Source organism: Cavia porcellus, unplaced genomic scaffold (assembly GCF_034190915.1).
Source record: "Cavia porcellus strain 051 isolate PalLab524CR breed Dunkin Hartley unplaced genomic scaffold, mCavPor4.1 scaffold_6, whole genome shotgun sequence".
Taxonomy (NCBI): Eukaryota; Metazoa; Chordata; class Mammalia; order Rodentia; family Caviidae; genus Cavia; species Cavia porcellus.
Window position 1 is genome coordinate 93258638 of NW_026947489.1, and position 65093 is coordinate 93323730.

Genomic DNA, 65093 nt, shown 5'->3' on the forward strand with positions numbered 1-65093 from the left:
GTTAACAGCACGCGGTAAAGCCCGGTGGCTGGGAACCCTGGACATTATGCATTAGAGAACCTTATCATTTAAGGGTGTGGATTCTCAACTGTCCTGGCTTCTAATTGCTTTCTAGGATGATATACGTGAATTTAGCAAAACGAGAGCAGCGTGGAGAACGGGAACGTTAGCAGCTGTGAAGCGTTTGCGTTACTCACTTCATCCGGAAGTCCTCGGCCGCCAGCCTGGCATTGTCGATCTGCAGGACGAGCTGGGCGTTTCCGATGCTGGCGGAAATGATCTGGCAAGAGAGAGCGACCTGCAGCTGGAGCCCTAAGATACTGGGGGATTCCAAGGCTTATTTTGGTAGTAAGGTCAAAGATGGCTTTCAAATGCTGTTGGCTTAAGCGTTTAAGGCAGCTGCATTTTTTTAAAAAAGAAAACATGTTTGCAAAATATGGTCACAAGGTTAAGAAACACACATTTCCCTCAGGAGGACATCAGAAACATGGGCCCTTTAGGGTATGCAGCAAGTGGAGCTAAACTTGGTGAGGTGAGAAGTCCCTCCAAGCACAGTCTAGCTGGAAAGTCTCTAAGTCGCGAGCGATTAAAGCCTGGTAAGAGTAACCAGGGAAGGAGTTCCCCTTCTCACCTTGTTCCTGAGCTCTTCGATCAGCGGGTCGTATTTACTGTAATCATACTGGGACGCAGGGTCCCCGCTAACCCGTCTTTCATACCAGTCTCGTATTTTCTGTTCCAGCTCGCCGTTTGCCTCCTCCAGTGCTCGGACCTTCTCCAGGTAGGACGCCAGTCTGTCATTCAGATTCTGCATGGTGGCTTTTTCTGACCCAGAAACCAGGCCTCCGTCGCTGCTGCAGAGAATGCCTGCAGAGCCAGCTCCCAGGCTGCCCCCGAAGGCCATCCCCAGCCCTCCGAAGCTGCTTCCCAAGGCTCCCCCGTGACCAGTGCCCGGGGCACATACAAAGCCACCACCAAAGCCAGAGCTGGACCCAAACATGGAAGCTGCAGAAAAGCCCCCAGCACCACCAGCTCCAAGGCCCAGGGCGCTGCCCCCAGAGCCACCCGCGAGGCTGGAGGCAGACAGGCCCCTGGCCCTGCCCGCCGCCCCGCTCTGTGCAGACAGGCGCCAGGACAGTGCAGAGCCAGGTCCTGAGAGTGACATGGTGTCCCTGGAGAGGGGAGGCAGTGCCAGGCAGTTGGGGGGTGACCTCTTATAGCCTGGGAGACGGGCGTCACCATTGGAAAGTTCACCTCTCGTTGGAAATTGGGTGTCTCCCTGCCCCTCTGGGCCATCTCAGCAAGTCAGAGATTTATGTGGAGTGAAAATTCACTGATTCAGAAGTAACCAAGCAGTCATTTCCCTGAGATGTCTGTTGCACAAAAGAGAAGCGGGGTGGAGTGGAGTTAGGCTGTCATAAGGGATCTTTCTTTGTGGAGGGATTCTACTGCCTGCATGCTTGGTGCTGGCCCGGGTCACACAGAGTAAGGGGGTGGAGAATGGACCGGCCGGTCTCCTCCTGAAACCTAGGCTCCATCCACCTGCCTGGCTGCTTCCTTTGGGCACCCAGGCTACACCATCAGTCACAATCCAGGGCAGCTTTCGGTGAAATACCGCCTTGGAGGGGTTGGTGGAGTGGGGAGGGGGTGTCAGTGCACTTGCCAGGCTGAAACTAGAATTGGAATTTTCCAGACTAAAAGAAAAAAGCTTGTCGTGAGTTCTCTTTTCTGATTCCCAAAGGAAGGCCTGTGGAGTGTGCTTTTGAGCAGAGTGTGGCAGCTGTTTAAGTGATTTTTCCTGTGCCTAAGAACTGGCCTCCCCAGTAAACTCTGTGAAATCAGGGTCTCTTCTGATGGTCCACTGACTGACTTCCATCCAGCTCTCGGGTTAGCCCTTCAAAAGCTTTCCAACAGTTGCTCAACAATTGTGCCAACTGGGTGGGTGGGGGTTGTGTAAAAGCATCCTGTTGTCTTGCTGTTATCATCAGGAAACACAGGAAATTATTATCGGGAGTTAATAATGGAGACGCCCAATTCCTGGATCCCCGAGCCACTCAGCTGACACTCTGTCCTTCACTGTCTTGTTTATCTTTAAGGTTGAATATGGCCACTGGACGCAGGTGGTGTCCAGAGAACATGCAGGTGGGAATCGCAGTGCCCTGAGGGAAGCCTGCTTTTGGAGAGGTGTTCGGGCACCCGGAAAGGCCTTAGGGGAGGGGGTTTTCTTAGAAACTGCAACTGTGGGCGTTTTGACTGCATGGGAAAGAGTTTTTCTTTTACATGTTTTCTTTGAGATGGTGATCCAAGCCTCCACATTTCTTCATAGTAAAATAATCTATTCTTGATTTTTAAAAACGGCATTATATACCTGTCTCTGTCTGTCTCTGTCTCTATCTCTGTCTCCCTCTCTCTTTTGCCAAGAGATGTATACATCCTTCAGCAGCTCACCATACTAATAAGTCTCTGGAAGCTCATGGCCCCCACTTTGAGCTCCTTTTGCAATTGTAGAATTCAGAGGTAACTCATATTAATTTCATGATGTCTCAATAAATTTAGTATTAAAATATTTGAGTTAGAAGAAATTGCCACAGTTAGTGACACATCGCCCTGATCCTTTCCAAAGGCCCCCTTTGTTCCAAACCACTTCTCCCACCGTTCTCACGATTTCTGAAGCGATCCTGAAGTCCTGTTTCCAGAGAGTCTCCATGAGATGGGACAAAAATGACCCTGAAGGTGGCTGCCGAGCACCACCCGAAGGAAAGGCAGCTCATAATTACACGGGGCTGTGTCCCCCAGCCCCTTGCTTATCGGATCTGGCGCCCTGTGAATCCTGGTTCTTAAAGTCAAAATGACCAGGTGAGGGAAAGGCTGTGAGTGAGGTCAGGACATGGAGGCAGCTGTGATGGTTTAACTAAAGATACACACACACACACACACACACACACACACACACACACACACGCAGACATGCACACACACCCAGAGACATGTGCCCAGGTATCTGTGCCCAGTGCCAGCATGCGAGTGCCCAAGGCTGAGGGCGGGTCCAAGCCCTGGCTACCCACTGTCCCCGGAGTCCTGGCTGCTCAGAACACTTAGCGCTGGCCTTTGTTCTGCCAGGTCCCGTCACAGCCATCAGCACTTGTATCCGTCCTGGGGTGGCATGCAGGCTGGGTCCCTCCCTGTCACTGCCTGGCACCCAGCCTCCCTGCAGCCAGCGTCTTCCTTCACGAGTAAGCTACAGTGTCCAGGGGGAGCTGGGGACAGAGGCAGAGGGACCACAGCTGAAGCCCACGCCAGACCCCCATGAGGGACACCTTGGACTGCTGTGGCCCTTTTTAAAAATCATTTTCCCAGGGACAGAAAGGACGAGCCCTGGTGAGATCGTTACAGCTGTGTGAAGGGGTGCTTCCCTTCCCCCCATACCCCTGAGAACAGCTTGGGATTCTAAGTAACGGGGTTGTGAGGGACTTGCAGAAGGTGATCGTTAGCCCCCAGAGGGGGCAGGATGTGGTCACTTTGGCTGGACGAGAGGGTCCACCATCCACTATGCCATTTCTTGACAATGGAAACCTGTGTCCTAAGGGGGCATGGGACGGGCTTGTCTCGCTACTTTCTGGGTCCTGGGCCCAGCATGTTGTGAATATTTGGAACCTTTGTGGGGAGCCCTGGAGGTGCCCTTTTAACCCCTTCTACAAACAATCAAGCCAAGGAATGGGATACTAGGTGGCTTCTTGAAGGCCGCTCAGCAGGAGCTGGCAGAGGGAGGATTTTTCTATTCTCCGAGCATCCCTGCTGCCCGTGTAACGATGCCCGGCCACTGGCTTTCTGCCCTGCACACGAGCCGGGAGCTTGAGCTGCTGACTCTTACACCTTCCAAGCAGCCTCCCCCAAACCCAGGAATTCCACTCGGCTGCGCAGAAACAAGAACAGAGGGCAGAGAATGGAGAGCAGAAACGGAGTCCGGAGAATGGGCCAGACGCAAAACTGTAACCTAACTTCAGTCCCGTAATAAGAGGTATAATTTATGCATACTGTTGACCTTGGAGTCCAGTTTGTTCTGAAATTACACTTCCCAACTAGTGTTTGTATGTGTTTTAAATTTTGCTTTGCTCTGTATTAATACATTACGTTTGCATTTATGTTTCTGTAGATGTATTACCCACCTAGACTGCAGGCTTTTAGGTATGGACTCTTACTTTTTTAATTTTGTGGCATGGCCTAAATTTTTTCATTTTACTTCTAGAGTTATTTTGCTTGAAAGAATTTTTTTTTTTTGGTACCAGGGATTGAACTCACAACTTTGTGCTTGCCAGGCAGGCACTGTGCTGCTGAGCTATATCCCCAGCCCCCACAAACTTAATTATTAATGTGTCTAAATGTGTCACTTAAAAATGAGTTTGACCCCAAATGGCTGCCCCTAATTTACTGATATCCTTTGAGCATGATTTCTTTTGAATTCAGGTCTGAGTGGGGAGAAATTCCAGAAGCTGGAAGACTATTCCTTCCTCGGTAGCTTTTGGGGGAAGAGAGCCTAAGTTACACAGCCCCTGTGGAGGTGGCGGTTAGCTAGCCCAGTTGTCTGTCAGAATGTGGGATTAGTAATCACGCCGCTGTTTTGGGTTTTTAAAGGTGGACATAATTTTCTATGACAGCCACATAGCTGTGGGTGCAGGTGAAGATGCTTAAACAACCCTGGGCTTGTTGGCCAGGTGATTGTGTAGAGGAAGCACAGAGGGAGATCACCAGATCTGTGTCAGCTGTTAGGAGGAATCCTACCTTCTCAGGCTGGGGTGTGGCTCGGCAGCGGAGCACTTGCCTGGCATGTTTGAGACCCTGAATTTAATCCTGACACTGTAAAAATAGAAAAGAAAAGAAAACCAAAAGCAAGACTTATGTCTTCCTGTTTTGCAGACCTTAGGGACGTTAGACAAGGGGCAAATTACTGAGGCGGTATTTGTAAAGCTTTCAGATTTTATTAAATAAGGAAGGTACTCATCCTTGCCTGTGTGTGTGTGTGTGTGTGTGTGTGTGTGTGTGTGTGTTTGCTTTCCTGGTCTTGGATCGCAGGATTTCCCAGCGGAGTTCTTTGTCCAGAGACAGACCTGCCGCTCTCTGCGGCTCCCTACTGGCTTGGGCCGTAGGTAATGATTTTTACTTAGTTGATGCCTGGTGAACTGTTCATTTACTTGGTGTGGGCACTGTTCCAGCAGGCAGAGGGAGGCACTGTTACTTGTTCTAGAATGCAATGAGTAAAAGCCAGGCATGGTGGCACAGGCCTGTAATCTCAGCACTGGGGAGGCTGAGGCAGGAGGATCATTGTGCATTCAAGACCGCCCTGGGCTACAAAGTGAGCTCAAGGCCAGCCCAAACTGCATAGGGAGAACTTGCTGCAAAAAACCCAAAGGAAAAAAAAACAAAAAGTCACAAAAACCCCAAACATCTTCTTCTGCTAGCAGCCTGAGAGACCCACATGCAGGAAGGGGTACAGGGGAGGCTTGGGTCCACCCAGTCCTCTGGAGACTGCATTTGTGTCCACTTCTGGGCACACGTGTGACTGCCCTGTGGGGATTTGAGTGCAGGCTCCCACTTCAGGTACCTTGAGGGGAATTTCCTTCTAGGCTCCCTTCACTCGGGGGCCCCCCAGAGCATCTGTGTGGCTCCCTTAACCAAGTGGATTGGAAGTGATTGGAAACATTGCAGAAAATGTCAATGATTTCTCACCTTTAATTGAAATTCAAGTAGGATTAACCAAGCTCTGCATACCCAAGCAAAAACAAACAAAAACAAGAATACCTGATTTTCTCCTCTTGTTTGGTCCTTTTGTTATTTTGAAAGCCAGTCACTTAGAAAATTGTAATTCTTCGATTCCTGGTACCAAAAAACAAACAAAAAAACCACGAATAAAAATAAAAACAAAATTATAATTCTTACGATGGTCCTCTTGTGAATTTCTTTTACAAATGTCTTTCTTCCAAATTAAGGCCCATGGAGGGCCCCCTGAAGCCTGGGGTGGTGCTGGGAGGTGGGGGTGCCTTGGGACGGGGCCTGATGGGAGGATGTTAGGTTATTGGGGTGGGGCCGTGGAGGGGATGTTGGCACCCTTGCCCCTTTCTGTCTCTCTTTGGTTCCTGGCTGCCCTGTGGTGAATGGCTTCTCTGACAAACTTCTGCAGTGATGCCCTGTGCTGCTACTGCGGGCCTGAAATAGTGGCTCAGCTGACCATGGACTAAATCCCCTGAACCCTTGAGCCAAACGAAGCCTTTCCTCCTTAACCTGTTCACTTCAGGTATTTGTCACAACAACCAACACAGCTAGCTTTCTGACTAGGAGGGATATAAACATGCTTATCAAACAGGGCAACTTACATACTGTTCTTTAGCACGGGTCTTTCCAGTGAGTGGACTCAACTATATTTAAGCCAAGACATGAAAATCTCATTTTAGCCTTTTGAAGAAAAAACTATGTGTTATCCCACCAGTTGCTGGCTGTTTTACGTAAGTTTTTGTAGTTTTAAATATAAAATAAAATTTGATACAATGGAGCCGTTGTTATAAGGTACAGCTACCCAGTACACTAATTTGAGTAGAAAAATTCTCATTGCAAAGTCCTCCGTCCACCTGCATAAGAGAAGGAGAACTTTGTGGCTCTTCTACGTGGGGAGCTTTATGCTCTGGTGGCTGGTTTGGTCTTAAAAAGTGACTGGAGAAACTCAAGCTGGTGTTTCTCAGTAATCCACGTATTTTAATATGCACCTGAGGGGTGGCTAAAGATCCAGTTGATTCTGGTACACACAAGATCAATGATTTAGAGCCCTTGAGATCCAAGGCTGTGGGCTGGCTGTGCTCAGGAAATAAATACTTGTTAGCGCTCAGCTTGTGGCTAACAGGAGCACATTGTGACCTGGGAGACACCCCCTGTGAGGATGCTAATGATCGATATTAAGTTTGGGCAGGGCTTTGGAGAGGGACGATAAGCCCAGGGTCCTCAGGGGACTTTCTGCCTTCTTTTTAAGTCACAGGCAAGCTACAGCGGCTCAGGTGTGATGGCGCGGGAGCCTGCAGTCTTTGGAGATGCCCTCTCCCCTCAGCAGGTGGAAGGAGGTTTGGGGCATAGATGGAGGGATTTGGCCCTGAGATTTTTGCTGAGATTGAGAGATGGGTGCTCAGGGTTTGATGACATCACCTTGCGTTACTGAGTTTTACACAGCTAACGGTGCTCTGCTCAGCTTCTGGCTTAGCCTTACTGGGTCATTCTGCCCAGCTTTGCGTCAGGGGGATTTGTTATCTCAGTTGCTATGGAATTTTCACAGCAAGACAATCAGTGCAATCATGGTTCACTTAATGAGGGGGTTATGTTCTCAGAAATACATTTATCGGTGATTTTTTTTTTTTTTTTTTTTGGTGCCGGGGATTGAACTCATGACCTCATGCTTGCCAGGCAGGCACTTAAGCCACTGAGCTAAATCCCCAGCCGCCCCCCCCCGCCACCTTTTTTTTAAAATTGCATATTGGCACATTTTATGCAAAATATTCATCATGAGAAATCTGCAGTCATCCACAATATATTTTGATTCCTGGTTTTTTTTTGTAATCTCCTCTCCGTTCTCCTCCCATTTATAAATCGTTTCCATTTTATCCTTTTCTCTCCCCCCACCCCCCTTACCCTAGTTTCCCTTTCCTTTGGAACCATTTCTTCCCATTTCACAATATCTACTGTGTGTTCTGATCCTTATTTGCTCTTTCAGTTTTCATGACAGGGAGACGATGTGTTGTTTACACCTGTGAGCTGGTTTATCTCACATAAGAGTATGCTCTCAATTGCACCCTTTTTCTAGAAATGCATCAAGTTTATCCTTCTTTATGGCAGAGCATTATAGAAAAACCCCACATCTAATCTTCTGTACCCCTTCCTCAGTTGATAGACCTATGAGTTGTTTCCAAGACCTGGCTATTACAAACTGTGTGGCTGTAAACATGGGTGCACATACATCACTGTGGTATGATGTTTTTAATTCTTTTGGGAAGATACTCAGAAGAGGAATAGCTGAGTTGAGTGGGACCTCTAGTCCTAGATTTTTGAGGACTCTCCACACTGATTCCCACAGTGGTTGCACCAGTCTGCACTCCCACCAACAGTAGAAAAGGGGTCCTTTACCCCCACAGCTGCTCCGGCATTTGTTACTGGTTGATTTCCTGACAGTAACCATCCTTTCCGGGGTGAGATGGAACCTCAGACACCTTCTCTTTGACAAAGGAAGTCAAACATACTCACTGGAAGAAAGACAAGGAAGACAGACTCTTTAATCAGTGGTGCAGTCACCCACTGGCTGGTCCTGTCTGGGAGGCACCATCGGATGGCTTGAGGCAGCTGGGGAGCCCGCATGCTTGCTTCTAATCTTGTGTGTGTGTGGTGCGTTTCCTGACCCTGGATCAGGAGAGGCGTCTTATTGCAGTCCGACCTCGGAGGACCCAGGACGCTGGCCAGGTTTCTCTCAGTGAGAAGCTCAAGCTGGCTAGTGGACAGATGGGCAGGAGAGAGGGGAGGCTCGAACCAGCTTCTGGTCACCACTCTCACCCGCCTCTGGGTGCACTTTACTGACATGGACACAGCAGGAGAGGGGGACAGGCAGAGAGGAGGGGGGAAGAGAGAATCACTGTCTCAGTTCCCTCCTGGGTCGGCACCAAGGGCCTATGATGCTTGGCTGTCACCGGGTAGCTATTCCCAACCATTTTGGAAGCCAGGTCCTGTAGAAAGAAAGTCTCTGTATCCCCTAAGAAATCCAGGGGAAAGAATGGGGCTCCACAGTGGGGAGAAGTCAAAGCTTTGGCCCTGAGAGTGACCTCACTGCACGGGGTGCAGTCCCACCTGATTGCAGCTCGGAGCCTGTGGCCGGCCCAGTGACAGCGCGGGTGAGCAGGGGTCTCAGGCTCCCACCGCACCATCCTCTCCTCTGTGTCTCAGGGCAGCAGCCGCTCCGGGAGATTGGTGAGTGCGGGTACGCTTGTGAAGCACCCCAAACCCAGCCTCCACAGTGAGGCATCTCAGGGAGGACCTGTGGGGACTCTAACCCTCCTCGGGTACCTGGAACTCTTGGAGATTTAAGTGGAAGCCGGGAACCTCAGAGACGAGTCTCCGGTCAGTAGCGTGGACACCACCTGGGAACCTGCAGCTGAGACTGATCCTGCCTGTTGGGGATGCCGGGTGGGGCAGTGTAGGGAGAGGCTGAAGCTGGAGCTCCAGCGTGTGCGGGGCTGGAACAAGGCGGATCTCAAGAGCAGAGGATACCTGAGCCAAGCCACATGGATGAGCCCTGAGGCAGAGAGGCTCACAGAACCCCGGGGCTCCCGAGTGTGTAAAGTGCACTGCAGCCTGGGAGCTTTTTAAACTTTATTTATTTAGTTTTTAAAGTCTGCATTGCATGGTACAGAGTGGTCCAGATGACGAAATGACCACGGTGAGGTCCCATCCCCTGCTGTCCTGAGAGAGAGGAGGCTTGGAAGGACTAGGGGGTCAGACGGCCCTGGCCGGCTTCTGCAGTCCATCACGAGTGCTTTTTAAGTTTTAGAGGAGAAGGAGTTTGAAAGGTGGATAAGGGAACACAGGGTGACCTCATCCCTTGGGAATGAGGGGCGTGCAGGGTCTGATAGAGGCGCCGTTCGCCTCTAAGGCCAGCAGGGGGCGCCATTGCTCTTCGTATCTCCCAGGCCCCTGCAGCTGTGTGCCTCGATTATCGCCCTTGTGGCTTGGATGACACTGGCCTTTGGCAAAGGACGCACTGCGTGGTGGGCCCCAGTGCACCGGCATCTTGGGGAGCATTGGGGGACTGTACAGCTTTAGAAATCGAAAGCAAAATATATCCCTTCCCTTACTTTTTGTCATAAGCTTGAATTACTGGGGAAGCTGTTCTCTAATCTTCATGACTGCACCAAGGTGCCCTGGTCGTGCGTCTTGCCTTTCCTCCTCTCCTCCTTCTTCATTTACTGTGTTCTGGGCGTGTAACTCAGGGCCTTCACACCGAGCTCCATCCCCCGGCCCTTTGCAGTATTTCACTCCGAGGCAGAGTCTTGCTGATTCTTAAATTTGCCCAGTTGCGGAGAACAGACTGAGCTTGCCCCCTCCTGCCTCAGCCTCTCAGAGTGCAGGGAGTGCAGGTCAGCGCACCATACTGGCTACCATGGTCCTGTTTATTAGTGTGGGGAGGGGTTGGGGCCCTCTTGACACTGGTGAAGATTTGACGGTCTGTTCCCTTTTGGGGCAGAGATATTGATCCCAATATCTCTCTGTTCGGGCTGTGACTTCAACTTGTTTCCTCTGTAGTAGGGTTGGGACGCCTGTTTTTCCTGTGAAGGTCAGATGGTAAATTTTTAGGCTCAGTGGGCCAGAGGGATGTCACTGCCACCGCTGAATCCCTCAGTTGGCACGGGTGCTGGCACGGATGAGAGTGGAGAGGGAGGGAGAGACCGTGCCTCGAGGACTGCGTCTAATTAGATTACTCCTGGCCTGGGCCACCTGATTTTCCCTGCCACATGAGGTGATTTTGTGCCAGTGCCTGAGGTTGCTGGAGGCCCCAGAACCACACTGGGGGGCAGGAGGTAAGGATCTAAGGCCTCCAAACTGTCTTCTACTGGAGACCCCTGCACAGGCCTCTGTGTCACCGAGGGATACTTTCAGGGCCAGCAGACCACTTGGGACATTTCATTTCCTTAAGGGAGTGGTGACAGGAGACCAGAGACAGACTCACAGAGATGGGGACCAGATGGAAGGGGCAGGGGATGAGGAGGGCGAGCAGGACCAGCATCAGTCACATGTGTCCAATAGATCCCTGAACAAACCTTGTTAGTCTGTGGAACTAATATGCACCAATGAAAAAGATTTCTAAAGGGTCTCTGGGGTCCGTGGCTCTGACTTCGGCCCCTCACCCACCTCTGAGGCAGTGAATTGGGGCCTGATGGACTGCAGGCCTCACCCGGAAGAGGCCAGACCCGCTCTCCAGGCTCCTTGGCCCCTGCTCCACCCCACTCTGGCTTCCCGGAGACCGAGGCTTTAACCTCTTGGCGCAGGGAAGGCAGGAAGCAGGTCTTGCAGCCAGGCCCTCCTTGTGGCCTGCTGTGGGATACTGCAGAGAGGGTGGACGGAAGAGGGACATTGGAGAGCCCGCGTCTCCTCCCTTTGGTGGCAGGGGTGGTCGCACGTCTCCGCTCGCCGCCATGCAGATGAGGAAGGACACAGGGAATGGTGTTTCCCTCAGGGTCTGGTTCCAGAAGCTTCCAAGCAGCGAACACTGTAGGGAGAAGGACGGGGAAGGAGAGGTGCTGTAAGCTGCGCCCCACATAAAATGTCTCTGGGGGCTCCTGTCCCTGCGGAGAGCCGGAGACCCCTCCCCGGCTGCCAGCCCTCAGGGCACTCCTCCAGCTCCACCCACCATGGCCAACAGAAGCCAACACCTTGGGGTGACTCTGTCTGTGGGTGCTGTGTCCTAGCCCCTCACTCTCGAAAATCAGTGAAGTAGATTCTCCCTGGCTTTCCCAAGCACCTGTCACCCGGAGCTTTCCTGGAAGGCCTCCTTTGGTCTGCTGATTATTATTTTCCGAGGATGCTAATGACAGTCTGGGCAGGATGTCTACAACTGTGCGCGGCAAACCTGCCATTCAGGTAATGACTGCTGTCACTTGGGAGAGCAGGCTGGGCCCATGGGGACAGGGCCGTGATGCCCGGGAAGGTGTGAGGTTGTCAGAGCAGCTGCCGTGGGCGGCTCAGGGTTGCAGAGCGTTGCAGGCAGGTGTTTTTGAGCATGATTGACATTTTCAAGAGGCTACAGGAAGCTTGCGGGAAGAAACGCGGTTTTTCTCTTGGTCTCCCAGCTGGAATCAAGTTCCTTCTCACGATGCAAGTGAGGGGAATGAGTATTCTGATTCCCGTGGGCAGAAAGGACCGCGGGGTGTGTTTTAATTCCCCCTGCTGAAGCTCTGACTTCAAGGCCTTCTTTACTTATTTTTGTCTTCCTGGTAGCACCAGGCTCCACGGCAGGAATGAGGTGCATGCTAATAACTCTATCTCCCTTGTTTTTTGTTTTCAGCTGTTTTTATTTCAACATAAATTTCTTGAAAACACAGAAAAGCGATGCCAGCAATGCCAGTGATGCCAGCGATGCCAGCCACGAACGCGAGCTGATGGAGTTTGAGGCGGAATTGGTCGGAATCATGCCGCTTACGTTTTAGCATCATTGCTGTCTTTTTCTTGGAACTGCAGCGCAGTTTGGCTCCAGCAGGGAGGAAAGCGGAGCGGGCTTCTTAGCGCTGCGCTCCTGACGCAGCAGTGGGAATGCAGGAGAGGGGCTTCTGTCCTCTCCAGGGGCCTGACTGGCCATGAGCCGCTGACCGACATGTCAGGCCTTGGATCCGGGGGTCACTGGGAACGCGGTGATGCGTCTCGGCTTCTGAGCCCCGTCCTGCCTCCAGCAGCCCCTTGCAGGGCCTCCCTTAGGCTCACTCAGCCAGGCTGTGCCGATGGGATTCTAACAACGCCACGTTTCTTGTTCTTGCCCTCAGCATCTGTGGATGCACGGGGTCAGCTTAGAGATGTGACGTCCTTCCCATAGCCAAGGATCCAAGCCAGCTGCGATTATCATTTTGCTGCTCAGAGTGCTGCAGATCCTTAGCCTCTGAGCCCTGAGTGTGAACTTCTCAGAGACGCAGAGTTTCAGGCCCCACCGGGAGCTACCTTGCACAATCTGTGCTTTAAGGAGATCCCGAGGTCACGCATATGCACATTACGATTTGAGACACACAGTTTCTAGAACTTGAGACTGGGTGGGGACTGGAGACTGCAGATTCCTAAGGGGCTAGAGACCAGGCATTGGGAACCTTCACAGTACGTGTGTGGGATAAGCCTGTAGCAGACTCTTTCCTACCAGTGACTGTCGAAAGCTTTTGGTGCCTGCCTGCATCCTGTTCCTTCTCTTCTCGGGCTCTCTGACTGTGTGTGAGCACTAAGCTCTAACTCAGCAGGGGCAGCAGAAGGTGTGAGCCCTGCCAAGCTCTCAGCAAAGCAGCCGGAAGTCCCCGTGGGTGCAGCAAGTCAGGAAAACATTGGTGTTCAGATCACCGAGCGCTTCAGGGCGTGGTTAATGAGAAGGTTGCTCTTGGTCATAAAAGTCAGTCCCTCCTTGGTTCTGAGTGTCGGCTTCTGACTCAGGCACACTTTTCTAGGGTCATGTGAAGCAGGCCAAAGTGAATCACCTGTGAAACACACGAGTTCTGGTTTCAAAATAGAAAACCCATGTTTCTCATTCCTGATTTCACACCCAAAATAAAAAACCATCAGCATGGGCTCATTAAAATGATTTGCTGCCGGGCGTGGTGGCACATGCCTGTCATCTCAGCACTCGGGAGGCTGAGATAGGAGGATCTTTATGAGTTTGAGACCAGCCTGGGCTCCAAAGGAGAGCTCAAGGACAGCCTGACCTGCATAGTGAGACCCAGTCTCAGAAAGATAGCAAAAAAAAGAATTGCTGATGTTAAGATTTCCCACCACCCTGTGGAAACTGTTTTTGGATTTGAAGTAGAAATCTGTTGGGCATAGGTTCTTGGTCCACCATTTATAGCTGGCCATTGGGAAGTGAGTTCCTGTATTTCACCTGAGACTCAGGTTCCTCGGCCCTGCAGGGTGTGGAGCCAACAAGACCTTGAATACAAAGTGCAGTCAGGAATGTTTGTCCTTTTTACAGTGTCTTCCAGCAGGTGTCTATGTGTGCCAGGCTTACAGTTTCTGAGATGGCGAGTAATTCTAGTAGAGGAGTTCTCATCTGAACTTCAAAGAGAAGTTTCGGTGAGTAGAAGAATGGATGGACTGAGGTGTTCACATGCACACACACACACACACACACACACACACACACACACACACACCTGATTTCAGTTCTTAAGTGAAACTCCTATTAGGTCACCCTACCTAGGCTGTGAGAGGCACGGCTTCTCCTTTTTCATGACCTCAGTGCAAATATATTTTAGAATCTCTCTAATCCTCCTCAGAACGCTGGAGACTCAGAGATGAGGAAGTAGAGGCCGCATCTCTGACCTGTGTGAGTCACACGCATGGATGAACCCAGGCATGCAGTCAAGCTGGAAAACCAACCTCTCCGGGCGTGTGTGTGCCCCGGAGGATGTGCTGGCACCAGGCGTGTGGAAGGCAGTTACTAAGGAAGATGCAGCGAAGAGAGGGCCCGGAAGTGAGCACTGTGAGATTCCACGCCTGCCTCCCACGCGTGCCGTGTGTGCCAGGGCCCTGGAGACTCAGTAGACACCGGGGCTGGCAGCCACCGTCCCCCTGGGGAGGCTGGATCCTGCCCGGGTGAAGGAGGGCATCACTCTACTACCCAGAGGCCGGGTCAGCTTTCTGCAAAACTCTCCACCTGAGCGACTGTGGGCATCAGTACTCCTGGGGAGATCGTCCAAGCCCCTGGAAAGAGGAACTAAAGATGAGGTCAAAGGGAACAGGAAGACGAGGATGAGGGTTTACCCGGCCGCATCTCTGCTCCGGGGCTGGAGCCACAACGCTCGGGCCCCACTGGGGGAGGCAGAGGGGACATGGGGAGGACGTGGCTGGGGCCTTATGCCCTGCATCTCCCAGGGGGAGGACCCGGGCTAGTTTGCTTGGAAGCTTTGAAACTTGTGGTATTGGATCGGGACTTCATAAAGGTCCCTAAGAATCTTATTGGCTTGTTGGGATGCAAATGAACTTTTTAGCCTGGTGTCAGCTCTCAGTCTGTTTCACATAGACTGTGCTACACACACACAGCACAGCAAAACAAAACGAGAGGGAAACCAAAGGTACTGGTTTAAATCAACTGCTGATTTATTTGTTCCCGCTCTGTGGTCAGCAGTGCAGGGTCAGGTCCTGGGCGAGGCTGGCTGAGTTCACTGACATCCAGGCCCCGCTGGGAGGATCACATGGCTCAGAGCTGGCTGGGCCCGAGGCCCTTGTTCCCAGTCTCAGTGACAGAGGTCAGTTGGGCTCCCCATCTTTCCCTCCAGTGGCCCATCCCTGAGGCCGGCTTAGACTTCCTCCTGGCATGGGGGTCTCAGGATAACTGAGCCCCTAGCTCGGCAGATGGCTTGGAGAGACAGTGCTGGGTGCCCGGGAACTGCTTAGGTCTCTGCTGGTGTCTGGCACTCTGTGCCCCACGGGTCACAGCAAGTCACTGGCCAAGGCCAGAGGACACGGGCTCTGTAGAAAGTCATGACCCCTGGCTGTGTGAGTTCCTTGGAGCCACTAGTACCTAGGGCTCACTCAGAAAATGAGCTTTTTTTTTTTTTTTTATCCTTTTTCCATTGTGAAAGACTAATTCAATATTTTGTGTAATTAGGATCCCTGGTTGCTTAATCTTCTTAAAAGGAACTGTGGCCAGGTTCCATTGCAAAAGATTAGATAGGCAAGTGTGTCACTGCAATGCAGTGGTGCTTAATTTCCATAAAAGATGCCATCGAGACAGGCTCATTTTTCCCAAAGGAGTAGCATGGCATATTACACCACATAAAGTACATTTTTAGATCTCTATGCTAAACGTAGTCTGCTCTCCACTTGTCAAATGCAGTTTGTTAAGAAAACAGCAAAGAGTCAATTTAGTACCAACCCCAGGACTAACACATCTCCAACACTGTTGACATTTTACATGCTAGTTTCAGTTAAAGAGTTCATATCTCTTTTTGACTTTTCAATAAGTTCACGCACTTAACATTACTGTTAGCTGGCGAGGAGTTTTCAAAAATATGTGATGCTTTCTCAATTTGGATTTTCCCTCAGGTTAAGATGCAGGAAGACAGGAGGGTGGAGCTGATCTTTCTGCACCTTAAGCTCTCTCGTCTCTTGGACACAATGATTGCTGTGTTTTCTTCTAATGCTAATATGTTTTGGGTTTGAAGTTACATGCCATACTCTGGTTAACTTCTAGAAAAATATAAAATATGCACTTGGAAAAAAATGAAACAACCTTCTACTGCTTCAGTGTTCCTTCAATTAAGTGTTTTAGTTATTGGTGTCAGGTTAAAAGTGGTGGGTCGGGGAAATGCAGGTGCTGGCCGATGTGACCGTGGCTGCTGGCCTTCGCAGGGACACTACTGCTTCCTGAGCAGAGGAACACTGTGTGCAGATAACCTCCAGTATGCTGGGCCCAGGCGCTCTGCTGTGAGATATGCAAGCTGTTGGCACCAAGTTTTCTTTTGTTTTTTTGACACAGGGTTTTGCTGTGCAGTTCAGGCTGGCCTTGAGCTCACACTGTAGCCCAGGCTGGTCTCAAACCCACAGTGATCCTCCTGCCTCAGACTCCCGAGTGCTGGGATTGCAGGCGTGCAGGATGACAGTGTTGGAGTGCCTCTTGCCGACCGAAGGCTCTGTCTCGTGCAGGACCCTTCCCCAGGGATTCGGTGCTGTCCCTTGCTGCACTGTGTGGCAATCATCATTGGACTTTGCTCGCATCTGCTGTACTTTATAATACACTTACCTTTCTCTATCTAAAATCGGAATGTGGCCAAACATTGCCATTATTTGGGAATCTTTAAAATACATCAAGGCCTTGGATGAGCCATAAAAATTTTAGCTTGCGGTCTGGGTGTTAGGATTTTCAAATATCCTCCAGTAATCCTGAGATAAGCCAGGTGTGAGAACCCCCAGACTAACGACCTTTTCTTGGACTCCCCTCTTGTATCTACCTTTCACCACCGTGACTGAGTCCTGGCTTTCTCCGTGGTTTGACGACCTCCTCCCCTACCCTCCGCTGTTGCATGCTTTGGTAGAGCTGTTAGTATCTTGGTCCCCCAGTACCATGGCATCCACAGGACAAGTGCTCAAAAGCAGTAGTGGGAAAATGAACCTGTGAGGCACGCACAGGGTGTGACGGAAACTACGGCGAATGATTACATTTTTACAACTTTACTGCGGTAAGACCACACGGTGCCACAGGCCCCCTTGCAACGCTCCTTTGGCTTCTGAGATGCTTATCCCATCCCACTCGTGCTCTCTGCCACAGCCCTGGAAGTCCGCCTTCATGAGAGTCTCTAGGTGTGTTGTTGTGGCTGCCTCAGTGGTCTGAGTCAGTATAAAATACTCCCTTTCATGGTCGTTTTGACCCGGGGCAGAGCCAGCAGCAGCCTGGACCAGAGCAGAGGGAGCTGGCCGGCGAGGCCACGCCGTCTGCTCTCACGGGGCTGCCCTCTGCCGGGTGCGCACAGAGCAGCCCTCACTGTAATTCCTGTCATGCTTTCTTTAGACGTCAGCGAAGAGGACTCCCACACCTGCTTCCCACAGGGGCAGAGTGGTGGGACAACTGTACAAGGAGAGGGGAGGATCTGAGGGGGCTTCATGGCAATAGGTCTTTCACATAAGAAATTTTAAAAAGTTAGATATTTGCCATGTGTTTTGATCCCCCGTATTTGATAGGATCGAACAACATCAGATAGATGTATGCACTCCAACCATCCCCAAATACTGCAGATAAATATGCTGACACAAACACTTTAAGGGTAAAGGAACACTTTATCTTTCTTTGGATTAGAAAGATTTTTGCTTCACTGACTTTTGGGCAATAGAAGGATAATTACTATTTACTCAAAAAAATCCCCGCAATGAAAACAATTGAATTTCTTGCCACCTCTTTTATATGGGTGCGGTGTATGTTTGTCAAAGCCAAAAATAAACAGAAACTTCTCAGGCTGCTAATCCACCTCAGCACGCAGCACTGATGGATTCGTTCTGGGTATTTTGTAAGTTTTGGGGCTGATCTGAGTGCGAGAGAAAGGTTGCTCTGTGTTCCTTACAACCCAAGCTTATGCAGCCCTCCCCATATCGGATGGATTCGTTTCTGTTTGTCTTTCCTTAGCAAAACAGAAACAATTCCTTATTGGCAGGGTGGCCAGCTAATCCAGTTTGTGTGGGTCTCAGGTCTGTCTTGGACCTCAGGTGGTATAAGCCTGTCACCTGAGTGGATAAGGTAAAATTTAATCAGACTTTAAGGAGACTTTGGGCGCCTGAATGAAAAATAATTGAAAAATCCAACTCTCAGCAGATTAGACCTAAACTTGACTACAAAGGAAAGTTAGTGATTATTTTCTGGTTCTGGTATTACAGTTTCCCCCTCAGCTTCTCACACTCCTTTATTGGATATTCCCCAAAGGAGTTTTCTAGAAGGGCCCAGGTTTTACCATGGAAGCCTACAGACAGAGCTGTCCACTTACATTTTCTGCACGTCCAGCCGCCCGGGCCACTTACCATGCTTGACGCAGGGCCAGCACTATGTGAAGAGTGATTTCACCGTGTTATTTAGGGACAATGACAAAGTCAGAAGTCAGTACACGTGCAGCAGTGTTTCTGGTGGCTTCAGTGTGGTTTGTTTGATTCGTGCATGGGGACTAGCAGATACAGAGGGCTGACCATACCTTTGCTAGATTTCAAGAAAGAGATAAGTGTCCAAAATGGTAGAAAAAAATGGGTTTTAAAATAGAGAAAAAGGGGCTGGGGATTTAGCTCAGCGGCATAAGTGCCTGCCTTGCAAACGTGTAGTCGTGAGTTCAATCCCTGATACTGATAAAAAAAAAAATAGAGAAAATCACCTCAGGCTAACACCACACAGAAACCTCGCAGAAACCAATGATACGGTTGATTTCAGATTACTGGGGCTGCTTTTCCACCTCATAAGCATCAGAAACATCAATTGCTGCCTTAAAGGGGAGACAAGCCTGGTTTTAACAGATGTCCAGTTCAGAAAACATGAAAATCAATCCCCTCCAAGAGACATGGATTTTAAGATGTTGGACAGCAATGGATCTCAGTGATGCCACTTCTAGTTTAGCAGCTATTACAAGATCTGAAAGACCCAGGTCTAGACTCAGAGGCACCAATTCAGTGGGCATTGAGTAAATCTCTTTACTGCCCTAGGCCTCAGTGTATTTGTCTGTAAAATGAGAGCTTTTGACCATCCCATGCCTGTAGTCTCTTGACTTGTTAATATCCTGCAATCCCATGTGTAGTCTCCTGGTGATGACTTGGTGGAGCTGTGGATTTTTATCTTGGTGAAGTCTCCTGGGCCTCCTTTCTCGATTTGTCCCTCACTCCTTCCATTAAAAGAAGCTGGAGAGCCTGGGAAACCACATCTCATCTCTTGGTTGCATAGCTTGAAGAAACAATCTGTCCCGTGTTTGGATGCTGGAGATATGTGTGACACCTTACGATCCCTCAGGTTCTTTCATGGACAATGCTCTGCGAACCTTTGGAGGGAAAGTGTGCTCGAGGCTCTGTCTTGCTTTGCAGTGCAAGAAAACATAGCATGCAGTGTACACAGTTTTACTGGCTACCACCCGGATGCACCTAATAGGAATCTGAAGGCTGCAGGAGGCAAGCAGGTCTTTAGACTCATAAATTGACCTTTAGACTTGAGAAGTTCAACAGTGTATCAAACGCGATAGAGGAAGACTGATGAGACTGTGATAGAGAAAGTACGAGAAGTTTCTGAGTCGATAACTCTAAGGATACTTTACAGGGCTCCCCCATCAGTCTCTCAGCAAAGACTTTCATTGGAAATGAATAATTTTACAACAGGCAGAAACTTTTATTGGCCTCATGCGTGCTTTTGGATCTCATTCACTTGAGAAAGAACTATCCTTCCGTTGACACTCTCCTGGGTGATGGCCTTGATCTTTGGAGCTGCAGATGCTGTGGGAAAGAGCAGCGAAGTGGTCACTACCATGCTTTCTACATCATCCGAACTATATTCTTGTTTGGTTCCCTAATCTATTCCCTTGGAGCTTCACTGTACCTCCAAAATGATCACTAAGCAATATGGCAGACCCTGATGGCTGGCAACATGGAGGGCCCTGATGGCTGAGCAGTATGGAGGGCCCTGATGCCTTAGCAACATGGCGGTCCTGATGGCTGAGCAACGTGGTGGACCCTGATGGCTGAACAATATGGCAGACCCTGATGGCTGAGCAACATGGCGGACTCTGCTCCAAAGAATTTTTCCTCTACCCTCAGAATTTTTTCTCTACCCTCCTGCCAGGAAATGAAAGTCTGTGGACAACAGTGTCTTTTGGAGATGAAGATGTGCATGCAAGGTGTTCCTGATCCAGATGCTGGTCCTGGCCACATGCCTCTGAGGAGGGCTGTGCGGCTCTAGCATTGCAGAGGCTGTTACCTTGAAGAGGTCTATATGCCATTTGAAACACCATATTTTAAGACCTGGAAACCACGCTAGGTTGGGTGAGAGACCAGGGACGTTTATCAGGACTGCTGTTCTCAAGGGTATGTTTTATGTGAATAAGTCTTATTGACCATCAATCAATCAATTCTAAACCCTAGGGATGTATGACAGAGATAAAAGAAAGCTCTGTTAAAAATCAAACCTCTCCTAGAGGAGATTGGGCTATTTTTATGACTTACTGTGTTTCCCATCCCTGGGCTTAGGTAAAGTGAGGGTGAAGGACCGTCTGTTGGATTTTGCATGAAGGTAGCAGGTCTATAACTATGGGGCCCACTCTGATTCTCTGAGTTGCTGATACCTGATAACAATTTTATCCCAGATGCTTGAGGAAGTGCTGCATGTTCTGCATTGGGCTCTTCTATAGCTTTTTTGGAGATGTTAATGGTAACCTGGGAAAATAGTGTACCCAGGCCTAAGGTGCTTGGGGTGGTGGTAGGGCACCTCCAACTCTCTCTGGCCCTGGAACACATCTTTCCTAAGACACTACTCAGATCTCATGGGGCCCGGGGATACAGCTCAGTGGCACAGATCCTCCCTGGCAAATGTGAGTCATGAGCTCAATTCTTAGTACCAAAAAAACTCATGAAACATTGGTGTAAAACAGAATTGATGGGAACTTCTGTGGTTTGATTTCTTAGGGGTTTAATAAATAGCCTCCGTTACTTAATAGAGACGTAAGACTATTGTTTATCATCTTAATTTTTTCATTGTTTGCATGTAACTTTCATATCGAGGTTAAGCATCCCTTATCCAAAACTCTGAACTCTAAATTTCTCCAAAATGAGGATTGATAAGCTGGCACAAGTGGGACATTCCACACCATAAAACTTTGCTTCATAAAAATGTTTAAAATATTGTATAAAATTACCCACGGGCCATATGTATGGGGTGTGTATGAAACATGAATGAATTTCATGTTTAGACTTGGCTCATAAGCTCAAAGTATCTCAGGGTGCTCACTGAAATAATCCAAAATTAAAGAAAAAAGTCTGAAATCAGAGACACTTCTGATCCCAAGTGCTGTGGGTAAGGGATGCTCCACCTGCAGCCATGGGAAAGGCAGTGACAGCTCACCATGTTCTGTGTTACTGAGTTTGTTAAATTAACTGAAAACTTCAGCCATCTGGGACATTTAGGGGTACAGCAAGGGTCATCCCACTCCGGAATGGATAAAAACATCAGTAGATCCAAACAGTGAAAGAAATTTTTACCTTGCCCGCTGGACTTAGATTCTTCCATCGCCCTATACAAATGAGAAGAGTTAAAACCCACTTTAGTACTGGCAAAGTCACCACCTCTCCGGAAGAGCCCGTCTCCGCGTGCTGCTTGTAAATCCTCAGCTCTTTAATGGGGATAATTGTCTGCGCTTGGTATGATGAAGGTCATGAGCTCACGGAGGACCTGGATCTGCCTCCTCTCAACCTTGGGCAAGGGAGTTCTTCCAAGCCACCCTCTCCGTCCTGCCTGCTGCGGGCATCTCTTTTCCAGGGTCCCTTCTAGTTTGAGGTCTCAGCCTGCAACCCCAGAATTTCTCGGGCTGGCTTATGTTTGGTCCCAGGACATCTTATTTATGCATTTTGAAAAACTTTCTAATTCTTTTTTTTTCAGTCATAGAATATAGCGTCCTTTCTATGACCAGAATATCCAAGAATATCAAACTGAAAGTCTAAACAGTCTTACCATTTAGACTCTTTCCCTGCTTTTAGGTTAAAACATTACTGCTACAGTTTTCAAGTTGGTATGTGTTTTTTCCTAGAGATTTTAACATGTTCATCTTAACGGATCTAACGGATCTGAGGACAGAGAGGACATCCAGGGAGGAGCAGCCTGTTGGTCTGTGCTTGCTCTGGGGATCTTCAGAGGCAGTGGGCATCAGCCCCTGCCCCTCTGGAGCTACACCCAGGAAGGTGCCCAGGAGCACGCCCGTGCTGGGGCACACCTGAGCTGCCTGCACCCGGCCCGCCTTACCCCTCGCTGTCACCCTCCAGCAGCTGGCGGTAGGTGGCGATTTCCTTCTCCAGGTGGGTCTTGATGCCCAGCAGCACCTTGTACTCGCTGTTCTGTCGCTCAAGATCGTGGCGAAGCTGCTGCAGCTCCTCTTCGTAGCGGGAAATGATTCGCTGCATGTCCTGGAGCTGGCAGGAGTAGCGGGACTGGGTCTCTGAAAGCATGCTCTCCAGGGCGGATTTCTGAAAGAAGAAGGCATTGTCCTTTGCTAGCTGACCAGCAGCCTGACTGCTCAGTGGGGTGGGCTTACTGGGTGTGGAGCTTTGGCCACTGCTGGGCTATTTGAATTGGTGTCAGAGCTGGGACTTCTGACATCATTTTCGGGGTGTAAAGCCATTGCATCAGGGAGCTCCCAGGAACTCTGTCCTGCTCCTCCAGCATGGATGGTCCCTGCTCAGCGTTTGGGATCAGGCATGTGCGTTGCCTGGCTGCAGACTGATCCACCCCAACGCTTCCGGTTTGTCTCTGGCCAGACGGAAATTCCCCAAGGGAGGCAGCACCTGGGGCTTTGCTCAGCTGTCTCCTGAACAGTGAAGCCCTTCCAGGACAGCCTACAAGGCAGCTGTCCACCCTGCCACCTCGCCTCCTCCTGCACTGCCCTTTCTTTGCAGCGGTCCTCTGTGTCTCACACGCCATTTTACCTCCGTGGTTTGCACATTTACTGCTTGTTCCCCTCATGACTTCAGCACCCAACTCTCAGTGCTGAGTAGTGTCACGTAGCAAAGGTGTGAAGGTGTCCACACGCCTCGCTGGCATCACAGAGAGGTGGGACAGAGCTGTGTAGTCTTTAAAGCAATAAAACACAGTGCTGTGTAGTTTCTGAGCTTGGCATTGTCATCATGGCTATCACGGATTTGTAAGCTGTCACATTTACCATGTGCATCTCTACACCCATGAACTAATTGTGTCCTCTAGAGACCGAAAGGGGAGCAGCACTGAGAGGTCACGCTGGTGACAGACCTGAAGAGCCTGAAGGCAGGGAAGGACCCATAGAAGGAAGTGAGCCAGGCATGGCATCAGGATTTCTCTGAGTGGAGCTGCAGGATAGCCTGGCTTTCAGTGGAGAGATTATGGGGGTCTAGAAACTCCCACCCTAGCATTGTGTGGTTTCACCACTGGTGCCTTACTAGTTGTGTGGCTTTGGCCAATTTCCTTAACTGTTTGGAGCCTCAGTTTCCTCATCTCTAAAATGGACACCTAAAGGCCTGCCTAGAAAGGTAATGTGAGGACTAATGGTATTTAATAGAATGAGCTGCCTCACCCAACATCTGGTGTCCTCTTTACATGATGACTGCAGCTCTTGCTACCATCCCTATGGGAACAAGATCTATGGACAGTGGGCAGAGGGGCCCGCAGGGAAGTGGGGTTGATGTCTGGATGGTTTCCTGGAGGAGGTGACACGGGACTCGGATGGTCCTAATCTCCCCCACTCCTCACCTTGTTGTGCTGAGCTTGCAGATCAATCTCCAGGGCCTGGAACGTGCGCTTCAGCTCATGGATGTCACCCTGGGTGCCCTTCACAGCAGCTGGGCTGGCCACCTCCTGGGACATGGCTGTCGACTGGGAGACCGGCACAGACAGAGGGGTCAGCACTGCAATCCCATGGAAACGGGCGTCCGGGCAGTCTGCCCACCTCTCCCTCTCACCTGCTCTCTGAACCAAGTGTCGAAGTCCTGATTCTTCTTCTTCATGATAGACTCGTACTCCTGCCTCATGTCCTCCAAGACCTTGATCAAATCTTCCCTGGGAGTCGCGTCCACCTTCACGCTGACCTTGAAGTCACTGGGCATGGGCTTCCCCCTCAGGTCCTGTTCCATAAGACAGAAAGGAAACAAAATAGCGGCCAGGGCAAACAGAAGCCTGGATTGTTGCACTCATGGGCAGCAGTAAATGGATCCTGAAAAAACCAAACCAAACCAGCCAGCCCAGGTGGTGTGATTGCTCTCCCTGGTGTGGTTTGGTTTCTCAATTCTTCTTTTTGATAACACAACTATATACTTTTTTTCTCTAGTAATTTTATAAAATAAAGATTAGCACAAGACAGGTACCAGCATGGCTTCTTTGATGACTAACTTAATCCCTGGTTAAAATACTTCAGAGACAACTGTGCTAGCACAGTGTGTGTGCTATTCCTGTCTAGAAAATGTTTCTTGGTGGAACAACTGTACAATTAAGTGGTTGCAAATTTCAGGTTTTAGGCCAATGCTTTTGGGAAGCAGTTCAGTCATGAGAAACCAAAAGGTAGAGACAAGCTTTTAAAATCCTCTACCTTCTGCCTTTGGAGAGTTGACGCCCATAGGATTCCGCGAAAACCCAGCACCGGCAGGAAAGGTTTTAATTAAGACATCGTCTAACCAGCTTTTCAGAAACCAGCCTCTTTGATGTTCAGAAGCAACTTCCATTTGCCTAAAATGGAGATTGTTTTTCTATCGTTTTATCAGCCTCAGCTTCTTGAGATGAATGGTTAATGCTTCTGGAAATCAAGATTCTTAATTTTTGCCACCAGCCGTGTTGACTTTGGCCCACGGTACATCCTCTTTGTTCTCTGGTTCCCCAGGTTGTGTCCTGGGTCAGTGCAGGAAGCCCAGAGCTAGTCTGGTGTAGTGTTAACAAGAGCCCTGGCTAATTCATTGCTGCTGATGTTCGTACTTTGGTGGTTGTTTTTGACGTCTGAATCTATAACCCTAAAACTGGAGAAGTTAGGTATTTCTGTTTTACTGCAGGAGAGGACCTTAGGACTGGAATTCAGGTGCCAGATTCCTCTGTAGCTAACAAACGCCCTGGTGTGCACAGGTCGAGAGCAGAGCCTGCTGCTGGGACACTTGGCCAGTCTTACCTGTTCATGTTGCTTCTTCATGAGAATTAACTCTTTCCTCATCCCCTCCACCTCCTGCTCCAGGTCTGTCGTGACGATGGTCAGGTCATCCAGGGTCTTCCGCAGGGCTTCCACTTCAACCTCCAGGTCTTGTTTTAGGGAGTGCTCGTTCTCGTACCTTTGTGGAGAAGGAAGAAAGAACCCACCTGCTGTCAGGAGGCTCTGCCAGGATTCTCGTTGGTGTAGAGGTGGACCTCAGACTTTTTAAGTTTAATCGGATTGTGTGAACACGACACAGGGTGACTGCTGTGGCTACCTCATGCTGTGCTGTTTTTCCAGGGTGGTCAACTTTTTAACCGAGCAGGGAGAACAGAAGCATAAATAGCCTCTCCCCACCTGGATTTCACAGCCCTTAGTGTTCTGCCAAAGGTTCTTCCTCCAAGTGCATGGCTTAAGTTTTCCAAAGCAAATGATGGGCAGTACAACATTTTAACACTCTGTCTTCTGGGGTGCATTTATCGAGACGAAGATATTTGTCTAAATAATCAAAATAAAATTATGCTATGTAAAAACCAGCAATTCCAGGCTGAAGACTTAGCTCAGCAGCATAAGCACCTTCCTGGTAAGCACAAGGTGGTGAGTTTGATCCCCTATACTAAAAAAAAAAAAAAAAAAAAAAAAAAAAATCCACAATTCCCCCAGTATCACCTGATTCTTGATTCATATTCAAACTTCCCATGGGTCCTTGTGTTTCATATCTGGTTTGTTTCAACCAGAGTCCATTCGAGTACACACAGTATTAGCCATGCTATGTTTTCATTATAATTCGTTCAGGTTTTAGTTGTGGGTTTGATGAGGTTTCCTTTTGGAAAGCACAGGAACCCCCAGGTCACACGGCCCTGCGCAGAAGGAACTTACTTCAGGCTGAAGTCATCCATCGCCAGCCTGGCATTGTCCATGAGGACCAGGATGCGAGCGTTGGCCATCTTGCCGTCCACTATCTGCAAAACAGAGTCAGATGGTCCCGCTGGAGGGGCCACGGATGCCTCTGTCCCCCGGCTCCTGGACCTGAGCTCATCAGCATAGACCACCTCTCTGCGCCAGAACACGAGAGCCAGGGCTGAGTGTGTTTATTGAGTGCGTAGGGAGTGCTGGCCTGGCAGGATTTCTAGCAAGCGTCCGGCCTGCAGCTAATTTCCTCACTGCTTTTTATGTTGAGTTTTGACAAGTCCAGGCTGCGGCCTTGAGAAAGAGGCAGGGACTGCAAACGTTCAAAAGGGCAAAGGTAGCTCGAGGGTCCTCAGGCGTCTTAGTGTCTCCCTAAGCTCCTTGCACCCAAAGACGTGTAGAGTGCAGGCTGTTAAGTCTTTTCTGAGCATGAGTGTTAGGTCAGTTCTCCTAAAATGCCGTAACTATCATTTTAGATGAGCATATTCGTACTTGGCAATATATCTGTATTTCTGGTCATTATTAATGAGCAAAAAAGTTAAGTGTCTAAATAATCATTATAGCAATTCATTTCCCCCCACAGTGTTAACAGCCATAGACAGGTGTAAGAGAAGAGTGTAGTGTGTGTGTAAATTAACAGAGCAGTCTCAGAGTGAAAGACACATCACCACTAACCCCCTGTGAGCCTCCCCTCACCTCCAACGCACTGATTCCCTCTCGGTCATTTTGACTTTGGAGAAGCACCGGAAGCCACATGGTGCAGATCCAGTGAAGAAGGAGAACCAGGGGCTGGAGATTTAGCTCAGCGGCACAAGTGCCTGTCTGGCAAGCACAAGGTTGTGAGTTTGATCCCTGGTACAGGGAGGGAGGGGGACGAGGAAGGCAGACAAGCACACTGCGGTTTTTACCACCTGGCCTTTCTGCGGGTGGCCCTTGGCAGGAGCATAGTCACTGTATTTTTGATCATATTTCATAATGACGTGCACAAGGGAGGATTTCCAGAGCTGCTTCAGAAAGGGGCAAGAACTCAGATAAGCAAGTGCCCAAAGAGGGAGTGGGGAGGGTTTTGACAGGGTTCGTAGTGACCTGTCTTTTGCTATGATATGCTTTTGAGAGTGTAAGCATCCCCCTACAGTTTAACCCTCCCCTTGTATGTAACTTGCAGGTGTGTGTGTGTGTGTGTGTGTGTGTGTGTGTGACCCAGTCATAGCTATTAAAACATTTATTGGAGAACCAGCGGCTCCCTAGATCCAGCCAACGTGGAACTTAGGCAGTTGCACAAGGAAGCAATTCACCCACCCTCTTGGTAAGCAGCCCTGGTGTGGGCCGGGAGGAGACCCAGTCAGTGGCTCCCGTGAGCCTATGGTGGGCAGGCTGAGAATCAACCCCCCCCCCCGCCACAGCATTAGCACCTGGGGCCAGAGGTCTGAGCATCTCTTGGGAGGGTGACCATATGCAATATGGCAAATATGGGGATTTCCTTCCATCTTCTGTTTGAAAGTAAAGGTAGTTTTCACTGTTATGTTTTGTAATGATTGTCTTGCTGTGTTCAGTATTCTCTCTCAATTGGTTTTATAATGTTCTGTATTTGGTTTGATTTTGGTATATCTAATTGACTGGACAACTCTTGTGAAGATAACGAGATATACTACGGTACCTGTTACTGCCATCCCAGTATCCTGCTTTGAAGTTCTGTACCAGTTTCACTGCATTGTCTTGATTGGCTTTGTTGTGTTGTATTTTTACTATCTTCAAAATAAAATAAAAACAAACCCCACATTTACGGAGTTGTTTATCATCTAATAAAGGTGCTAAGGAAGCTTTAACCCTATTATAGCTTCCAGTGAAAGATTTTACCTGGATGGGCATATGGTTTTTTTTTTTTTTGCATAATTTAAAAGAAAAACTCTGTGGGGCTTAGTTTTGATAGTTGTGCACACAGTGTAGCCGGAGAACTAGTGTGCCTCGGCGATGGCACTGTCTCTGGAGGCATGGGGTGGAGGTATTTCAGGACCGTCACCACACAGTGCTTTTGCAGTCAAGGACTGTGCCAAGCTACATACCGGGCTGCTGCTTTGGTTCTGGCCATCCACGTGGTCTTGGGCAGGTCCCCTGCTGTGTTTCAGGTCCACAATTTGTTATTAAATAGGGAGCTCGTGCCAGCGTTGGTGACCTTGGAGGTCCCCTGGCTAAACTTATATTATTTAGTTGGAGCTTCAAGAGTCCTATGATGTTGCTGTTGCATCTACAGAGCTAATCCTGTTATTCAGCAAGAGTTTTCCAGGGCGAGCTGTAGCCCAGTACAAAGACACCATCAAAGACTGGTTCTAAACAGAACGTTGCTGATAACTTGGAGTTTGGGTCACAAATGCCCAATAGGGGTTTTTGGGAGCCAAGAGGACGCCCCCCTGGGACCTGAAGAGCAGGGCTGGCCTTGCACTCCTGTTCCCACAGGCTGAACGAACCTGGCGGAGCCTCGGTTTCCTCTGCCATATAATGGGAATAAGAATCATTACTCCTTCAAGGAGTTATGAGGGTTAGAATCCTCACAGGAAAATAACTTTGTAAAATAGCATATTCCTGGCATACCATAGATACTCTCAAAATCATCTGAAATGGAATCAGTTCAGAAAAATATAAATAGAGCAGTTTTTAAAAAAATCTAACTTTTATTATTAAAGCTAATGTCGGCTTATGAAAAGCCTTAGGGTTTTTGTTTGCTTTTTTGCTTAGTTATTGCTTTTGCAGTATTGGGGGTTGAACCTAGGGCTGAGTTACACCCTTGGACCTTTAAAAATATTTTTTATTATGAGTCAGAGTCTCAATAAGTCCCTATTTGCCCGGGCTGGACTCAAGCTTGAGATCTTCCTTCCTGCCTCTTCCTCCCAGAGTGCTGAGAGTACAGGTGTGCCCACCACGCCTGGCTAATCCCCAAGTTTCATGAGGCATCCTCTAGCCTCCACTGTTCATGGTGGGAGGGGGCCAGGCTGGCTGCCCCACTCCACTTCCTGCTTCCTTTGGGGATCAGGTTGCTTCCTGCAACCTCTTCCTTTCATAAGGGACAGCAGACATGTCCTGGTCACCTGTCTACAATGCTACTTTGGGGGATTCTGACCACAGCCTTTCCTTCCAAGCCCTTTATTCTTCACATTAGCCAAACTCCTGCAAAACAGAACGTAGCTCCACGTCTGGCAGCCCAGGACCCTGGGATAAGCCTCGTTCACACAGGTGCTGAGAAGCCCTGCAGGACACGGACTCTGAGATGGTGGTCAGCACCTGAGAAACCTTGCACCATGCCCAACACAGGACCAGGAGAGCAAAACTACCGCTGGCCAGCTTCTTTGGCCTTGCTGAGCTAAAACGATGACCATGCTCTCTGCAGGGTCCACCTCAAGGGCTGGAATCTCCAGCCAGTGTTCTAGGGGTTCACCAGGGTGAGCTGTGGGTGCATTTTACATAAAGCACCTGTAAAACTGTTTCCCACTCTTGGGCGTACTTGATACGATATTATGCTGAGGCCACCACTCCTGAGCTATCCTCCAGGGTCATAAGTGGATGAAGGTGGATTGGGAAATAACACACGAGGCACAGGTCTTGCACTGTGCCTTGTAATTATTGCCTGGCTTTTCCCCAAGGCCCTGAGTTCTTTTACAATCTCGCCGGTGCGTTAGCACAGCACACGTGCTCCAAACTGACCAAAATGTCAAAGATAGCAGCCCTGAGAGTCATTCTGGGAATTTTCTGGATGATATCCCTATAGCTTCTGTCAAAATAATTGGATTAATTTTGAACGCAGTTTTTTTCCCTAGACTTTTAGAGCACCATTTAATACTCTAAAGTACGAGCAGAGCTCACACCTGCGTGGGGTATCTCATGATGACCCAGGAAGGGGTCAGCTCCTCCTAAGAGCGGGAGATGAAAATGTTCTCATCTGGAAACTGGTGTGTGTGTGAGTGTGTGTGTGTGTGTGTGTGTGTGTGTGTGTGCTGAGGACAAAAACAACCTCACCCTCAAACACTTGAGTTGCTTTCTTCAAACCTCCAGAAAATGCAGCCTCTAAAGTGAGCACTCAGAAAAGTTTGGAACTCAAAGCAGAGGGAGAATTCAGAATGCTGGACCCTCTGGGGGGTGAGGTGGGGAAGTTCACCCCTCCCTCATAAATGATCCCACCTGCCACCCTTGATGCAATATTTCTTGATTTGGTTCTAAAGAATTTAGACAACCATGTGGTCTCCTTTTTCTCCTGTAAGTTGAGGATAAGAATACCAGACTCTTAGGCTTTTGAGACCCCACTAAGATGTGTGTGATGTACTGTGTGGATACAGTGCAAGTACTTTGCACGATCTTTCCTAAGAAGATACAAATAACACTGCCTCTGGGGCAGGCCGGCCATCGGGGTGCTGAGGTCTCCCACCTCTGCCTCTGGCTGGTGCCTTTGAATGGCTGTTTCCCTTTCCTGAGCTCTGATTTCTAAACAGTTGTGGGAATAAAATCCGATGACAGCAGTTTCATCCCCGTAGAAAGCTCTTAGCACAGACATGTGTGTTAAATACTCAGTGCGATGCCCAGCATTGCAGAAGGGCTGTGTGGTCAGCTCCTCCCTCCTCTCCTGCCCCTTCCTCCTGCCTTCTGCTAGCTGCTGCTTCGACCTCTTCTGTCCTTTGCAGTCCTGCTCTCAGCTCTCTGCCTGCAAATACCTCCTTTTCCCTCCATCCTAAAACCAAAGCAATTTTATTAAATGAAAAACAGCGAGGATTGGTGAGTCATTTCGATTTTCAGCAGAGACAACCAGCCGTGCACTCTGTAGTTAAGGTAATGACACAGTCAGTTATCAGGCTGATTATTCAGTAATTAGGGGTCATTACAAGGACGGATTTATATTATCTTGATTGGTCCTACATTCAAGCAAGCATGACCTGGGTGTTGAAAAATAACCTGGTGTAATATTGGAGGTCTGTGATGCCCTTCCTGGGGTAGATCACAATCTTACACTGATTTCCTGAGACTCCTTTGTGTAAGACGGAAGTTACACACCGTTTACAAATAACCGATGTCATTGCTGAGTTTCCTCTGCCTCTAGCTGTGTATCCCACAAAGCTGAGCCTGGATTGTGAGCTGTTTGGCTGACAGGTTTTGTATTTTTTGAAGCTTGTCTCCTTAGCCCATTCCAGCAATCAGATTTTAAAAACAGTATTCATCTTGCCTGGTCCCTCCCAGCATTTTATCTGCTGGCCGCCCCCAAAAGAAACACCCACAGATGTTGCCAGGATATATGTCAGGCTGGTGGAGTGACAGCTTTTCGGCCTCCTGTTGATGGATGACCACACTTCGTAAACACTTCGGGGTGGGGCACAGCCGACTATGTCTTGAGAAAGTCAACACCCCTGGCCTTGTGTATCAAGCATGCAACCTGCATACCAGCCCTTACCACCACTGGGACATTACCGGTTCCCACGTGACACTGTACCGGGCCAGGCTGCCTGGCACTTTTGTGATTTTTTTTTTAAGACATGAAAAATCAGTTTTATTTTTCAAAAATAGCCTAGGATACTTTTATGCCTTGGGCTGCCTTGATTTTCTGGTTGATGGGTAGATTAATTACACCAGACTTTCCCACGCCTGAATCGATGGTGGACTAAGACTAGAGCCTCCCAGTTACTTTGCACTCTTCTGTCCTGGTTTTAGAAACCCCTTCCACACTGACTTTTCCTCCCTAGGGTCCCCGGCGATGTGGCCTGGGGCTCTGGCTCACGGGCCGCAGGCACCTTACCTTTTCCTGCAGGTGGCTTATGTTTTCCTCGTACTGGGAATAGTCTTTCTGGCTGCCGGAATCTCTCTCCTGGTGCCATTGCAGAATACGGCTCTCCAGCTTCTGGTTGGCGGCCTCTAGCGCGCGCACCTTGTCCAGGTAGGAGGCCAGGCGGTCATTGAGGTTCTGCATGGTCTCTTTCCCATTTCCGCCTAGCAGGGGACCACTCCTTGGAGCTGCCCAAGCCCCTCCTGGGGGCAGGCAGCTCGGCCTGGAGAAGGAGACAGAGACGCGGGCACCCCCGGCACCGCCGTGGATGCTGGGGGCCCGGGGACAGTTCCCAGGCCGGCCCCAGCCACCTCCTGTTCCACGGAGGGAGGCCGAGTGGCTCTGGCTGTAGCTGCGGCTTGAGTTCATGGTCCCATCTGTGTCTGGGGCTAGGCTGGACTCTGGTTGGCCCCCGGCAGTGGAGGACTGGGCCGTCCGGACTGCTCTGGTGGTTTTATGCCTTTTGCAGTGGGAGTTCCCTCCCTGACAGCTGCACCAACAAGATCCTATCATTGTGCAACACGTGCTCCCTCTTGGTCAATCTCGAAGTGCCCGGGGCCAGCACACGCTGTTGTCCTTTAGAGACACACCAATTCGCCAGCCCGCTTCCTCCCTTTGGGGATAACCTGAGGCGTGGCCATGAAGCTCGGGTGTCCTAATCTGCCCAAGGAATTTTTCCATCCTCTGTTTATTAGGAAAAGGTCAGATCAAAGCCCACAAAGTGATTATTTGGTGTGGTGTAGACTTTCTTTTTAAAAAAAACAGACATGAGCCCCACAGGGACCCAGAGAGAGAGAGACTCCTGAGCGTACAGCTGGATCCCAGGGGCATCTTGGGCCCTGCTTGAAAGCTACCTGCACTGCAGAAGTGTGGAGGGTGCTGGATATCTGATGCCTTCCTGTCGAGGTTGTTTGATGGAAAGTAATTTCAAAGGACTTGCTCTGGACAACAAGCCCTCAATTAGGTATAATTAATGAATGAACGGTGGAAGCTCCTTTTGCCAGCCGCCTTTCCTCCCAGCATACCTCCGAAGCAAACAGCCCGGCCTGTGGCCAGGACCTCGGAGGCCCTAGGAGGAGGGCGAGGCCGCTCACTGCCCTGCAGCACCATCCCTGGCCAAGCCCCGGGGTGGCCAGCTTCTGTGTGCCTGTGATTGGAACAGGGGCCAGCGGGAGCAGGAACCATGTCCGGGGCTGTCAAACATGAGGAGTCTTGCATATCACCACCAGGAGGGAGGCCAGGGAGGAATGCAGGCCAGTGCTGGCAGGGAGCCCTTGCCGGGCCCAGATTTAAAACCTGCGGATAGAATATCAGAGTCAGAAGAGACTTTAACCTTGCTGGTTTGACAAAACTGTTGTCACAGGTGAGGTGGGCAGCCGAGTGGCATCTGGAGGGCAGAAGCGTGGAGGAGTTAGTGGAGAAGCCCCAGGAGGAGTCCTCTGCCATCCCGCACTGTCCCCGGAGAGTTGGATCATGACCGTCATCTCACCCAACACTTCTCTTTCTTGTTGAAGGTGGACTTCCCAGTTCACACAGCCCTGTGTTTGTCTCTCTCCAACCCTGGCTGTCACTCTCGTTAGTGTCCTGACCTTGCCCATCAACATCCAGGGACACACAGGGGTGAGTGGTTCAGAGCTGGTTCCCCGTACAGTGTCATTGAGTCAGTCTGTCACTGTCAACGGCTCAGTCTGTGCTGTCCTCTCAGCTCAGATGGTCACCCATGCCCGCCTTCACTGCAGTGGGAGGGCTCCCTTCCTGAACGATCATTTCTGAGTTCCCCTGCATGAGTCGGGTGCCTCTGAGGAGGAACCTGCCCTGCTTGGGTCCAGAGCCTTCCAGTGGGGCAGACCTCTTGGCATCCCTGCCTCGCCCAACAAGCTGGAGCCCCCTCTCCCGCGCCCCCCGCGTCATTGTCGTCATTGTCGTGAGCTGCTGTGACGACAGCCTGGAAGTCAGGAGCAGGCCTTCCACCGACAGAGCTCCGGAGCCCAGCTTCGTAGCCATTCTATGCAGGGGAAGTTAAGTCAGTATCGGGGTGTTTAGAGTCAATATTCCAACTTCGTGCCCATCACCTCTACCCCTGTTCAGAAGGAAACTTACATCGGGAGAGGAGGAGGCATCATCATGAAGGCTGATCCATTTCCATTGCAGATAAAAGGGGAAAAGGGGAGAAGGGGAGAAGCACTTGACCTTGCTGTCTCTGTTGAATGAGATGTGATTCCAGGAGGACCGTCAGGCCTGCTCCTCACCCCTCCACCAAGGGTGGGGGGGACGGCTTGCCTCCATGTCCTCTGGATTCCTCAGTGGCCACCCTCCAGGCCACTCTGATGGGCTGTGCAGCTGGGCTCTCAATCACAGGGCCCCTCCTTCAGTCTGGAGGGATCAGAAGGGATCCGGACCTGGGAAAGCACAACTCCGCCCAACCCTGCTACAAACCTCAGCAAGGAATCCTCTGGATTCCCCTCCTCTCCCTGTGCATGGGTTGGAATATTTAGCCACAATGAAAGGAAGGCTAGGGAGTGCTGGAGGCAGGAGGGGAGCTGTGCTGTGAATGTGGCCAAAGGCTGAGGCTGGCTGTAGGATACCAAGGGATTGGGCTGGGCGGCAGTGCTGCGGGGTGATCTGGTCATGAGGGCGGTGGCGGCATTAATGGGTTAACCCATGAATGCGTGAACTAACAGGTCAGTGGGCTCTCCTGAGAGTGGGTCTGTCCTAAAAGCCAGTCTGACTCTAATTCTTGTACCCAACTCCCAGGTAGGGTACCCCAAACCGCTGCAGGGCCCTGCCCAGCCCCGCCCACCAGGAGGCCTTACCAAATGCCACCCCTTGACCTTGGGCGTCACAGCCTCCAGAAGTATAAGGGATACTTGCTCAGCTATTCTGTCACAGCAGCTGAGAACAGGTGAAGGGGGACCTGGTGAAACTTAAGCCAGGGAGGGGTTTTGGATGCGTGGTGGTAAGCAGTGTTCCGGTGGGCACAGGTGGCTTCCAGGCACTGGTTAGGACTCAAGCTTCCTGTCCATGTAGACCTAGGCATATGCAGGAGGTGAAGTTAGCCCGGTGTTTTCATGGGCCACACACTGTCTCTGAATTTTCACAGCATAATCTACCATTGAGCTGGTCATTTCCCTGTGACACCAGGTTGTGTATGGAGTAGTTGTGTAAGTTCAGCCCAAGCCACATTTATCTCCATTGTGGGAGTTTAGATTTATAGGCGTTAACCCAGGACAAATCGTGCCTTGGGTTATGCAGCAGGACCAGGATGGGGAAAAAAATTGGTGGTGACATTTGAAAGGAGAAGCCATCGCTTCAACTACCATCACGCAATCAGCTTTTCTTCTAACTTCTGATGTGTGGAATTTCATTGGATTTTTTTTTAAAAAGTAATGACTTCATTGGGTTTTAAAAAAGTTTAAAAAATGTGATGATGGAAGTGGCAGTTTCTTGTAAAAATTCAATTGACATATGGAAGTACAAGGAAAAAAGATTTTAAAAGAAACACTCTAATTCTAACTCTAATTCTACTACGCAGACATAATTATCGATACAATTTAGTGACCATGATTTTGGATACATTTGTGTGTGTGTTTTGGAAGACATGGGTGGCTAGAAGAATTAAACAGATGGGTTTGTGTAGTTTATTTTATTTTAGAAAGAATTCAGTTGTTTAAAAATGTGGTTGACAGATAAGAAACTAAAATGTATTCGCTTTACATATTTTTGAAAGGACTGTGAAACATTTATCGCGTTCTATTAAATTTCACGCCTACACAGAGTGAGATGGGCTGCAATTGCCAGTGTTTGTGGAATCACAAGAGGAGAGAACGTTGAGATGAAGGCGTCTGCTAAAGATTTCTGCTCCCGTTAAACCACCAGCAAACCGCTGAGCTGATTTTAAAACTGGGTTGAAGAATTCCACTGCTTCTTCAGTAGAAGCCCAATGTTTAACCACTCTCTTGTTCCAGAGAATTTCTTCAGAAGTGTGGCTTTAAGAATTTCAAATTTTTTTATATCTGTGGAGTTCAAATGGTTCAGAATCAAAATTCTCCATCTTGGCATGACTTTCCACTTAACAGATGCATGATTTTCACATCTGGTTCACCACTCTGTGATGCTGTCACAGGAGGGGTGGTGGTTCCTAGGTGGGAGGGAGGGAAGAAGGGTGGCCTGCGGTGGCCCCGGGGTCAGCGGGGCCCTGGTGACAGCTGTCATCGCCTGAAGGGCATTCTGTTCATGCCGTTTAAAGACAGTCCTCCCACCACTAAAGCAGGCTCCTTCTCTGGATGGAAGAATGGCCAGTGTGATGGCGGATATGCTTTTACCCAGTGGTCACAGGCAGAATCACCATGTCATTACCCTACGACTTGGAGGGTTTTATAAAAAGACAGAGTCTTTGTAAAAATAAAACATAGGGTCTGCAGTTTGGATCAGACATTTTCCTAGTGCCTTGCTTTCTTGAGTGATAGCCAAATTAAAAAGAAAAGAATCGATTGTCTCATATTTTTAATTATTGAAGAAAAGGAGAGTAGTAGATAGAAGAAATTTAAGAAGTGTGTCATCCAGTATTTTGGACTAGAAAGAAAAGGAAGGTCAATGTTAAATTTGCTTTCAAAGAGGATAGAGTGACTACTGAAATAAAGGAATAAAATAATTTTAAAAAGAACTTGTTCTCAAGTGATAGCTAATAAGACAGCCATGGTAAGAATCCCTCTTAACTTGGCTTTGATAAAAGAGAAGGAAATAGAAAGGGATGTGTCTTGGTTACTTTTCTGTCATTGCTGAGACAAAATATTTGACACCCCAAATTAAGGGAGGAAGAGTTTGTTTAGCTTGCAGTTTGTGGAGGTAATCAGCTGGCTCCAGGGCAAGGTGGCCCAGGGTAACGGTTCAAGGTGGCAGAAGACAGGAAAAATAGCAAGAGCAAAAGAAAAGCCTCTTTCCCACCACCCTCTGGGCTAGTGCAGTACTCACACCCTCTCCCTGCATTCCTCCTGCTCAGGCTCAGGATGTTTACAAAGTGAAGGCCTGGCCCCCTGCTGAGTCCTTATAAAGGTCTAATTTTCTCAAGTTGACACAATGTATCAACCCATGCAGGGTGCAGAAGTGAACAGAAGTTAAGAGTTAGGGACTTGGAAGAGGCCAAGATAGGAAGAAGAAAGGAAAAACAGCTCTCACTCCAGGAGGTCCCTATCTATGGAATCCAGGTCAGTAAAACCTCACTGGGGCCCTGGTCTGTATTAGCACAGCTCCAGGTGACTGGGACACACTTGCAGAAGTGGGAGATGTGTTTGTTGCCTGCTGCTGACCCCCGGCTCAGTATCCAGCCACCCTGGGATGAGAAGGGCTGGAGCCCTAGCTCGGGATGACTCACCTTTAATTACCCTGAATGGCCAGCTCCAGCAGGCCCTCAGTGCATGCCTGCTAAACTAGGTCTCGGGCAGAATATAAAGCAGGAGTGGGTTGTGAGGGACAGACGTCCTGAGAACCATGGGTATACATACAGGCAGCGGCTGGGTGGGCACAGGTACAAGGATGCGCTCTGGAGGAGTGGTGGGAGAGGCCAGGCCTGGGTGGACGGGCTGTCTGCACAGCCAGGAAGAAAAGCTGGACACGAAATGCAAATCCTTTAGCTCCTCCCAAATCCTGGACTTCCTGATTACAGTGCCACCTTATCTTTAAAACCAAGCTCTTCTGACCCCTGTTTTTTTCATGAGCCAGCAGGTAGAGCTGGCGGCTTTAAGTTCTGTTTCAGCTGTAAAAGCAGGAATACTGAACAGAGAATGCTATGCGTCTCCTCTGGCTTCTGCTCTGACACAAGGCCCTCATAGCAGCTTGGTGACCACGGACACTTCACCTCTGTTAGTGGCTTCTATTGGGAAATTTTCCCAGTTGAAAAAAATCAATGCAGTGTTTTAGGTTAAACTGAGGTCTTATGTTGGAATTCAGTGCAGAGTCTGCCAAAATATGTATCAGCACAACAATAAAAAAAAGTGCGATGTTTTTCAACAGCTGGATTTACATATATGGAGGGCCCTAGAGGGTGTCCGATAGCAGAGAACCCACTACTTTGTCGGCCCTGGGGGAGGACCCTGAAAGTGTGTGTGCGGCAAGCAGCAGCTCGCCACACCAGCAAGTGTCTGGAAGTTAACGGCTGCCACTTGGAGGTCCTCTTGTCACTGTAGAGGTCAAAGGTTATTTGTATTAATTTTGGGATGTCTCAACAAATTTAATATTAAAATATTTATGCAAGCTTTTCTTTTCCTGAAGTGTGCATTTTCCTTGTAAATTAGTAGAGCTTTTTTGGTGTAGTCTCTCTCTCTCTCTCTCTCTCTCTCTCTCTCTCTCTCTCTATATATATATATATATATATATATATATATATATATATACATATATATATATATATATTCAAATTGTATGGAAAACTTTCTTTTCCTGAGAAGGATGCTATTTCTTTAAACTTTTAAAGCAGTACATGCATTGAATGAGTTAGGATCAATAATGTAAAGCTTTAAAATTTCTTCCTGTCCGTTGGCCTTTAGTTACCAGTAAAACAGGAGTTTCACGCTTTATAAGGATATAATATTCGACTTTGAAATGAGAGATATTTGTCATGTTTCATGCCCTTTCATTTTAAAGGGAAAAAGAACCGGAAATTAAGACCACAGCCAAGAGCAAGAGCACGGCAGAGCCGAGAAGTTTGCTATTGTATTGCAGCTGACTTCTGCCTCCTGTCTTTTTTTAATCAAAGCCAGAGACAGACACACTGAAAGTTAATAGAGTTGTAGGTGTTGATTCAAGCACTTGCTTATTCATAACTGTCCTACTATGCTTTGAACTTCCCTATGGCTTTTTTTCTCCCCTCCAAGGATGTATTTTGTATGTATTTCTAATTTAGGGTTGGCTAAAGTTTATAACCACTGGTAATTTGAATATAGTACTCTCCTTTATTCCATTTAATATTAGCTTGGTTGAGAGGGTCTGGCTAATAAGACATAATCCCTGTTTGCAAGAATCCTTCAGTTTCCGGTCTGAGAATTTGCTTCTGTTTTGCCAGTTTAGGATTTTGCCTAATAATGGGTTACACGGGGGCATTCTGGGGTGCTCCATAGCAGAGAACCGATCTTTCAGTCATGTAACTGTCAAATTCACAATGGCTGTGCTGCCAGGAGATGCCACAGTTTAGCACGGGGAGGGTCTCCTTTCCGCCAGGAGGGGTGTCAGGGCCTTTCTGATGAGTGGCGATGAAGTTTGAGTGCCGGATCTGTCACTCCGTCCCTGGGTCAAGCTAAGCCTGGGAGGATGGGAGGCCTTTCCCTCGTCCTGGGACTTGAACCTCATTGATCGCGGTCACCTGCACAAGGGGCACCTTTGTCCTTCTTGTCTCTTCCTGCGGCTCCATCCCAGGGATGAGGAACTTGGAGAAGAGGGCCATGCTGGGCCTCTTTGAAAGGAGTCTTTGAAAGGAGTCCCGAGCCCCTCTGCCAGAAACCTGCTTTACAAAAACCCTTAAATCCTTTTGTGCTACTCTGGCCGGCCAGTAGGTTGTGATTTTGTTCATCCAAGGAGACAGAAGTAAAACAGGTCTCCACCACCGGTGGGAGTGCTCTCGTGAGGCCAAGATGGTTTCACTCTTCTTCACTGCTTCCTGACATCTTAGGCAAAAGCTGTTGACGTTAATAATCCCGAATGAACTGCATGTCAGCTTCAGTCTCGCTGGGCATCACTTTCTCTTTCTTTTGTCCCATTAAGGCCATTCTGAGTAACCATGTTGTTTGCCAAAGTGTTGGCTCATGCAGTTTGCTGGAATCTCGGCCTTTCAGGGACTGACCTCAGCCACTGGTTGGGGCTCCCTCCTTGCATTCTTCCTCCTTTGACAGCTGATACCTGAAAAATTCAACCACTTACATGTTCATCTCTTATTCACTAACCCTCAAGACATTGTTTTTGCCTTCATTCATGTGTTCCACAAGCATTCACTGGGTATCTATCCGAGGGACTGGAGTGGACAGCGAGGAGGACAGTGGCAGAAGAAGCCAGTGACACACACAGAAGCTGGCTCATTCCAGGATTCCTCAGCCCTGCCCTGTATTTTGATCTCTGACTTACGCTTCACGGAAAATCCCAGAAAGGCTTTGAGCAGGGGTGCTGAGCCATCGAATTGGTCCATCAAAAATACGATCCTGGGTGCCTTGGGGAAGAGAATGAGAGTCAGGATGAGAATTTGGAAGGTACTGGGGGCTCTGGTAGCCACCCAGAAGAGAGAAGGTGCTGGTTTGCTTGACTAATAGTAAGGCACTATCTACTTTTCTGCCACGAAAAAGAGGATGTCATAATAAAGTTCCATTAACGACTGTTAATTGACTCAATTAATAAGGCCCCAGGGCGTGTCATGAGCTCTTGTCTCTCCACTGGGGTCCTGTAAGACACAAAGTATCACGATGCTGTCTGAAGCTGCATGTCTGATACCCGTCCTCACGGCTGTGCTTTTAGATGGGAATCACAGGGGGGAATCACAGGGCACTGATGTTCAAGCTTTGATTTGGTCCAAGGTCCTGAACTTCTTTTAAAAAGTTTCACTAACTTTAAAAAGATAGATAAGCCATGTCAAAGCAACAAAGGTCTTGGCAGAGGGGCTGAGGACATGGTCCCCAGTAACCTCAGTCTTTCCATTTTGTCCATGTGTTTGTGGCAGTTTCATGTGTATTTAGCACTTACTGATTTCAGGTGTCTCTCTCCTCATTTTGAGAATGCTGTTCTTTTGATCTGTTTTTCTATTTATAAATCATTAACCATGACTTGCTTTAGCTTGAGGTACAGGTTTGTTCTTTCCCTTTCTCTCTTCTTTTGGGCAGTGTTTGAGCTACTTTTCGCTTGTTGCTGAGAGCAAACACCCAACACCCAAAGCTAAGAAGGAAAGGTTTATTTAGTTCACAGTTTGTAGAGGTTTCAGTCCATAATCGGCTGGCTCTGTGGCGGGGTGGCACATGGCAGAGGGGCAACAGTTCAAGATGGTAAAGACAGAAAAAGAAAAAAAAGCAAAAAGGGGGTAAAAAATCCTCTTTCTGCCCCATTTTTAATATCCAGACTGCTAGGATTAAGGTGGTACCAGTCTAATCAGTGGGCGGATCCAACAATCACTCAGCCTCAATCCCAGCACTGCACCATGAACCAATCACAAACTCTAGATTCAGCTGCCTCCAAAAGAGACCCATCTAAACCTGCATGAGCCTTTGTGGGAGACACCCAGAACCCAAACTATAACAGGCAGGGATGGCTGTGTCTTAGTCACTTTCTCATGGCTGAGACAAACAACCTGACACCCACAATTTAAAGGAAGGGAGTGTCATGGTCTGGGGTTGAAGAAGAACAATTACATACAGGACACGTAATTCATAGTGTTATTTGTGATAGTTACCCAAAGGTACAAACAGAGAAATTGCAGGAAATCTGACCACACACTAAAGACCCAAGGAAATCCAGCTGAGGGCCTGGGTCCCACAGCAATGTCCTGCATGAGTCCAGCTGGAGGCCTTGAGCATACAACAATGACTCAGGAAAGCCCATTTGACAGATCTGTGCTGGGAAGGCCCAAAGGTCAGCAATGGGAGCTAGAAAGTCTCTGCCCACGGGGTGAAGCAGCTGTGCCAGTGAGGTGAGGGTTCCACACTGGAACCAAGAAGCGGTGTTCAAAATAAGGACCAGGGATCCCCCCCAAAGTATCACAGTCATCCTCAGTGACAACAAGGCCCTGAGCTCCTCTGATGGTAACAGTCGAGTTCCTATCAGGGGAGCTGGCGTGACAAGCTCCTCCAGGAAGGAGAACCGACAGAACACTCAGCAACACTCAGGAGAACCCGAAATGCTATTCTTCCTTTATGCTGGCAGCTTTTCTCAGGCGAGCCATGTACACTCAGCACCACGCTGATTCAGTTCAGCTGGTGTTAAGTTGACCACCAGTTTTTAATACACTACAATGAGGTTTATGTTGGCTCACAGATTTTAGAGGATTCAGTCCCGGGTCAGCTGGCTCCAAGGCAGGGAGGAAATGGTGGAGGTCTGGTGCCCAGGAAGGAGAGAGAAGAGAGGAGCTGGGGTGGGGGAGTGATTGTTCTGGGTTACACCCATGGTGATCGCTTCCTCCCTCCCAGGCCCCATCCTAACTGCACATTTGGCCCTGGACTCGCCCGTCGGTTACTCGTGGATGGGTGTAGCATTCTACGATCCAATCACCTTAAAACCCCATCTCCAAACACAGCAAGCTTTTTGGGGGCACCTGTATCTCAGTCACAGCCTTCTTCAATGTCTATTCTTCTAGTTTCAAAGAATTTTTGTCGTTTTAAAAATTACCTTTGTGGGGGCTGGGGATTTAGCTCAGTGGCATAAGTACCTGCCTTGCAAGCATGTGGTCGTGAGTTCGATCCCCGGTACCGATAAAAATGAAAAAGACAAAAAAAAAAAAAAAAATTACCTTTGTGGTGACCTTCTCCACCATTTGGTTGCCATGTCGACAAGTGGGCAGGATTAGAACTGGAGGTTAAAATTCATGCCCCACTGTTAATTCATCTGGCAACTCTGATTTCTCTGGTCTCAATGTTTGAATCATGAAAATCAGACTGTGAGCAGCTCTCCCTGTAACGGGCAGGGTTGGCGTGGAGAACATTGTAATCTGTAATATATGCATACACGTGAGCTACGTGACAGGTGTGTAACACACATACATAAGTGTGGCAATCCACAGGCTGCTGTGTGCAGCAGGGTGGCTGAGGGTGGTGATGACTGAACACCTGCAAGCCACCTGGTAGCTGTGACTCTGGAGAGGAGACCAGTGCTGTTGTCAGAAAGTCACGAGGGTTAGAGTAAAAATTCCAGGCTAGGAAGCATACTTATGTCTCCTACTGAACTAACAAAGAAATCATAACTGCAGGACTTTAGATTTAATAAGTGCAACCCACAAAAAGGTCACATCTCTGCTGATGAATAACCTCATGACCAGGCTTAAATTCTGCTGCCAGCTATTGCAGTCCTCAGTGCTGAGCCTGAGATTGCACCTGACCATGGTTAGTGGAAATCAATATGAATAATTTGAGAGCCCTTCCTGGCCCTCGTCTCCATCCGGGAAGTTTATGTCTATAATCCAAAGGAGAAGTTACTGGATTTTAGCGAGTTAATTCCAATCTACCACTTCCAGTGCAACCCAAGATGAGAATAAAGACACTAAGACAAATTTATAGTTAAGGGGAGACAGGGGGTCCTAAGTCTAGTCAAAATAACAGGCCTTGACCAGGGCCCAGTGCACATTTTATTAACCCGTGAAGAAGAGCGTGGCTGGAGAATGAGTGACTGTGAGAAAGGCAGAAAATACATCAGTGCGGTGAGCTGGGCTAGGCAGAGGCCTGAGAGCCCCTCTGCAGTACGCAGAGAGGAGGATGGGCAGAAAGAGCAATCTGCCTAACACGATGGAGGTGATACCTAAGGTTTTGGGCTTGGTGCTTCAGTTCTTTCTATGTAAGCTTTTCTGCCATGGGAAGCCTCTTATCCTGAGGCTCCATCCCAGCTGACAACGGGGAGCAGGGGCTCTTCATCATGCCTGGCTCAACCACGTTTAGGGAGCCAAAGGCAGGGAACAGTGACCACCGCCAGCTTCAAAGATTGCACGTCAGCACTGCAGCCAGCCCCATGTACAGTGCTCAGAGCTAACAGAAGGGGTGAAGGAAACAGCTTGCCGCTCTGTACCTATCAGTACAGAGAGAGAGCCAGCTCCAGCCACAGTGGAGATAACTGCCCTTATCCAAGGAGTGCCATCCAGGTGGCCCTCCCCAGGTCATCCGTGCATGACCCCCGTTGTGCTCAGTGGTACAGCTATTAAATACTCTGGGGTGTGTGAGAAAATAATATATCCTAAAAGAGCTAAAAGAGGAGAGGCTGAGGTCTCTGGACACAAGCAATAAGGAGGTGGAAATGTTAATTATTCTGATTTAATGATTGTACATTTTATGTATAAAAATATCACAGCGTACTGCATATATGCATACAATTATGCAATGATGTAAATAAAAAATTTAAAAGTACATATCTGTGTTCTGGCTTTGGAGAGAGTGTATAAATTGTTCCTGACATATAGAATTTATTTTAATATCTTCAGTGCCTTTGGGATTTTCATTTTTTCCCATATAATTTCTATCCTCAATATGGTTGCCAATTTCCTTATTTTGATGTATTTTATTTTTACTCTGGTATCTGTTTCTAATACTCATATTTCAGGATGGGTACTGTGTCCGCTCTGAGGGGGTCAGTAGAGCCATCCATGTGCTACATTGTGTTAGGGTGACTGGGGCTGAGGGGAGGCTGGAGCAGAGAGAGCCAGTTTTAGGGTTCTTTTCCTCCCCATGCATTCCTCCCTTTCTTTCCCAGAATTATAGGGGAGGCCAGAGGACTGGGGTTGGAACTGGCTGGAGGGACAGAACCCTACCGATTGCTGGTTCCACTGAGATCAAGAGAGGTCACTTAGGGAACGGATTCTTGCCCAGTGCAAATTGGTTAATGACGCAAGCGGTTGTTTTTGTTCAGTGTCTGGAATGCCATGGTCCTAGGTTTGAATCTTGACTCTGACACTACTTTTACGACCCTGGTAAGTTGCAAACCTCTTGTGTCTCCAGTTTCTCACCTGTGAAATAAGCAGGTGTGTAGAGAATGCACATAAATACCGTGAACCCTTCAGCACATGCATTAGCTCAGTAAAGGCTAATTGTTGTTATGGTTGCTATAAAAAGGTGACCCCTAGAAGGACACGGAGAATGTTTACCACCTTGAACTATGAGTTAAGGTACAGACTTAAACACAGACCGCCCTACATCGTGCTTCCCTGAGGCTGGTGACTTCCACGGGGAGATTTGATTGGCTGATGAGTTTGCCATGTGAGTCATAGTTTAAGGTTGTAAACATCGTCTGTTTTGGTCTTGGTGTTTTGCAGAGATAATGCATAGACTCTCTCTCTGTGTGTCTCTCTGTCTCTCTCCCTCTCTGTGTCTCTGTCTCTCCCCCTCTGTCTCTCCATCTCTCTCTGTGTTCTCTGTCTCACTCTTTGTCTCTCTGTCTCTCCCTCTCTCCCCACCCTTCTGCTTTTGTTTGTTTTATTATAAGGAAGGGTGGTAAGCAGAATAACAACCCCCAAAGATGTCCGTATCCTAATCCCTGGAGCCCGTGATGTAGTAGAGGGGCAAAGGGGAATCACCGCTGCACACCTTCTCAGCTCTCCGTTGGCCAGCGTCATCCCAAGGGCCTGTGAGAGTGCAAGACTGAGGGGAAGAACCCCTGAATGCTGCAGACGGGAGGGAGATGAAGGTGGAGCTCAGAGCGACCCCGCTGCTGACTTTGAGGGTGGATGATGGAGGACATTAGTACCAGGAGAGCAAGCCCTAGCGACAGGAGAAGGCAGGGCCATGGATTCGCCCCCACTCCCACCCATGGGACTCAGCTCTGCAGACACCCAGACTTTGACCCCTGAGATCCACGTTAAGCTTCTGCAGAGGAGCTGTGAGATAATACAGTCGCGTTATTTTGAGCCACTAAGTCCATGGTAATTTGCTGAAGCCCCAGCAGGGAGTTTGTAGAGCAAGCCTGTGTCTGGGGGCACAAAACAGGAGGCCAGAGATGGGTTTCTGCTGGAGATTAAATTAAGATGCACAAGATATTTTCCTACCATCAACTTATAAAGCGTGCTTTCATTCACACATGGACTGAATTTTTGTTAGGGTTAGCAAAGACAGTTACAGTGACTACATTTTCTAAACTGTAAATACACTACATTGTCAGCTTTTAAAAATTTGATATATAAAAATTTGATGTAAAAATTTGAATTCATTGATATACTAGGCTTTAGAAAATGGCAGAATTTTATTTTCTTATTTTTATTTATTTTTGTCTTTTTGAGACATGATTTCACTATACAGTTCAGCTAGCCTTGAACTCACTTTGTAACCCAGGTTGACCTCAAACTCATGGCGATCCTCCTGCCTCAGCCTCCCGAGTGTTGGGATCACAGGCATGTACCACTACACATTTGCAGAATTTTAAATCACATTTATTTAAATATCTAATTTTTTTCTTGAAAAAAGCTGAAATCACATAGGACTCAAGGATGTTTCTGAAATACCAAGAGACCATGGTGACACAGTTAGGACAGAACTGAAGAGGTATCTTTTGGTTATAACCTCCTAAGCTCCTCCATTGTCTGGAGGGAACCACAAGTCTCTTCAGTGTTGATTGTTGTTTGCTGCACAGGATTTACATCATTACTGTGAAGAGACAATGCTATAACCAGGCCACTGGCCAGAACCCTACAATCTACAGGTGCCAGGCATTCTCTTCTGCCTGGACAACGTCCTCCCATTGAGTGCTCCCCCTGAATTCAGAGAGCATTGTCTACCGTCTGACCCTCATGTGTTTTATCTCACCTCTGCTACTCCCAGCCCCCAACCACTTGCAGCCTTTCTTGAAAGGGATCTTGGGATAGCACAGGGTCCCATCCTATCATCCTAGTGGCTGATTGGTCACAGGATGGATCAGAACCAGAAAACTCCCCCTGCAGCATGATCATGAGAGACCTTTGTCTAGACCTCGTGGCACTGCAGATATAATTAGGATTAGATGCCAGGCCCACCCTTTCCTGGTGCTGCTCCAGTGGAGACCGCTTGGATTTGTGTCTGGTGGAGCAGAGCTTACAGGGCCAACACTCAAACAACAAACTTCCCAACGACCTGCCTGCCACAGTGAGAGTGAGACCAGGTGGGTGCCATTCATTTCGGGCACCAGAGAGCTACTCGGGCGGATGCTCCCATATACTGTTCCAGTGGCCTGTGTCTGTTCTCAGGGCAGGAGTGTATATTAGCGCACCAGAACTTGGGGTGTTCCAAGGAGCTGGCTCACAGTAACCTAACTTCTAAGGGCCATGTGAATGACCTGGAATGCAAAATTATTAATTTAACATTGAGCGGTGTTCCATTCTGCCACTGGTTTCCATCTGGCAATCAAGGAATCTTCTTTATTGCAATTGAGAATTAGAGAAACTAAGTTGAAACATGAACATTTGTGCCCAGAAGGAGACAAGAGAGAAATGTTGGGTCTAAGTGACGATGCTTGAACTGCCCTGACTTGCGTGTGGTTCTGTGATTGTGTGTAGCCTCCCTCTTTTCTGGATTGGGATACCTGTGTGTTCAGGGCCCACTTTATTTAGAGCTCCATGATTAACAGTATTTCTTGAGCTCTTTATGCCTTTGGTGGGGCTATACATATTACTGAACCAAACTTGAGCGATCGCAACAATGATTGTGTATTTGAAGTATAAAAGATACGAATTTGTTCCAGTTCTGACTTTAGAATATATTAACTGTGTTGGTTACTTTTCTGTCATTGCTGAGACAAAATACCCAACACTCAAAATTAAAAAAGGAAAGGTTTATTTAGCTCATAGTTTGTGGAGGTTTCAGTCTGTAATCAGCTGACTCCAAGACAGGGTGGTGTGGCAGAGTTCACGGCAACAGAAGACAGCAAAAGCAGCAAGAGCTAAAGGAGCAACAGGCAGGAGAGCACAGAGAAGATTCTTTCTGTCCCTCATCTTGTATGTAGGCCACCCAGTTTAGGGTGGGTATAGTGCTCACACCCATAACCCCAGCATTGGAAGGTGAATTCATCACAAATTCCAGAAGCCTGACCCCGTGACTGCATGAGGCTTTGGGGTGACATCCAGACATAAACTGTAGCACTAGCCATGTGACCTTGAGAAAGTGACTTGACTTCTGTAGCAAGTCTTTGTCTAGTTGTTGGAAACATGTGAATAATAGCAGCTTGGGGAGAACTAAGAGAAATGTGCAATGTTAGATTGTTACGGTTTAGATGGAAAAGGTCCCCCAAAGTTCTATGTGGCAGGTGATTGGATCACATGGTTCCATGTGCACCGACAGATCCATCCACAGATGAGCTCAGTAATGAAATGTGCTCTTAGGAAGTGGGGCCTGGCTGGATGTGGGTCCCCGGGGGTTTCCGGTCTGACCAGAAACATGTATCCAATCTCAGAATCCTTTCTTTGTTCTCTGCTTTCTGGATGCCATGGTTGATGGTCGAGCACCTTTTCCTCGGCCCAGCCCCTCTGCCATCCTCTTCCTGCTTTGGGACCAGCTGACCACAGACTGAAACTGTGAGACAAAGCAAACCTCACCTCCTCTGAGTTTCAGGTGTCAGGCTCTGTGTCCCAGCAGTGAGAAAGTGACTAAGGCAGCCTAGTATCCGGGCCCGTGTCAAATCCACTTGTGATGAAATAGAAGGAGCCGCCCAGCTCGCTCTGCTTTTGAGGGCTTCTGTGCCTCTCTTGCCATTTGGATCATGCCTTTGCTGCACCCTGTTAACTCAGAGGTTTGCAGAAGGCTTCTTGCTGCCTTCTCTGCTGACCCCACACCTGATTCTGGGGAACACTGGGGCCACCAGGGGTGAGCACAGTGTGTATTACTAGGAGAAGGGGCGACACTCCTGCCTGAACGGCTCCGCCTTCCTGTCCTGCACAAGAGCGATCCTGCACATGGGGTTGATTTCCGACTTGTTTCTATCTCCTCTTGGGCCATCTTCTCCCTGTTAGCTGCCTGAGCCTGTGCGTGGTATTAAGGGACAATTCTTTCCAATTTACTGCTGATTTGCTGGACAAAGAAGAGTTGGACCCGCCTGCTGCTTTACTTTGACCCATCACATGACTCCTTTTCTATTGAAAAGGAAGTCTCCATTTTTAACCTATGACACACTTTGGGTTGTTGTTAGGATGCCCTGGTGCTACAGTGCTGGTGTCAGTTAGCCCAGATGGAATAATTTGTCAGCTCTAGTGTGACTGTTTTTCTAACTGAATGTAAGCTTCTCAAAACAGTGCAATGACAAGAGCACGGGGTGCCAGGAATGTCCCAAGAACTTGCCATGCTGTGGTTCATGGTGCCATCTCAACCCTATGATGCAGATGCTATTAATAACCCCTTTGACATGTGAGGAAGTGTCACTTGTTCCAGATCTTGCAGCCGGGAGCCAGATCCAGTTGTTCTAGATTCAAGAGTTTGCTCTCAATCAGTGCGTGCTCTGCTTTTTGGTCAAAGATGGCCGCCGCTCTCCTCTGGCCTCTCTGAATGCCTCAGTTCTGGATTTTCTGGAGCTGTCTTTCTGGATTTGCGTTCTGGTCCCCTTTGCCCTCTGCAGCTGCAGTGCCCTCTGACCTGGGTCATGCTTTTGTTCGCCTTCCAGGGTGAGACACGTAGTAGCAGCCACGGGAGCTCCATGGGAAGGTGGGTGGCATGTGTCCCAGTGGTGGCAGTGAGGGAGGGGGGCACAGTTGCTTTTTTTCTAGTGGTTCAGTGAATGACAAACAGACGGACACTTATCCTCAACTGAGGTGCAGAGAGGGGACCTCTGTGCTCCTCTGCATGGTTTGGGATAGAAGTTCTCTATAACCAGTGACATGCTGGAGGGCAATTAGCCCAAAGTAGGGTCTCCATCCTTGTCTTTTGATCAGATGGTCCAGTGGCTTCTCCAAGAGCTTTAGATGCTAAACGAATGGGTGCCACCCTCTCTCTCTGGGGAGACTCTCGGGCACCAGCTGAGCCCTAAGGAGCTGTAATGGCAAGATTCTTGCCCCAGACTTTGAAGAAAGGCTTCTTGATGTTCTTCAAAGACACAGAAAAAGGATCCCCAGAAAACATGATGAGAATTTCCCACCTGAGCTGTTTTCCCATAACATACATCCAGTGGCAAGTTCTGTTACTTCAGACACAGAGAGAGGAGATGCAGGGGTGGGAGAGAGAGAATGAGAAAGAGCTAGGGGAAAGGAGACAGAGAAAACGCGCTGACAACCTTTGCTCCCGCAATGCCTCGCATGCGGTGGGGGTCTCGTGTTCTATCCTGCCTGGCAGTGACGGCCCTTGGCCGAGAGCATTGCCTCAGGGAAACTTCCAGAGACAGTGCTGGACCTGATGGGCTAATTCCACCTAGAGGAAACCCTTCCAGCATTGCCAAATAGGGCCGTTCCCATTCCAACTGCCTGCGTGGGTTGTTCCCCCACGGTGTGTGAGTCATGTGTGAACACACCGGCCAGATATTTCCAGCCAGCCAAACCACCAAAGGATTCATTTCCTATAAAAGACATCTGATTCTGGTGTTGAAACCAGAAAGGCAGCATGGGCTTGCCAGCGCGGGTTCCAACCCTTGCCCTGCTGATCGGAATTCCGTCTCTTCCTCTTTCATGTTTATTTCTGCAGCACATTTGATTTAAAAATATCTTTAGAGATCACAACTCTAAAATCACAATGGGCAGAATCAGGATAAGCCACACAGACCACGGGTCTGAGTACTCCCAGGGTTTGATCGTTTCCCCTTGCTTGATACAGGGAGGCTATGGAAACGGATGCTAACAGCACCCAGGAGTTCCTTTCTAGGTAACAAGATCGCATCAGTGCTGTCTGATTGGCTTTCAAAGACGGGGGGGGGGGGGTTTCGGGCCTTGCTTCCTACTTACAGAGGTAGGAGACCAGACTCAGGGATGTGAGTCCCTTCACACCAGCACTTGTTGAAAAATAAGCCTGGCTGTTGTCGATTATCTCTATTTTTAGAACCCAATTTTAGGTCCAGCGATGAGGAATTCAAAGCACTTAAAATTCAGTCTCCTGGGTATGCGTTGGGTGAATCATTGGGCTTCTCTTTCTGGCTTTTCCCTCGCCTGTATCGTGGGACTATTCTTACCTGCTCCTTCGTGGTGGTGTGGCGAGGCTCAAATGAGTTAAGAACACATTAAATTATTGATTGTTATTGATTGATCCCACTGTATGGACAGGGATAGACATGCAGAGGAGGAACTGTGTGCAGTGGTACTCACGAAGATAGAATCAGAATCTTGAACAGAAGTACATAAAGAAGGGTGGATGGATTTGATCAGAGCATACAGTAGGCATGCATATAAATATCACAAGGAATCCCATTGATACAAACTGTTAATATGCATTGATTTGCATTAATTTAAGAAGCAAAAGAGATTGAGTTATCTGAATCGTTAAGCCAGAAAGTCACTAGTGATTTATGACTGTGACTTTGAATTCAGTGCATAGACTGCAGCTGGAAGTTTGGTTAAAAATCTGGATTCTGGCCCCTGACGTGCTATGGCAGGAGGTCTGGGTTCATACTATGAGCTCCACAGGGTGTGTGGTTGCCAGTGGTTGCTGGGTGGCCTGAGGGACAGTCTAGCGGGGTTCCCCTCACTGAGCCCTTGGGGAGAAGTCCAGGCAGTGACTGCTGGAATCAGCAGCAAGAAGGGAGAGGCTGTGTGTCACGTGCAGAGGGCAGAGGGGGTCCCTGGGCAGGGGCAGCTGAGGGCCAGAGGAAAGCGTGGCCACCCCCCTACTGGGGAAAGTTTAAGCCCCCTACGATACATCAGGGAGAGTCAGAATGCGGAAAGACACAATCTAGGAAAAGTGTCTGTCAGCTGTCCCCCGTGTTAGAAATGTGACGATGACCTTTGCAGTGAGACGTAGAGAGACATGATGTAGTCTTGGCCTCCGAGACCACTCTGTGTGTCCTGATTCCGGGCTGCCTTTGGAGCTGTGCCGAAATCAGACTTGTGTGAAGTCCTCTCTGCTCCTGCCGCCAGCCCAGCCACTGAGCTGATGACCTGCACCCCAAGAAAGCTTTCACTCCCTCCGGTGGCCGGAAAGGACACTCAGCTTCCCAGTAAAACCAGGGCTTCCTGCTGCCTGTACGAGGCTGGACCACATGTGAACCAGGCCCTTCAGGTGGGTTTACATTCTGGCTTACAAAGAAGATCATCTCAGGGGGAAAAATACTCTGAAGCTTTCAAAAAATTCTCTCTTCACTGTGGGGTACATAGTGACCCATTTGTACCGTAGAAGACCTGGGGATCCCGTGCACTGATGGGGAGGAAGATGTCTTTTCTCTAGGATAAGTGGGGAGTGGCGTTAAGGGTCAGCCTGAGATCGGTCTGTGATCTCTGCTGTCCCTCAGCTCTAAACCTAGCTGGAATCAGAAGCTCAGAGCAAGTCGAGGGGCTCTGCCCTCTTGTTAATTGGTTTTCTGGTTAATGGGAATGGTATACATTGGGATCCTCCCAGTACAAAACTGAATCCTACAGAAAGGAAAAAAAGTATGCGTGGATCTGACCTATGTCTGGCTTTTAATTTAAAGAATTAGACCAGGTGTAATGAGGACATGAACCTGTGTTGCTAGTACCCTGTGGGAGGCTGAGACAGGAGGATCTCAAGTTCAAGCTCAGATCAGCAAGACCCTATCTCAAAATAAACATAAAAGACAAGAAAGGGCTGGGGATGTACTCAGTGCAAAGTCCATAGGTTCAATCCCCAGTACCGAAAAAAGAAATTAGAGAATTTTTTCTGCGCAATGCTTTAGATTTTCTAAGACCCCGAGTCCATTATAAGCCCATTTAACTTTTCCGCCCCAGGTGAGGCAGGACCTACATTATTAAGTCCCTTTTACTTCAAGGCACACACACAGTTGCTTTGTGACTCCCTCCCAAGGGTTCCCAGAACAAGTTCTATGCTCTTCCCACCCTGTGGCCTGAGGTGGTATGCAGTCACTGCTGACCGAAGTATTCTGTGCAACGAGAGAAGTCTGGCAGTAAAGAGATCGATTACCCTGGGGTCTAGCACTCTACTAGCTTGGGGTCAGGCACTACTTGTCCTCAGGAAAAGCACCTCCCTTACCCAGCTGCAAGATAAATAATGTGAGTGTCTTTGATGTGGCATTGGCTGGTACGTGACACACAGCCCAAGAATTCAGAGCTGCTTTGTTGAGTAGGACTGAGATATGTTCCCCACCAAGCTAAACACTATTAAAATTCCCAAAAATTTACAGAGAAAGCATTTTTAAGATGAGACAATCCTGACCAAACCAGATCTCAGGCTGCAGCTAAAAGCAAAGTTTATAGAGAGCTCGAGTTCCTGTGGTGCTTTGCAGCATACAGGGCAGGGGACAGAAACAGTTCCTCGGTTCCTCATGGACTCTTACAGCCGCCCTGCTTACAGCCGCCCTGCGATGCAGGCACGATCCTCTTTCAGCAGATTGGCAAATGAATTTGAGTATGATGAAAAGTTTGGTGCGAGGTCACTGCTGGGAAGGGACAAATTTAAGGCTTCAGGTCTTTGGATTCCACATTCTGTGTCGAGTTTGGAATTATTCACTAAAACACTCAGAAACGACCAATGAATGGTCTCTGTGGGGTGTGAGTTTTATGCTCTGCGGTGCTACGGTGGGAAGCAGGCTGGTACAGAAACGGGTCCTCTCCCGCGGGGCTGCTGTGCGCCTGCACTGCTGTTCTGCAGAGTTTGTGGCTGTTAGGTCCAGGTCCCTCTGACGGATGCAAAGCAGGAAGCTAAGGTGTTTTTCACTGTCAACCAACGGGGCTTTGTCTTGAGAATCCCAGCTACACTTATCAAAACTCAGATCAAATTCCCATTCCCTAAGAAAAGAAAAAGAAACAGCCAACATTTACTGAAAGGACCTGGTTTCTTCAAAGATAAGTTGAAGAAATAGCTAGATGCATGCCCCATCACCATTCCTGATTCTCATAGAAAATGTGTGGAGAAGACGTTTGCAGGGCCACCTTGGGGAAAGGAGAGAAACAGGAATCCAGCAGCAGAGTGGAGCAGGACCCAGCTTTGTGGTTGTAACACGGGGCCCTTTTCTTTTACTTGTCCTGTTCCCATGCAAGCTTCCTTCTGTGCCCAAGGAAGGAGGTTAGAAGGGGACTGGGTTGCTTTTCACCTTTACCTGCCAGTGGCTCCCAGTCCTGGAACTCGTCTGACTTGCTGTCTTGACAAGCATGTAAGTAAACAAACCTGAGTAAACAAACCTGCCTGCCTGTCTTCCGGGGAGCCAAGGAATGTAGGCCACTCACCAATGGACACCCATGCTCAGAGAAAGGCAGGCGTCCTTCCAAAGAAGTGCAATTCATTAGCAAGCTGGCAGCAGTGACTCAGGGGAGGAGCGAATGGCACACTCTGGATGGGGACCCACTGTAGTAGCAAGAAACTAGTACCTGGTGGGCCTGGGGCTTAAACCTTTCTGGCAGGAGCATGCACTGGCCTCTCTTTCATGAATGCGGGTCATGTCCATCACCTTGGGCATCAGACTTGGGCGGATCGGGTGATGTAGCAAGGTTGCACGTGTTCGTAAGACGAAATGACCTTCCCATCCTTGATCTCCTTGGTGATGGTGCATATTTTAACCAGGATCGGGGACAGGGGTCCACAGGTCTTGCATGTCACAGTGGGGACCGAGGACGTGTACACCGGGGCAGGGCATTCCCTGACTTTGACATTGCAGCTCCCACCAACTGAAGGCTCAGATTTGGTGGCACAGGGATAACAAGGCAGCCTAAGGAGAAAACAGAAAGTTTTTTGGTACTGGGTTCAAATTCATGACCTTATGCTTGCCAGTCAGGGACTTGTGCCACTGAGCTAAATCCTTTTCCTAGGAGGCAACAGAATGTTTTTTCTGATGGAGGGAGGTTAATGATGGCCATGGAAAAAAAGTAGGGGTGGGGGCTAGGTTTTCAGTGTTTATCCTTCAGAGTATGTATTTTCATAAGTTTATTCACTCATTTTGAACAGAAGCTAGCAGAAGAAAATCAGGCTGATTCTCTGGAAAACAGTATGAAAGGTGAGAAGTGTCACATGATACACAGTCTCAGGTGGGTCGATGCCACAGCAGGGGGAGCCTGGGATCAGTGGTCAGACACAGGGCTGGCCCAGCTGGTCCTGAGCTTTGACTTTATCTGCAGAGTGGGCACCAGAGATCCCACACTCAGTGGAACAGTGGGTCAGTGCTAAGGGACCATCTGAGGGCCTTAGCAAAGGAAATTAACCAGGTATTGTTTCTTGTGGGGAGTTCTCTGATGACCGTGGGACATAAATCTTCTTTGGAACTGCAAAGGTAAGCCTGCCTTGGGTATATTAGTTTAGATGTCAGTTCATCTTGGGTTGGTTGGTTTATTATCATTTTTAAAATATGTAGAACACACATTTATAAAGAATGTGAAACACATATGTGTTCATGCTGCTACTGACCTCAAGGATCAGTACCCAGACAGGATTGGGGACTTCAGCCTTCCAGAGGGACCTGGGTCATCTTCATCTAGGACGGTAAGACATTCGTGTGTGTGTGTGTGTGTGTGTGTGTGTGTGTGTGTGAAACTGCACAGCAAGTAGGCATGTCTGTCTTTGGGGAAATGCTTTTTTCTCTAGTCATGTGCAAAACTCTAAGTCAGTAAACAGTTACAAAGAATCAGCATCACCAGGGTGCTGCTTGATGAAGCCATCTAGCTTAGCCTGCACCTCAAGCTTGGATGAAGTTACGCTTTAGGGACAGTGGACACCGGGGGAAGCAGAGGACACCTCCATCCAGGGGACCCCTTTCTGGCAGAGCACTGTCCCCCCGGAGGTGGGTGGCACTGGGGCAACTTTCTTGTGCCCGTGTGTTTGTTGGTTTACGTACGTGCAGTCCCAGCTCTCCAGCAGGCTGCGGTAGGTGGTGATCTCACACTCCAGCCGGGACTTGGTGTCCAGCAGGCTCTCGTATTCTTGGTTCTGCCTTTCCAGGGCGCCTCGGATCTCGGCCAGCTGACCCTCCACGCTGTGGATCAGACCCTGGATCTGGGAGAGCAGGGTGGTGTAGCGGGCCTCCGTCTCCTCTAGGATGCGTTCTTGGGAATCTCTCTGCCATGCAGGGGGGAAAGTCCAGTTAATAACGATGACTCCTTTAAGTCCAAGTCACCACTGAAGTCATGTCGAACGAGAGTTTTTTGGTGACAGTGTAAATGGCTCTCTAAGCCCTTATATTGCATCCAACCCAAACAAATCCAAGGGAAAATCATCGATTATGCCAAAGCTTGCTTTCCTTTATCCCCTCTCTTTTCTTTCTGATCAGCTGATAATCTCTCACCACATTCTCCAACTTATGAAAGAAATTTTTGATCTTGTAAACATCCAAGCATTAAAACACATCACCCTGACACCTCATTCAATGACTGTTTGTCCCTTAAAGTAAACATGAGCAAGGCTTAGCCAGACACACTTCCTCCACAAGGGCTATTCCTCCACGCGCCAAATATCAGAACTGAAACTTTGAGGAGCAGTGTTCTTTCCTGTGCTGTGATCACTCTGTAAATTTATGGCTGACAATGAGACTTAGGTTGTAATAACTTGATATTTATCACAGTTCTGATAGATAAAAAGCTGAGGTTCAAAACGTTAAATGGGTTGCCCAACGTCACTCGAGTGTCCTGTGATGCCACCCACTTGGGGGCAAGGTCTCGTTAATGCCCTTCTCAGCAGGGCTTTGAAGTCACTTCCTGCTGTAGAGAAGCAGTGTAATCAGGCAGCAGTGCTGCTGGTTTCGGAGTCTGAATTCTGGCTCCAATTCTGTTTCTTCTGCGGTACTGGCTACTTAGTGGTGTAATAATTCAGTGTCTTTCTTCCCTGTACCACAGGTGAGGGGGCACTTATCTTGGATTTGTCTTGGGAAAGATCACTACAGCTCTTAGAACTTCGCCAGTAGATTTGGCTGATACTTATGCAACCTCCCTCATAAGACTGTTCTATAACTATGATATCTCATGAAAATGCTTTGCATATAATAAAATGCTGTCCTAGTGTTCCTCAAGGTGTAATCTGTGCATCATCATTACTGTGAGATGCTCGTAGAAAAAAAAGTGTCCATAGTCAAGTAAGTTTGGGAATGCTAAATACAATCTGGCCTCTGCTTGTGGATTCCTGGCATAATCAGCTTACAAACGGGGGCCCAGCAAGCCACCCCGTTTAGCCTTTGTGGAACCCAGCATTCTTGGACTTATTTGACTATGAAGTCTTTTCTCAGCTATGGACTCTTTGGCAGACAAAGGTCTGTGGTTCCCAGGCACACAGTTTGGGAAACACTGCAAGACACATGTGTCTGGGGCTGTGTTGGGCTCGGTCAGCTTGCTGGGTACCATTCGGTGCTGGGCCTGCCGTTCAACCTCCAGGGCGGTCAAGGTGCGTCTCAGCTCCGTGAGCTCTGCCTGACAGCACTGTTGCTGGTGAGCTCGGGCTACCACCTGCTGGCTCAGCTCCTCCATCTGAAATGCAAGGGCCACAGCAGTCACGGCAGGAGGACATGGCTGACGAGAGGGTCCCTGGGAAGATGTCAGCTTAATGCTCTTCTGTTCTCCCCACCTGTGCGCTGAACCACTGTTCCACGTCCTTACGGTTTGTCTCCATGATGGACTCGTACTGACACCTCATTTTCTGGAGAACTTGGGTTAGGTCCACAGAAGGGGCAGCAGTCACTTCGATAGTGAGTCTGTCCCCAAGCTGACTCTGCAGCGAACTGACTTCCTAGGGGAAGACAAAGAACGTGAGGTGAGCAAGTGAACGGGTGACCCCCACGCTCTCATTTCAGCCCAAAGGCAATATTTCAGCTTCCCTGGGCCTCCATGGGGCTCACAATAAAGGGCTACCGGTTCACAGGTGTTGCTGACAGGCTGTGGGTGAGTGAGGGTATCTCAGTGGGCTCAGGTATGTGGCAAAAGAATGGACAAATGCGATCAGAGCTTCCAAAACTTTAGGCCATTTTTAGGGGTGGGTGATGGAAGACCCAGCCCAGAGGAGGAAGGAGGGATTTGTCACAGGAGGCCACAGTCTCTGTGATGTCCATAGGGACTTGTGTCAATACTGACTTGCACCAGTAGGAGGTGGCGGAAGTCTGTGTTCAGGGGTGTCTAATAATAATAATAATAATAATAATAATAATAGAATGGACTACGGATACAGATCAGTGAGACAAGCGCCGGCCTGCAAGTGCAAGGTCCTGAGTTCAATTCTCAGTATCCAAAAAAGAAAAAAGCAACCTTCTAAAAAATGATGGGGAGATTTGTGAGGACAGGAAAAGCCGGACAAGGGAGGCTTTGGGGTCCATCTGAAATGAAATGCATGGAATCTGTGGTGCAGAGAGCGGCAGGAGGTGTTGTGAGCACATGCCCTGGGTCAAGCAGAGTTGAAAGGAAAGGGTGCTGCTTCTAGAAGCTCCATTGTGCCGAGGTGCCCGACCTTTCCCTCACCTCCTCGTGGTTGGTTTTCAAGCAGAGCAGCTCCTCCTTCAGGGACTGGACTCGCACCTCCAGGTCAGCCTTGCCCAGCGCCAGCGCATCCAGGATCTGCTGCAGGGCATTGGTGTCTGCATCCACAAGCTGCCGCAGGGACACCTCGGCTTCGTACCTGTAAAGGCCGGCCGTGAGAGGCGTCAGGAAAGAGCTAGTGCACGTGCAGCCATGCAGGACATCCTGCTACATTTCCTCTGGCTCTGCTGTCTAGTGTGTTCTAACGAGGGCTTTGTACTCTTGGGAAGTGAAATCAGGTGATGAATACTGTAATGTAGTTCTCATGCCTGAGTGATCCAGAGAAATGCCACTTCCAGCGAGGAAATTTACTCTCCTACCTCTGCCCCTGGATGCAGTGCAGAGTGAAAAAGACTTGAGCCAGGACTTAGCAATCCTGGGTCGACGATTTGGCCTAGACTTAAGCTAATCTATGCCTAAGCAGCTTCTCTGCCTACCCACAATTTTCTCAACTTCCATAGCATAGAAACCCTCCCTATTTTACTGAATTCTCTTGCAGGTAATTAGGTGGGTCCTCATGCTAGAACTCTGGGTACTGTACATGAGTGAGGACTGTGAATCTTTTTTTCTTTTTTGGTACTGGGTATCAAACTCAGGACCTCACGCTTGCCAAGCAGGCACTGCACCACCCAGTTAAATCCAGCTCAGGACTGTGAACCTTCACCGTATATGGAACCTGATGGTCTCTCCAGGGCAGTGCGAGCACGCCCGGGAGCAGGAGATGTGGCAGATGCGGGGTAATCCCTATGGCAGTGCTGAGGTCAGAATTGGGGTGAATTTTGTCATCCACGACAGTGCTGGGTGGTGGGCTTACTTGGCTCTTAAGTCATCTGCGGTCAGTTTGGTGTTGTCAATTTGTGAGACCAGCCTGGAATTCTCAGCCTTGGTGCACAAGATCTAGAATTAAGAAATGGCACACACAGGTGAGACAGACACCAGGATCTCTTTTAAGAACCAAGCGGCTTGTGTGTGTTTCCGCCAAGCGGGGAAGGCTCTGGTAGAGTTTTCATGGGTCCCTAGGGCAACACTTAAAAAGCTCAGTAAACTTTGGAAAACCAGAGTTCTTGCTATTTTCTTAAAGGATCAGCAATAATCACTTAAATAAATAATGTATGCATGCCTTCCTGTTAAACTGTAAAATCTATTCTAAATTTACCTAATATATGCTGATCTGGTAGACTGGAAACTCCATGAAAGGAGGGCGTTTCTAGTTTATCAACATTTTTGAACATTCTGGAGCGATGGTGTGGAACATTGCAGATAATACTCAGCAAGTATTCGCTGAGCAAAGAAAACTGATTAAATCCAGATATGTAGCAGCAGCATCTCACTCTGCACTGGACTCTTAGGTTTGGTGTAGAAACAAACTTTAAAAATGTGAAGATGATAAAATTAGCATGGAAGGAGAAAGAGGTGGTGATGGTTGCAAATGGCTTAAAAACTAAACTGTCCAGAAATATATGAGGACAGAACTTATTTTTTCAGAGTCCAGTTCTCCTATTTTCATTAAAGAAATGATAGCAACTGGCTGTTGACATGTTTTGCTCTCGAGCTGTCTAGTTATGAACGATACAGCCTATCTCTAGGAAAGTGAAACACCTTAAGTCTGAATGGTACCTCAAGATGATAACTCACTCAAGAATTTGTCCAATTCTTGCAAAAATTTTCAGTAAAAGAGAATTAACATACTTAAAGGTTAGCCGATAATCTTGTTGGGACACCATCAGTTCACAACTCGATTAAATGGATTGCCAAGAGTCTTACCTTCTGCTGCAGCTTTTCGATGGTGGCGAAGTAGGACAGGTACTCAGGACACACGGCAGGACCCTCTTGATCGCGCACTTCCCGGATCCTGCATTCCAGGGCTGCATTCTCTCCTTCCAGCTTTCGTACCGTTTCCAGATAGTTAGCAAGGCGGTCGTTCAAGAGCTGCATGGTCTCTTTCTCATGACTGTTGATTCCTTCCCAGTGCCAGGCACAGTTATCCAGACAGGGGCGGCTGCTAAAGCTGCTCATCAGATTGCTGGGGATGCAGCAAATGCAGAGAGTGGATTGGCAACCTCGGCCCTGGCCAGTCGGCTGGCAGCTGTTGGCTTCAGGGCCTCCATGATGGCAGGTGTTGTAAGAAGAGATGGATCTAGAATTTGTAATCCCAGAGCAGTTTTGGGGTGGAGCTGAAGGAGACATAGCCGCTGTGGAACCCTGGGTATCCATCGTGTGTGCCCAGCTCAGTTTATTTCTAAGTCTGTGGTCACTGGCTCCAGAACCCTCAACCGAGCTCAGACTCCAAGCCTGTTGGCTTCTTCCTCTTTGATGTGCTTATATAGCTTCTGCTCTAGGTGGGGTCACCACGCTGGCGTGTTTTCCTTTCTATGCTTGTATCGAATCCCAGAGGAGCATCTCATTAGTCTGCTTTTTTATTTGCCTGGCAAGAGTTACCCGTCTCATAAAAACATGCATTTAGATGGTTACTAAGTTATTACCCATCGCAATCTCCACTTGTGTCGGATCCAGGGCTTCACAGCGTGCCTTCAAAGGCGCCGTCATCAGAGACCTAACAGCATTTATGATTAAGCAAGTGTGAGTCTATCGGCTTCATTAAAGCCTTGGTGACCTCTCCACCCTCGATCCAGCTTGACCAGGCGTGAATCCCTCCCTCTTTTCCTTTCTTCCCCAGAACAGGGAAACTACTGAATCCAATAATTATTGAATAACTTGGAAATCAATATTGTTTTATACTACCCAAGTGATTCCTTCCCATTTTTACTCCTCAGGTATGGTGAGTACAGGTTAAGGTGTTTTATAACATTTTTAGGGCTCAGTGTTTGCTTGTGGTATTACATTAGCTTAATGTTTGCCACCGTGTTATCTGTGGAAAGATCTGTGTGCTCTTTCTAAAGAAAACACTTACTGTTTTGCATTTTCTTTAAGATCTTTTTTAAGAGCATTTATTTGTGACCCTTTACGGGATCTTTAGGGTGAAGCATTTTCCTGTCTTTCCAGGTTCTGTCTGTGTCTGCTCTGCCTTGGGGAAATTCCCAGAAAGCCTGTGTGTTAAAGACTGAGTCACCCCCTGCTGCTCTACTGGGATCCTGGGCCTTTAAAAGGTGGGGCCCGTGGAGCGGAAGTGAGGTCAGGAGGGGTTTGGCCTCCTGGGGTCTTGGGACTGCAGCTCCTTTCCCCTCTGTCTGCCTTCTGGCTGCCATGTGGTGAGTGGTTCCTGAGTCACACAAACCCACCATGAAGTTCTGCCTCACCACAGGCCCCAGAGCAATGGACCCGGCTAACCATGGACTGGAACCTCTGAAACCATGGGGCAAATAAACATTTCCTCCTCAGAAGGCTGACTAACACGCCATCCTTGCAAAGGCCCCTGGAGTCTTCCTCAAGTCACCTCCCTCTGAGACAGCCTCTGCCTCCCCTTACATTTTTAAGGATCTCAGTGTGTACGAGGGGTTGCCCGCATAATCCAAGATAATCCTCCTGTTCTAAATCAGCAACGTGACTTCCACTTCGTCATGTAGCTTCACACACATATTCATAGCTTCTGGGATTAGGACATGGACATTTTCCAGGGTAGTGGGCATTATTTGCATTCTATATCAATGGAAGGAAAAAAATTCCTTACAATACCACCAACAAATGTAAAATGTGCATGAATAAATTCAGTCATAAGGTTACAAGAAACATTTGAATAAAATGTAAAAGCATACCAAAGGACAGAAGACCAGAATAAATGGAGTGATATCATGTTCATAGAGGGAAATACAATACTAGTCATTACAAAAATGTTCATTGTAGACCAGGGATCTAACTCAGCAGCACAGTGCCTGCCTGGCAACTGCCAGGTCCTGGGTTTGATCCCTTATACCAAAGGAAAATAAAAAGGTCAATCATCTCTAAATTAATTCAACTGAGTCCATAAGTATATTAAGATCATCCCAAAATAGGTATTTCTTTTCAAATAGACAAGATAATTCTTAAATTTTTTAAAAAGAAAAACAAAAGGAAATAGCTGGGAAAATTCTGAGAAAAGTAGTCCTTCCAAGATATAAAGCATATTTTAGTATTTAATTAAAATATGATATTGATTCATGAATACTCAGACAAGTCAATAGGATGGCCTGAGAAGTTTAAAAAGTCCCAAGCAGATTGGAATTTAATATTTTATAAACAGGGCACTTAAAGTAAATAGGAAAAATGCAGATCATCAATCCCATACACTCTCAAGACAATTCTGTAGCATTCTTGGGGCCCAGGAAATGTGGAAGCTGTTATAGCTTGTGTGTGGATGTCCCCAAAAACCTCATGTGGTCATAGGTGGGACTTCATCGGAGGCGGCTGGATCTGGAGTGTGCAACGCTGGAACTGATTCAGGTGCACTGCTAGGATCAAGGGCACTAGCATTGTGGATGTGAGCGCTCCCTGCCTTGGATAGAATAAAAGCAGCAGAAAGACTTCATTATGATCTGTTGTTTGTCTGTTTTTTGCTTGTCTTCTGCTTGCAAGAGAACTGGTTCTCTTTCGCAATGCTCCTCACCAAGCACCCTGCCTTGGGCTCAGCTGATTATGGTCTGAAACCTCTACAGATTGTGAGCTAAATAAATCTTTCCCCCCTTTAACTTTAGGTGTCAGATATTTCATCTCAGCAATGAGAGAAGAGTAACTTAAGAGAGTTATTTATAAATTTTCAGCCAGAGGCCTTTCCAATAATAACTCTAAATTAAGAAACCATATAAAAAGTGATGTTTGACTGCATAAAAATAACAGTGTTTGAAATTGTGCTTGGATAAAAACCACAACCTAGAAAATAAACAGACAAGATGACAAGCTGGGAAAGAAAGGAAAATGAAGCCTGGTGCTTATCAACAAGTAGCTGAGAAAGTAAAAAAAGCAAGCTGCCACCTGGGCAGAAATATTTTCTTTCTGCATTATTTAATATAAAATATATCACACTTTAATGTATTCTACTTTATTGAAGATTTTATTCTCTTTACAGGTGAAACCACAGAAAGAATATACAGTCCACAAAAAATGCGCACATCAAGCAAAAAAAGACTTGCATAAATCTTTAAATACTAAATGTCTTGAGACAGCGTAAGATTAACATATGTTACCTTTGGCCTCTACAATTACGAGAGGAGCTCAAAGTGGTGGCTGTGAGCTTCCAGACATTTATTGGTACCAGGAACCACTGCTTGGGTCACCTGGTCAACGTGTCCACTGAGATTGCTACACTTGCATTTTCAATTTCTTCTTTAAGGGCCGGCAGTGGGTTTTCTGGGATACACAACATCCTTTAAGACATCCCAGATAAAAGTCTGCAGGTGTTACATTAGGAGACCATGCACCTTATGTAAGTTGTTCTTTTCCTCAAGTGTGTGTGTGTATATTTTTGCTTTTTGCAGATTCTGTATCTGACCCAGCAATTGCATGTCTAGGTACATGACCAAAAGAAATGATTGTAATATACCACATATCTCAAAAGATGTGTTCTGGAATACATAGCAGCCATATTCTTAGTAGAATCAAAATGGAAATAACCTGACTACTCATAAACAGGTCAATGGGTAGGCAAAGTGTAGCGTGTTTGTAAACTGGAACAGTACTAAACAGTAAGCAATGAACTCCTTGTTCTCATATTATCATGGGAGAATCTCAAGAACTTATCTGACTGAAGTCAACATACAGAGCAGTACAATAATTACATTTGTATTAACTCCAAGAGCAGGTGAGACTCACCCACAGTGTTGGATGTCAGGATAGTGTGGCCTCTCTTAAATAAATGAGATGATATGATGTTAGGGCTCCAGGAGGATCAAAACCCTCTGCAGAGTTTGAGACTGGGGGCTGAGACAAGGAATGTCTCTGGGTGGCCTGCATTTATTTTCAAACAAGGAAGGGGTTAGAGTGGAAAATGCAGGAAACTGAGCAGGATCTTGGGAGGGGTTCAAGGACTTTGCCAAGTAACAGATTATGTTTAGTTTAGGAGAACGATCATGTTAATTTAGGAGAAGATATCCAGGTTGCCTTTCACCTCAGGAGGACAATGCCTGCAGCTACAGTCTTTATTAGTTAATTGGAGTGGGAGCCAGGTGTTCTCAGCTGTGACCTTATCTTGCCCTGTGAGGCATCTCTTTGTTCTTGGTCAGCCATGCTCCGGCCATGTTGCAGCCCTGCACATGTGTTCAATTTCCAGCTTCAACTGCTCCCAACATGGGAGGCTGGGGCAGGAGGATTGTTGCAAGTTCGAGACCAGCCTGAGCTACAAAGTGAACTCACGGCTAGCCTGAACTGCAGGGCGAGACCCTGTCTCAAACTACCGCCCCCTACAAAGTTTAGTTTACATAGTTCATGGTGACAAACCTTTAATTTCTGGTAAGGTGTCATTTATCTGTCACAATTTCCATGACTTTTTTTTCTTTTAGAAGTTTGTCATGATAGGTCTTGGTGTGGAGTTCATTAGATTTAGCCTTTTAGGGAGCTGGCTTAGTTTCTTGAATTTGTAAAGTTTTAGTCTTTTACAAAACTTAGAAAAATATTTAGTCTCTCTTTCTTCAAATACAGTTTGAGCTCTGATGACAAACATAATAGATCTTTGATACAATCCTGAAGTCGATGAGACTCTTGTATCGTTCAGAGTATTTTGTGGGTTTTTTTTTCTAGCTGGGTGGCTTCTGCTATTCTGTTAAGGTCACCAATGCATCTCCCTCGGGCGTGTCCACCGGCCATTGGCCATTGAGTTTATCTGCTAAGGTTTATATTTTGGTTCTATGGCATTTTCCAGCTTTAAAATTCTCATGGGGCTCTTTGTATCATCTATTTCTTTGCTGAGAATTTGTTGTCATTTTCATTTGTTAAGGAGTTCCTCAGAGTCGCTTGTTGAATGACGCATTCTCAAGATAGCTGCTTTGAAATCCTTGTTGGATAATTGTAACCTTGGCCACTTTGGCACTGGAGTCTGTGGACTGTCTTTTGTTGTCTGAGATGGGCCTGGTTCCGGGTATGAAGAATGAGTTGTGACAGAGCTGCTGGGTCCCTGTCATGCTGTTTCAGCAGGTACCCAGGGGAGGGCGGA

At 48.2% G+C, this 65093-nt stretch overlaps 3 protein-coding genes across 5 annotated transcripts in view; all 3 read right to left on the bottom strand.

The window, feature by feature from the left end:
* Positions 1–1175, bottom strand: part of Krt12 (keratin 12, type I) — a 5276-nt gene extending 4101 nt beyond the window's left edge. Inside the window, 2 exon segments of one of the 2 annotated variants that reach the window (NM_001173033.1) lie at positions 198–280; positions 632–1175. In NM_001173033.1, the coding sequence (NP_001166504.1) occupies positions 198–280; positions 632–1162 (614 nt within the window). In that variant the 5' untranslated portion in view covers positions 1163–1175. 2 annotated transcript variants of the gene reach the window in all.
* An 18398-nt stretch (positions 1176–19573) lies between these two features.
* Positions 19574–32252, bottom strand: Krt23 (keratin 23). Its single transcript, XM_003466946.4, has 8 exons — positions 31789–32252; positions 25989–26071; positions 25092–25248; positions 23902–24063; positions 23693–23815; positions 22217–22437; positions 21460–21491; positions 19574–19701 (listed from the first exon to the last, which is right to left on the bottom strand). Exons 1-8 carry the CDS (start codon positions 32182–32184, stop codon positions 19607–19609), a joined length of 1269 nt encoding a protein of 422 aa, XP_003466994.1. The 5' UTR covers positions 32185–32252; the 3' UTR covers positions 19574–19606.
* An 18373-nt stretch (positions 32253–50625) lies between these two features.
* Positions 50626–60295, bottom strand: Krt39 (keratin 39). Of its 2 annotated transcripts, none has more exons than XR_010048341.1 (8): positions 59780–60295; positions 58830–58912; positions 57959–58115; positions 57075–57236; positions 56852–56977; positions 55360–55580; positions 53903–54240; positions 50626–53323 (listed from the first exon to the last, which is right to left on the bottom strand). XR_010048341.1 is itself a non-coding variant. In XM_003466945.2 (8 exons), the coding sequence occupies exons 1-7, from the start codon at positions 60227–60229 to the stop codon at positions 53991–53993; spliced, it is 1449 nt and encodes a 482-aa protein (XP_003466993.1). In that variant the 5' UTR covers positions 60230–60295; the 3' UTR covers positions 50627–53323; positions 53983–53990. The 2 variants fall into 2 exon arrangements, 1 of the variants encoding a protein (XP_003466993.1); XM_003466945.2 differs by having other exon boundaries at positions 50627–53323; positions 53983–54240.
* Positions 60296–65093: the final 4798 nt, after the last annotated feature.

Excerpts from the sequence above, each read along its gene's own strand:
- Krt23 (XM_003466946.4), bottom strand. The coding sequence starts at position 32,184 with ATGAACTCAAGCCGCAGCTACAGCCAGAGCCACTCGGCCTCCCTCCGT. Across the intron at positions 24,064-25,091 it reads TGAAGAAGCAACATGAACAG|GACCTGAGGGGGAAGCCCAT; the intron begins GTAAGACTGGCC and ends CTTATGGAACAG. Across the intron at positions 23,816-23,901 it reads ACACTTGGTTCAGAGAGCAG|TCGACAGCCATGTCCCAGGA; the intron begins GTGAGAGGGAGA and ends CCGGTCTCCCAG.
- Krt39 (XM_003466945.2), bottom strand. The coding sequence starts at position 60,229 with ATGGATACCCAGGGTTCCACAGCGGCTATGTCTCCTTCAGCTCCACCC. Across the intron at positions 58,116-58,829 it reads GCAGATGACTTAAGAGCCAA|GTACGAAGCCGAGGTGTCCC; the intron begins GTAAGCCCACCA and ends CGGCCTTTACAG. Across the intron at positions 54,241-55,359 it reads CTGGAGAGCTGGGACTGCAC|GCTGCCTTGTTATCCCTGTG; the intron begins GTACGTAAACCA and ends TTTTCTCCTTAG.